This window comes from Sus scrofa, chromosome 3, assembly GCF_000003025.6.
Source record: "Sus scrofa isolate TJ Tabasco breed Duroc chromosome 3, Sscrofa11.1, whole genome shotgun sequence".
Classification (NCBI taxonomy): Eukaryota; Metazoa; Chordata; class Mammalia; order Artiodactyla; family Suidae; genus Sus; species Sus scrofa.
The window spans coordinates 6,789,150-6,859,993 of record NC_010445.4 but is presented as its reverse complement, the minus strand read 5'-3'; the positions used below and the strand labels follow the sequence as shown (position 1 = coordinate 6,859,993).

The 70,844-nt window shown below is 42.5% G+C and overlaps 1 protein-coding gene and 1 long non-coding RNA gene across 2 annotated transcripts; both read right to left on the bottom strand.

The window, feature by feature from the left end:
• LOC110259858 lies at positions 15,828–19,387 on the bottom strand. Its single transcript, XR_002342262.1, has 3 exons — positions 19,271–19,387; positions 17,147–17,224; positions 15,828–16,386 (listed from the first exon to the last, which is right to left on the bottom strand). It is a non-coding gene; the product is annotated as an uncharacterized LOC110259858 (long non-coding RNA).
• On the bottom strand, positions 40,438–70,266 carry LOC110259856 (cytochrome P450 3A29-like). The gene is made up of 13 exons (XM_021086162.1): positions 69,529–70,266; positions 68,650–68,743; positions 67,071–67,123; positions 65,237–65,336; positions 58,734–58,847; positions 58,397–58,485; positions 56,983–57,131; positions 53,099–53,226; positions 51,951–52,017; positions 50,035–50,195; positions 47,179–47,405; positions 45,007–45,169; positions 40,438–40,980 (listed from the first exon to the last, which is right to left on the bottom strand). The coding sequence occupies exons 1-13, from the start codon at positions 69,597–69,599 to the stop codon at positions 40,885–40,887; spliced, it is 1,512 nt and encodes a 503-aa protein (XP_020941821.1). The 5' UTR covers positions 69,600–70,266; the 3' UTR covers positions 40,438–40,884.

Below are 70,844 nucleotides of genomic sequence, written 5' to 3'. Positions count from 1 at the left end.
TCAAGTCCAAACATTCCATAAGGACAAATAAAACCACTGGCCTTGAACCTCCTTTAACTGCCTTTGTCACTGTGGCTGCCAACACAACAAAATATTTGAACTCATTCAACAAGAAAAGTCTACTGATTGTTACCTGTGCAGTTTTTCTGCCTAGAAAGTCCCCTGTGCCCCTTATAAACTCCTAATCATCCTCAAAAGCAGAGACCAGTCAGAACCTTCTGAGTTACAGTCTTTCCTAACCAACCTCCTTGACCAGATAGAACCATTTCCTTTGCTGGGGTCTTCTGTCCCCTGCCCACAAGTCGATTGCCTCCAGCACCATTGCTGGTTTCCTCACCTCCATCCCCTCACCACACGGAGAGCCTGGGCACAGCCTGGGTATTAGCCACAGTTATGTCCCTGGTACCTGGCACAGGGCTTTCAGAGTGAGCCTCTAGAAGGGTCGATGGACTTGAGTAGGGGGAGGTAAGACCATGGGGCTCCTAGTGTCCTTTCCCTGTGGCTCTTTGGTGACCACGCCATCTTCCTGGATTGTTAATACAACAAGAGAGCCTGGATGGGCCTTGGACGATCCATCAGGATTCTGTAGACAGGAGGCCCCCGAGGGAGAGGCAGGACATGGAGGAGATGGTGGTGGCTGCACCAAGGGTAGCAATGCAGGCTGGCTCCTGTCCCACTGACAGGTCTTGAGTCGACAGTGAGTTAGACAGAGCCTAAAACAAAAACGGCCCCTCTTTATGGGAAAACCAACAGTTCAATAACAGTGGGTGTGAAGGAGGTGAGGAGGGAAAGCAGCCCAGTGGCAAGTGGACCCCAACCTCATTTCCCCCCAGTGGTATGGCTTATATAGAAGAAAGATCTCCAAAAAGTTGGCAGGAGGTTTTTCTCCAGGGCAAAGGGCCTCAGCTCTGATGGCTTCCTGCTTCTTGACCAGTGGGGCATTTTTTAAAATGCAGCTGGTAGGAGGAGGCCAATAGACAGTGAGAAGTTAGTGTCACCTGAGAGCCCCTGCCATATACTTGGTGGGAGAGACTCAAGGGCTGAGGGTCCTGAGGTTACTCTGGCTCATTAGCACCCGCTCTGAACCAGGTTCAGAGAAACCATGCATGATGTAAAGAACAAAACCGGAGTTCCCATCGTGGCTCAGTGGAAACAAATCTGACTAGTAAGCATGAGGAAGAGGGTTCGATCCCTGGGTTTGCCCAGTGGGTTAAGGATACGGCATTGCCATGAGCTGTGGTATAGGTCTCAGATGCAACTTGGATCTGGCATTGCTATGGCTCTGGTGTAGGCCAGTGGCTACAGCTCTGATTCATACCTTAGCCTGGGAATCTCCATATGCTGCAGGTGCAGCCCTAAAATAAAATAAAAATAAAGTAAAATAAAAAACAAACAGCAAAACCTCAGAGTTCCTATTGTGGCACAGCAGAAACGAATCGGACTAGGAACCATGAGGTTGCAGTTTCGATCCCTGGCCTCACTCAGTGGGTCAAGGATCTGGCATTGCCATGAGCTGTGGTGTAGGTTGCAGACGCGGCTCAGATCCTGAGTGGCTGTGGTATAGGGTGGCACCTGTAGCTTTGATTTGACCCCTAGCCTGGGAACCTCTGCATGCTGCTAGTGAAGCCTTAAAAAAAAAAGAAACCAAAAAAAAAATCCCTCTAAGATTCTTAAAACTCAACAGAAAATGAAGACATTTAAGCTGTCTTTGTGCACTTCCTTCTCTACCTTTTGTCACTTTCAGTTCTTCTGGGCTGAAAGTCCCCAGGGCGGCCCATCACTGGCCTGAGTGTGTGGGCGTCTTATTGGTAAAAGGCAGAGTCCCAATTGTGTCACCTGCCCTCTTTTATTTCCTTGGCAGCTTGTTTACAGCATTAAATTTCTACCATTATTTGTCATCTGTGGGTTCAGACTTTCTCCAGGAGGCATGTGTTAAAATCCATAGCTGCTACTGGAAATTGTATTGTTCGAATAAATCTATCCATTGATTCAAGGCCAAGTGGGTGGATGTCAGGTGCAGCTCCTGTGCTGGGCTGTGGGTTACAAACCACGTAATTCCCTCCCTTGGGAGCAGCCTCCCCATGGAGGGAGGGAGACACAGCCATGCTCAGTACGGAGCACACCTCTGCAATCTCTGGGAATGGAGCCCAACAGAGAGGTAACTAGGAGAAAAGTGGCCGCAAGATTGAATACCTACAGAGGACAGACCTGAGAAGCAGGAAGCTGATCCCAAGGAAAATTAGGATAGAAAGTCCTGGAATTTTGTTATGTTTGTCCCCCCAGTTGGTGCCTTCTCTAGGCACCATTAAGTAGGGTCCTGATACTATCCCCAGTTTACAGATTAGAAACTGAGACTCAGTGAGTACAAGGGACTTCTCAACAGCTATTGATCACATGTTACATGTAAGCAAATATGAAGCTAAATAGGCAAGTCTTCTGCTGCTCTGAACTGGAGAGCGGTTCCAAAAGCTTGCTATTTTGTGCTAAGGCTCCGTATGGGAAACAGTGAGACCCAAGGCTGCAAGAGAGAATTGGCTAAAATTCTGATTCTTATGTCCATGGTTACCTCTGCCCAGAGGCTCCACCTGGGTCCCCAGAACCAAGGACTCCATCTCATCTCAGCAGGAACAGACAGGTGCAGGTCACGAGGATGCTCGAGACCTTGTGTTAAGGTCTAACACCCTATGTTCCCAACTGAGAGTTACACAAAATACATCCAACATGGAAGATGAGAGTGTCCGCTGATAGCTACTGATACATTAATTCATTCAACCCAACCCATGGCCTTTCTTATTCTTCTTGGAAATAAAAGCTTTGTGAAAATTATGTTTCCCCCTTCCTTCAAAACACATACTTCTCACTAAGACTTCCATGACCATCACCTGACATAGGCATCGCAGACTGTGGACCAGGGGGTTGGAATCTATCCCAAAGCTGATAGGCAAGTCATTTTGTCGGGTTCATCTGCTCTGTGCTCCCTCTCTCTTGGTCCTTCCTCACACACAACCAGGATTTGGAGGTACGGGCTGAGAAGTGCAATAGTGGCACTGGGATAGAGCCAGTGGGATTTTTGCACAAGGATGGAAGCAGGCAGTCTGGCAGGAAGGTATTCCAGCGAGGAGGTGCTTCAGCAACGCTGGGATAGACCCAGTGGTCTTGCCACGCAGGGATGGAGGCAGGCGTCTCTCCAGGCAGGAGCCATCAGCTCAGGACAGGAGTGGTTCTGGGTCGAAGGGAACTTCCCCTCGAACCAGCATCTCAGTGTTAACAGCTCTGACCTGGGCTCTTTCAGTGAGCCGTTCTGGTCTGCTGCTCTGAGCCCCCAGCAAAAAACGCTCCTGCCAGTTGACTTGGAGGTCTCAATCAAGAGTCAAGCAGCAGTGCACAGCAAGTTTTATTGGTGCCCTCAAAGAGAGCGGGCCACCCTGGGTAGGGACTGGCAGCTGGCTGCCACTGGGCGTCTCCTTATATTCCTCTATCACGGACCTGTTTGGGGACCACTATTCTCTTGCCACATGCCCACTAATTTCACGTGCGTGCATAAGGGGTGCGTTTGGATCCTCTGACCGATTTCAGGGGAGGATGACTTATTTGCATGGGAAAAAGTTGATAGGGAGATGCTCCAAGGAACATTCCTCTGGTTTCTGCATGTGTCTTCATTGTTTGAGCGCAGGCCTCCTGGTTTTGGTACTGATAAATGGCCTGTTTTGAATCACTTGGGTCAGAGTCCCTATCCTATCCTACCTAACACTTTCCTTGGAATAAAATGTCTTGAGTACCATAGGCTAGCAAAGGCAGATGGCCCTGCTCTGCAAGGGGAAATAACAGAAGGCATGGTCTTTGTACCCCTTCATACCACAGCAGGGAACACTGAACATGAAGAGACTCACGTACCAAGACTGTGAAGAAGGACGTGTGTGCCTGAGGGCAGCCCCAGACCCCATGTCACTCATCTATGCATTTGTGTGCTAAGGCATTCATCATGTACCTTCTAAGCTCTGTTCTAAATGCTTAGAGTGGGTATGTCACTAAGACCCAGGCATGATGCAGGCGGAAGACAGAGACAAACAAATAATTACAGTAGAGCCAAGGTAAACTAATTATACAGTATGAGAACACAGCGTCTCAATCCTTAACAATCAAGGCAGAATCTCAAATGACACTGAGGAAGGAAGAAGATATTATGCTCAGATATCCATGTAGGTGAAGAGGTTTTCCGACTCACTGGTGCAAGAGGCACCATCAGGTTGTGTTGCGAGACATGTTTCTACAATATTTTCTTAGCCTCTTTCCTGAAAATGCCATCTTGTTCTGCTTTACTTGACCCCATCTTCCTGCTTGAAAAATAGTCACAGTGCTGGTAAATGACTTAAGCTTAAGAGCAAAGACCTAAAGGCATAAGCTAGTCATAGGGTCAGCTGAATTAATGAGGACCTAATGTGTTGGCCTGGGCATCCGGACCTGTGCAGATTGGCATGCCGTTTGCACAAGCATGATACGTCCTCTAAGGAATAAGAGGAAGAGAAACCTCATGGCCAAGTGGTTTATGAGCGGTTGTTAGAATATGTATTAGCAAAGAGAACCAAGGTGCAACCCTAGGCACGCCAGGTTGCCGCAAATAGTCATGCCAGCACAGTGAGGATTCTCTGGAATGCTGTGCATAGATAGCTAACTCAAATGCTAATGATTGTTATGTGCCTAAAGGTCAGAGTAAAAGCTTAACCTTCTACTAGCTAAGTGGTATTTAAAATAATAAAGGAACTTATACAATAATAAACAAACCCTATATCCTTCACCCATAGCCCCCTCCTCACTTTTGGAATAACCAACTGTTTTTGTCTCTGGCTCATCCTAAAGAGCACAGCCAAAGCAGTGTGGTTCCTTGAGGCAGTGCTCTTGGTCCCTGAGACCTTGAGTCCCAGTTCCCACCTTTACTTAAGATAAATGTCTCTGTGTCTTGTTTTATGCTAACTTTTTCCCTTAAGTTTCACAGCACCCATTCTTCAGGCCCATCCTGCTGAGCTGGTCTCGGCAAGGTTGCTATTCCGGTCCTTTTGTATTGTTAGCCCAAATACCTGCTATTCTGAGAAGCCTGTCCTGAATTTCACTGGCCAAAGAAGTGCTCATGGTTTGAAGAGGCCGTGTTGCTGTGGAATGATTTGTGCATTATCATTCAATAGCATCACAGGTCATAATCTAGTGTGCAAAAAAAATGAAAGTGTGATCATGTGTTAATAACTCAGCTGGCAACCCCTTCTTATTCTCATAAGGATAAAATTGGATCTTGCATTTGGATATAACCAGGTAGTATCTAAATTTTGGTGTCTTTGCTTTTGGAATAACCAACTTTTTTGGTCTCTTGTTTTAAAGTGACGTGAGTGACAGGTCATTCTTTTGGCCTTAGAGGAGGTGGGCACCCCACCTCAATGTCACTGTATACGGGGTGGGAGCTATGCCTATTGCATTCAGGTCATGTGCCAACACCAATTACCCTGCTCTTACACTTAAAGGGGAGAGAGACATAAAAAAAAGCTTCACACATAAATATTGGGTTATAGACTGGAACTTGTACTATGAAAGGAAAGCACCTCCTTTCTTAAGCCTTCATAGCACTCATACAGCCAACCTTTGTTTCTGTCTAAATTCTGTTCTCCTTGAAAGACATGAAGACAAAAGAATGAAAAGGACTTGATACATTGGAAGAGTGTGACCCTGGGCATTCTGGGATCTGATTCCTCATCTGACCATGAGGGAAACTGACCAGAATTGACCTAAGAGGACCCTACCCCAACCAGAGTCCCCTTCACTGCCTGCCTCTCTCTGCCTCTGTATCTCTCCCTCCTTTATTAGCCTACTCTTATATGTCATTTAAGATCCCCAAGTCCCATAGCCCAGTCAGAATCCAAGGGTCCCCGAAGCCAAGATGGAATCAAGAGGGACCTAGGAGAAGACAACTACCCATGTAGATCCTGAGCTCTCGATTCTAGAGTAGTTTCTCTACTGGGACTGCAGAGAGGGGCACACACCACACTGACCACATACACACATGCACACACACAGAACAAGGGCTAACCTCAGCAAGGGAGAGCTCCTATTTCTGATCTGAGTACTTGACCCGCATTAAGTGACTCAATCCCTCCAACAACCCCATACCATAGGTGTTACTATGATCCCCACTTCATAGATGAGCAACAAACTGGAGTACATCACTAATTACTAGCAGGACTGGGATTCAGACTTAGATGGTTCTGGCTTTAGAGCCTAAGATCTTTACTTTTTCAATTTCATTTTATTGGCATATTATTGACGTACAATGCTATATTAGTTTCAGTTGTACAGCAAAGTGAATCAGTCATATATATATCCTTTTCTTCCCATATAGGCTATTACGAACTACTGAGTAGATTTTTCTGTGCTATATAGCAGGTGCTTACTTTCACTCTTGTTCTTACCACTCTTTACTTTCAGATTTCCTGGAAACCCTGGGATTCTGATTGTGACATGTCCAAACCATTCACACCTTCCTCTGCTGACATTAAGCTGACTTCAGTGAATACCTCACTGAGTAACAGATGCTCATGTCGCTTTGTTGGTTACAACCAGCTGTGTAGCATTGAAGCATGCTGGGAGGTGTGGGGGGAAATGTTTAACCCATGTAGAGTTGAGGAGACCTTCCAGGAGGCCCCTTGGAATCCATGCAAACAAGCCACAGGCACAAGTGGGGAATCATAAGACCTGGATATGGTTTAATTGCTTGGGCAAGACTCTTCCCCCGGTGAACTTCTGTTTCCACACCTGTAAACTAGGAATTAAATAATCCCAAAGCTGTTTATCCCGCAGAGTCTTCCTGAGAAACAAGAGCGAGGTGAAAGACATCTGTAAGGTGTTCAGTGGGGTAGAGATGTTAGTGGCTAGCTTATCATGAAGGAGACATTCTGGGTTGGGGTAGAAAGTGAGCAGCCCCGAGGAAGTCCTCCTCCTCTTCTTCCCTTTGTTGTAAAGTCTCCATAATTCTGATCAAGGGGTTAACAGGGACTTTCCCTACGGCATGTACATGTGTGTGAGTCAGAAGGAGCATCCTCCTACCACACATAGCTTTGATCAACAGGTTTGATGGGGAGCCTCGCTTTTTGTCAGTGTTGGGGCAGAGAACTGGTCCCCACTCTCTCAGAAGACTTGGGTTCTAGTGCTACGCCGCCCACTAACTCTTGGTCCAGTCTGAGCCTCCTTAAAGTTACAACCAAACCAGACAAACACCGTTTCATATCACTTACATGTGCAATCTAATAAAAAATGAACTTACTTAAAAAACATAAGTAGGGGTTCCCATTGTGGCTCAGCAGAAATGAATGCAACTAGTATCCATGAGGATGCAGGTCCAATCCCTGGCCTCACTCAGTGGTTTAAGGATCCGGAGTTGCTGCAAGCTGTGGTGTAGGTCATAGACCTGGCTGAGATCCAGCATTGCGGTGGCTATGGTGTAGGCTGTCAGCTCTACCGATGACTTGACCCCTAGACTGGGAACTTCCATATGCCTCACATGTGGTCCTAAAAAAAAATAATTAAAAGAAAAAGCAGAAACACACTCAGATTTCAAAGCCATGCTTGTTGTTACCATAAGTGAAACCATAGGGGGGAAGAAAAGAACTGGGAGGGTGGGAATAACATATGCACACTACTGTATAAAACAGATAATTAATGAGAAATACCATATAGCACAGGAAAATCTACTCAATAGTTTGTCACTACCCATGTGGGAAAAAAGAATGGGTATATTTATATGTACAACTGATTCATTTTGCTGTACACCTGAAACTAATACAACATTACAACGAATACAAGTATACGCCAATAAAATAGAAAGAAAGAGAACAAAAGACAAACCTCAGATCACATGGAAGGGAAATAATGACACAAGAAGCGTAAGGTGAAGGAAAACAGTGTCCCGGGCTAAGATGCAAAAGACAGACCAGCATGGTTGCTGTCATGTTCTAAGGAGTTGTGTGTGACCACAGGCTGACCTCATCCAGGAAATCCCCCCCCTCAGACACCTCAAAGAGCCCTGGTATGCATGGATCTTCTATTCTGCTGTGGGTCAAATCCCTACAACCACTCCCATCAGCCCCAAGATAAAATCTAAATGCCTCGGGGTAGTAACTCAACACGTTTCTTCATCTGACCAAAAGTGACTTCTTTGGGGTGGCCTTGATCCACTTTCTCACGTGTTTGGCCAGAAGAAGAGAAGGAGAGAGGACATCTCAGGCTGTGACAAGACCCTTCTTACCATCGTTATCACGGTTGAGTAGGCTTCTCTCTACTTGGTTGCGGAGTGCTGTGTCTAAACCCAGCCAGCCTTCTTGCTGCTCCTAAGGATGTGACTGGATCGCAGGCCACTCTAGGGAGGGAGCCTCTGGAGCCAAGGCACCATCCTGGACTCATCAGCAGGGGCTGGGGGGCTGTAAAGGGGCCCCTGGAAAATCCCCTTGTCTTTACAGCCACCATCAGGACCTGTCTTGTTAGGATTCACTCCTGGGATTTTTAAAATCATAATAAGGCAAAGTCTCTGACATCAAACTCACCCTTTTAAAGGGAACAATTCGGTGTCATTCGGTCCATTTACAATGCTGTGCCGCCACCACCTCTATCTCTAGTTCTAAAATATTTCCGCTAAAACAACAACCAAACAACCACGGCCATTCAAGTACTTTGCTCCCTCCCTCTCTGTCCTCTCCCCGCTTCCAGCATCACCCACCCTGCATTCTGTCTTTATGGATTTGCCCATCCCAGACATTTCACATAAATACAGTCATGTACTATGTGGCCTTTGGTTTCTGGATTCTTTTATTTACATATTTCAGGGTTTTTCCTTCTTCCATACCTATCAATACATCACTCTTTTGATAGCTAATTAATACTCCATTTGTCAACAAAAATTCAATTAGTGAAACAGTGTACCAGAACCTAAATCTTTTTTTTTTTTTTTTTTTTTTTTTTTGCTATTTCTTTGGGCCGCTCCCACGGCATATGGAGGTTCCCAGGCTAGGGGTCGAATCGGAGCTGTAGCCCCCGGCCTAAGCCAGAGCCACAGCAACTCGGGATCCGAGCCTCATTGTCGACCTACACCACAACTCACGGCATCGCCGGATCGTTAACCCACTGAGCAAGGGCAGGGACCGAACCCGCAACCTCATGGTTCCTAGTCAGATCGTTAACCCACTGCGCCACGACGGGAACTCCCCAGAACCTAAATCTTTTTGTTTTGAAGTAAAAGTCTTTTCCTTTAGCCTCCCAGACCTCCCCTCTGTCTCAGAAGGATGACTCAAGAGTTAATGATTAGGGAGTTCCCGTCGTGGCGCAGTGGTTAACGAATCCGACTAGGAACCATGAGGTTGCGGGTTCGATCCCTGCCCTTGCTCAGTGGGTTAACGATCTGGCGTTTGCCGTGAGCTGTGGTGTAGGTTGCAGACGCGGCTCGGATCCCGCGTTGCTGTGGCTCTGGCGTAGGCCGGTGGCTACAGCTCCAATTCAACCCCTAGCCTGGGAACCTCCATATGCCGCGGGAGCGGCCCAAGAAATAGCAACAATAACAACAACAACAACAAAAAAGACAAAAGACAAAAAAAAAAAAAAAAAAAAAAAAAAAAAGAGTTAATGATTAGGAAATATCCTAACAGTGAAAAACTAGTTAAAACAGTCTCCATTACATTATGTCCTGCCTTGGCCCACTAACTTATTACTAATGTTTGCTTTTTAGTTAGAGTTATATTGCAATAGTGTCTGGATTTTCACAAAAGATCTCTTCCTTGCTTAATTGCTTTCTTTTACTAATGGTTCCTTTCCAATTAGATTTATATCGCATCTAGTGTTTTCTTTGGTAACTGAAACACACCCAAACACCCTTCCTTGTAAGCAATCTTCATTCCAGAGAGAAGGCCAAGGACCAGTAACCCCAAAGACAACCAGAAACCATCACCAGACCCACTGACACCAGCCTTGACAACTCTGAGATGACCTATGGATGAAGAATAATATAGACACCTTCATCAATAACCCTGTCGTCCGAGCTCAACTTATAAAACCCCTTGTTATCCCCTCTCAAGTCAGGACACAGTTTGGAGGAACTAGGCTTCTGCACCCTCCTTTGCCTGGCAAAGCAATAAAGCTGTTCTTTCCCTTCCTCAAAACTCTGTATCTGAGACTTAATTGGTGCCAGTGTACAGAGGCCACATTTTCGACTAGCATTCGTAGCCTATCTAAGAAAGAAGTGAAAAAATATTTTTGAATCCATTTGAGGAATATAAGCTGAGACAGGAAGTTCTGAGGACTCCTTGCCTGTTAGAGGTCAATGCACACTTATCTAGGTTTCTGAGGCAAAGGGTTATACATCAAATGGAGTATTGAGAGTTTGCACAGTCTAGATACGCATAGAAATGTGGCAGTACCTTATACAGTACTGGAGTGCCTTTCTTCTAAAATAAAATTTCTGGCGTTCCCATCATGGCACAGCAGAAACGAATCCAACTAAGAACCATGAGGTTGTAGGTTTGATCCCTGGCCTTGCTCAGTGGGTTAAGGATCCAGTGTTGCCGTGAGATGTGGTGTAGGGTTCGGATCTGTGGCTGTGGCATAGGCCAGTGGCTACAGCTCCAATTCGACCCCTAGCCTGGGAACCTCCATCAGCCACGGTGCGGCCCTAAAAAGACAGAAAAAAGACCAAAAAAAAAAAAATTTCTAAGGACCATCAAATTAGAGCCTTGGAGAGGAGAAGTACACTAAAGTAACCCAGGAGTACTGGACACAGGTAATTGGCCACAAATCTGGTAAGTGGGCTGATTTTTGAAACTTGCATATGATTAAGCCCAAGATAGAAATGTATGTTTCATGAGCAAAAGTGTGAGCAGTTATCAAAGCAATGAATATAGGCCTCATCTGGCATCTTGAGTCGGCTGTCTGTTTCAGATGCCTTCTACATCTTGTCCTAATTTGGCAGGGCTGGTCTTAGAGTGGGGTGTCATAAATAGAAGTGGATACTCACTCAGGAAAGGAGGCCTGCCATGGCCCCTCCAAAAATGACCATAAAGAGTCTTTCATGTGTTACTTTCCCCAGTATATGCATGGCCTCCTGTTTGTGGGTCTTGGGTCCTCTGATCTTCACCCAAAGATAGATCACTCTGATAAACTTCAGAAATAAACTAAAATGCCCTTATAATAATCTGGCTATACTTTAATAATGTAACATAGCAACAGGGAGCCATCTGGGAAGTGACTCTTAGGCAAGTATGTACCAAAAAACCTCAAAGACCACAACCCCACAACTTAGTATCTACTTAGTTAGATATAATTTTCCTTCTCTCTAAAATGACCCTTATTTCTACCAAACAGAGCCAAATGCGGGCTAATTTTTTTGCAAGTTAAGTCTGGTTTCAAGAAACGTGGCCTGTTATTTGCATAGGTGTACTTGATCAGGCTGTTCCTTTTAATTTGGCCATGTTAATTCTTCTTATCAGGAACCTCAAATTGAACTTTTAAAAGGCTTCTGAAGGCCAGGAATGACAGCCTGAGGGCTTGCCATCAGATTCTGCCCGTGATCTCTATACACCTGCAAGAACTCCTCTCTTCCTGAGGTCTCCCAAATAACTTAACATTTCCTGTAATTGCCAGGAGGTAGCCATCCTTATTCATCCGGCTGCTGGGACCTGACAAAAGTTTCCAGTTTATGGAGGGATCAGAGAAAAGCAACGTTTCAATACTGCTTACAGCGTTCATGTCATGGAGTTCCCATTGGGGATCAGCGGAAACAAATCCAACTAGGAACCATGAGGTTGCAGGTTCGATCCCTGGCCTCACTCAGTGGGTTAAGGATCCAGCATTGTTGTGAGCTGTGGTGTAGGTCACAGACACAGGTCAGATCCCACATTGCTGTGGCTGTGGTGTAGGCCGGCAGCTACAGCTCCGATTGGACCCCTAGCCTGGGAACCTCCATGTGCCACAGGTGCAGCCCTAAAGAGACAAAAAAGACAACAACGACAAACAAAACCTACAAAGTTTATGTCATAATGTGTTGAAGGGGAATAATTCCTTATAGCTGGAAATTAAAAATTAAACAGCCCTGTGTAAGTAATTCTTGATAGTCTTTTGTAGCAGTTTATGAAGCCATAGGGTTTACTATTAGAATGCCTTCATTTCTCCCCCAGTTCAGCTATATGATTTGAAAATTATCAGAAAAATTCTTGCAAAAGGTCCTGTCTCTAGATCTTTTGGAAGGGAAATATTTTTGCAAAAAGCATCCGTGTACAACAATAAATATCTATAATTGACAAGAGATGTAAAAAGTCACCGTGAAAGAACTGATTACAAATAAACTGGGGTAAGGAAAAAAAAAAACTAAAAAAAAACACGAAAAAAACCCAAATTGAAAAAAAAACAAATAAATTTGCTTATTGTTGTAAGACAAAACTTTTAAAGACAATAAAGCAGATTTTATGATGGGGAGCGTTAAGCCAGGACATTTTCAACTTTTTAGAAATTTTATATAAATTCTGGAACACTTATTTAGTTTGTTTTTTGTTTGTTTGTTTGTTTGTTTGTCTTTTTGCGTTTTCTAGGGCCAGTCCCATGGCATATGGAGGTTCCCAGGCTAGGCATTGAATTGGAGCTGCAGCTGCCGGCCTACACCACAGCCACAGCAACTCAGGATCTGAGCCGCATCTGTGACCTACACCACAGCTCACGCCAACACTAGATCCTTAACCCACTGAGCAAGGCCAGGGATTGAACCCGCAACCTCATGGTTCCTAGTCAGATTCGTTAACCACTGCGCCACGATGGGAACTCCTGGAACATTTATATTTATGGCATTTACCCATACCATATAACCTAAGAGGGCTTATCACTACTGTTTTGACAATGCATCCTGTGTAACTGAACATGCCAAATAAACATCATTAGCTTAATGTCCTATTACAGGATACTTTAGGGGCCCTCTGAAGCCCCCCAAAGTTAGCCAGATGTTAAAAGAATTTCATATATAGTTCAATCTTTGGGAAATTTGACAAAAATAAAAAATTATTAAAAGATTTGGTCAAGTAGTATCAGAGGACACTGTGAAATAATACTTAACCAAAGTAACAACAAAAGATTTCAAACACAAATACAAAAATTGCTCAAAATGTCAGGAAAGAGAATCTGTTATCAAAAGCAGCTCAATATTCCTTCAAATGTTTGTCCTCTTACCAGAGAGAGAAAAACACACTCCAGTCTTGCCCCAGCTTACTTTTAATATGACAATTCATTCATTCAATAAAATTCAATCTAATCTTAGCTATTCCTGACCATGCACAAGGCTCCTTTCTCAGGGCTCCTTTTCCAGAAATCTTCCATATTGTGTGACCTTAGTATTTTCTATATTCATATTAGTGTGTGACCTCTTTTTTTTTTTTTCTCAATTAGAAATAATCAGCTTTTGGACAAAATTGCTTTCTTTTCCCATAACAAATGTACTTCTATTCCTCTTATTCTCTTTTACTGAAAACACACATTCCACTTTCCTTGCACAACTAATTACACAAATTATGATTTTTTTACCCTTAAAACCTTAATCTGGGAGTCCCCATTGTGGCTCAGTGGTTAATGCATCTGACTAGTATCCATGAGGATGCGGGTTCAATCCCTGGACTTGCTCAGTGGTTAAGGATCCAGTGTTGCCGTGAGCTGTGGTGTAGGTCAAAGATGTGGCTTGGATCCTGGGTTGCTGTGGCTGTGGTGTAGGCCAGCAGCTGCAGCTCTGATTCGTCCCCTAGCTTGGGAACCTCCATATGCCCCAAGTGAGGCCCTGAAAAAAAGCAACAAAACAAAACAAAACCATTTGGGTTCTGGCTGGGTTTAAGTCATAAGTGTTGTCAGTTTTAGCGTGGCTGCAGTGGCTGATGGCTTGATGACGGCAACAGTCTTTGTTTACTAAAATGGCAGGGGACATTCTTGGTCCTCAAATGAATTCCAATCATTTAACTTGAGTCAGCAGAACTGTGAAGATCCAAGGTACCAAAAATCTAGTCAAACTTTTTTAGATAGACAATCCTAAAACAATGATTCCTTAAGTGTTCCCCCAAACACTCTTATCTCATGCATACTGAATTTCCTTGAAAGTTTCAATATGTCAAGTTCTTTTTCTTGTTGATGAAGTTTCTAACAGGGATAATTATTTAAACTCTGGTAAACCAAGTTTTTGTAAAAATATCAATAAACATCGATGCCTCTAGAGACATGTCTTTATTAATTAAACCAACAAAACTGTAACTGAGCAGGGCCCCATGGGGCTCCCGGGCACAAAAGCCTTTCTGTGTCCCTGATTTCTTATTTTTAGGAAATGAGCCTCTTTCAGCCTCCATAGCCTTCCATGGAGTTCCAAGGGGACAGGTTCAGACAATTACTGAGCAGGGATGAGCCTGATGCAAAAACAAAAGTACAGGGAGTTCCCTTCAGGGCTCAGAGGTTAGTGAACCCGACTAGGATCCATGAGGTTGCAGTTTCAATCCCTGGCCTCGCTCAGTGTGTTAAGAATCCGGTGTTGCCATGAGCTGTGGTGTAGGTCAGCAATGATAGCCTGAGAACTTCCATTTGCTGTAAGTGCTGCCATAAAAAGCAAAAAGGAGAAAAAAAAAAAGAAAGAAACAGTACAGCCTGTGGCAGTGAGGCAGAATATTCACTCAGGTCGTCAGTGCAGGAGCATTGGCTTTGATGCATTCTTTGATATGGCCGCTGATGAACGGTTTTTGGCTTAAGGGCCCCAGGGAGTAACATCCCTGCAGGCCTTGTTTACTGAGCAAGTGTACCGTGGCTCAGATGGACAGGAATCCCTAATCCCCTGTGAGGTTTTTTGTGTTTTTTTTTTTTGTCTTTTTGCTATTTCTTGGGCTGCTCCTGTGGCATGTGGAGGTTCCCAGGCTAGGGGTCCAATCGGAGCTGTAGCCACTGGTCTACGCCAGAGCCACAGCAACGCAGGATCCGACCTCGTCTGCAACCTACACCACAGCTCACGGCAACGCCGGATCGTTAACCCACTGAGCAAGGGCAGGGACTGAACCCGAAACCTCATGGTTCCTGGTCGGATTCGTTAAAACCACTGTGCCACAGCGGGAACTCCCCCTGTGAGTTCTGTTTGTGAGAAGAAAAGGACAAAGAAACTATGAGACTTATGGGACATTTCCACCCCTAAGACCCTATTGGACAAGGATGGATACAGGTCATTGAACAAGGCCAATGGGAGAAAACCACATCTTTCTGTACCCCACCCCCATCATTAAGGAAGAAAAGCTCCTATAGGACAATACAGAAAGGGGGCACTTCTCCCCCCTCCCAAGAACCCTGGGAGCTATTTGCTTTTCTTTAATAAAGACTTTGCTTGCTTGCTGCCTGTGTGTTCGCAGGGTTCATTCCTCTGACTTCGTGAACAAGAACACAGATTCTGGTATCATCTTTCCAATCTCATCAGAAGAATCCTGGTTCCCTCTCAAGGGACACACATAATAATAAAGACATTTTATACCCCTAAGAGAAATCTTAGACACCTGATGCTTCTTTTAGAAATGAATGCTTTAAAATGTCATGGTTTGGAGCCCTTCCTGGTGCTTCTCCCTCGTTGGATTGCACCCTAAACACAATCATCTGTAAACTAAAGTTTAGGCACCCTGAGCACAATTGCCCATGGGGTAAAGATTATTGGTACATGAAGTTTTTCAGGCGTGTTCCTAGTTTTGCTGCCAAAACTCAGCCTTTGTTCACCATTGCCGAATAGAAATGCAGAGACAATTTTGGGTGAAGGAGAAAAGGGTAGCTTTATTACTTTCCAGGAAAAGGGGGCCACAGCAGGCTAATGCTTTAAAGACTGCTCACTTTGGGAGAGATTAGGAGGTGGAGATTAGTTTGGGGAGTGGAAAATAGAGCCACAGATAAGGATCAGGGTAGAGGCAAGCTTGCATTGTCTTTCAAAGCTGATGTTTAGTGAACTCAGGACAGATTCTGGTGCTGATTCCAGAAATTCCTTCATCAAGTCGTTCTGCAGAAAGGCTCAAAGATATTGTGTATATTCCTTGAAGAGGAACCAGGACCCCTTGTCGGTTACAGTTTGTTCTGTTCTCTGATCCACAGGACCTATTTGCAAGGATGGTTATTCTGGGCAATAACTCGGAAGGCCATCACAAGCATCACACCAAGATCATGATCAAAGGAGCTTCCAGGAGGAAGATTCTCCCAAAGAAAGAAGAATGTTTTTCCCAATGCTGATTCTTATCAGAAACCCAGTTTTTCTCCTTGTAGACTATAAAACTCCAGACAATTCTACTCCAGGGCACGTTCTTCGAGGCATTAGCCTGCTGGGGCCTCCTTTCCCTGGCAAAGCAATAAAAAGTGTCTTTTTCTCCTTCACCCAAAACTCTTCTTTCTGTGTTTCTGGAACTGACAGCACTTAATGACTTCAATTGAGCCAGAGCCCGGGTTGGGACTTTTTTAAATTTAAATTAATGATTTTGGAGTTCCCGTCGTGGCGCAGTGGTTAACGAATCCGACTAGGAACCATGAGGTTGCGAGTTCGGTCCCTGCCCTTGCTCAGTGGGTTAACGATCCGGCGTTGCCGTGAGCTGTGGTGTAGGTTGCAGACGCGGCTCGGATCCCACGTTGCTGTGGCTCTGGCGTAGGCCGGTGGCTACAGCTCCGATTCAACCCCTAGCCTGGGAACCTCCATATGCCGCGGGAGCGGCCCAAGAAATAGCAACAACAACAACAACAAAAGACAAAAGACAAAAAAAAAAAAATAAATTAATTAATTAATTAATTAATGATTTTAATTATCAAAAAACCCACAAGAGAACTATAATGCACACAGAGTGGAGGAGGTTATTTGCAATCATATATCTAACAAAGAAATTATATCCAGAATATACAAAGAAGGGTTATAAACGAATGAAACAAAGGCAAAAGTGAAATATAAACATGAGTCAAAGGATTTAAATAGGCATTCACAAATAAAGTTATCTAAGTGGTAGCAAAGCATATCTTATTATTTATCATCAGGGAAATGCACATTAAAATATACTAAGCTACTCCTACAAACCCACCTAAATTTCTAAAATTTAAAAAATCTGACAGTTACCTGTTAATGAAGAAATAATGCAACAGGATCTTTCAACAGCATTGATGGTAGTTCAGACTGGTAAAATCACTTTGGAAACTGTAAAGTAATACCAATAAAGCTGAGTATATGCATACACAATGGCTTGGTAAGTTTAGTCCTTGCTAAATATATAAGAGAATGCACACATATTGTACCAAAGGACATGCACACAAAGCAATGACTTCAATCTGGCCAGAACCCAGGTTGGGACTTGAACCCATGTGCTGGAACTGAACCCAGCCTAAACCCAGATTAGGACTTGAACCCATGGTTTTTTATTCTTTCATTTTTATAAAATAAAATTTATTTTTAAAATTATTTTATTTTTATAAAGTAAAATTTATTTTTAAAATTATTTTATTTTTATAAAGTAAAATTTATTTTCAAAATTATTTTATTTTTATAAAGTAAAATTTATTTTTAAAATTATTTTATTTTTATAAAGTAAAATTTATTTCCAAAATTATTTTATTTTTATAAAGTAAAATTTATTTTTAAAATTATTTTATTTTTATTAAGTAAAATTTATTTTTAAAATTATTTTATTTTTATAAAATAAAATTTATTTTTGCCTTTTTTATTTTTAGGGCCATACCCACGGCATATGGAGGTTCCCAGGCTAGGGGTCAAATCAGAGCTACAGCTGCAGGCCTACGCCACAGCCACAGCAATGTGGGATCTGAGCCCTATCTGCAGCTTACAGCACAGCTCAGAGCAACCCCAGATCTTTAACCCACTGAGCAAGGCTAGGGATCAAACTCGCATCCTCACGGATGCTAGTCAGGTTCGTTAACCACTGAGCCAGGATGAGAACTCCTCATCCCCTTTTCTTCTTTTTCTTTCTTTTTTTTTTTTTTTTTTTTTTGGTCTTTTTGCCTTTTCTAGGGCCACTCCCGAGACATATGGAGGCTCCCAGGCCAGGGGTTGAATCAGAGCTGTGGCCACCATCCTACATCAGAGCCACAGCAATGCAGGATCTGAGCTGCATCTGTGAGTCACACCAAAGCTCACGGCAATGCTGGATCCTTAACCCACTGAGCGAGGCCAGGGATCGAACCCGCAACTTCACGGTTCCTAGTCGGATTCGTTAATCACGGCGCCACGGATGGGAACGCCACATCCCCTTTTTTCTGATAAGCATTCCCTTCCTGAAATTTGCATGTGGGAAAGAGGGCCTAGGTAAGAGTTCCCAGAGAGGATCAGGTAGAACATTTATTTACACCTCATAAAAGGGCATAGAAGGAGAAAGGCAAGTTCCTCCTAGGAGGAGACTTGTGACATTAAGGAAAGATTTTTTTCCCCCCACAGAAGCCTCTTAAGATGAAGAGGGGAGATTAGGGAGTGCTCAGGAAGAAGCTGGTGTGCTTTGAAGGTTTGTGGAGCCACAACTCTGGTCCTATAAAGACCTCAAGTTGTAAAGGAAGGACAGGTGTGTTTAATTCCTGAAAGACTTGAGTTGCCACCTAAAAGTTACCAAAGGACAGACATACCCAGCCACCCACAGGGGAAGGTTGCTTGTTCCCTCTGGGTACCTTTGCCGTAATGGAGAAGGCGAAAAAAAAAAAATGCTATTCAGCTCTGAATATCAGCTCTGATCAGGAGTTTAGTCGGGCAGGTGACCTTGCATCTTGATAATCCATTGACAGTAACTTCTGAGGAGCTTCCCTGGGTTGAGGAAATTCACGATGATCCTCCCTTCAGCCTTGACCTCAAGAGGACCCCCTACAACCTAGGTGGTGGTCCCATTTCTAAGGGTAACCTTGTCCTCCTCTCTCGACAGTGGATTACTTGAATGAGTCCTCAAATAAAGGAGGAAGCGGGGAGCAATAATTATGTCAGCCTCAAGAGTTTTTTGTTTTGGCCACCTGTTCTATCCCCAACTTTTCATTAGCCTGGTACAACAAGTCTTCCAAGGAGGCTATTTTGGAATCTTTAAATCTTTGGGGCTTTTGCATACCAATTAAAATAGGCACAACAGGTGAAGCTCAGAGAGCTCCAAAATGTTAACATCTAGAGGTAATTTCAATTCAACGGACCCAAGGAGCTAGCCCTCCCCATATTTTCTCGGGCTCATCTAATTTTAGAAAAAAGAACCTCTCTTACCACTGCTCTTGGCAGTAGACCTTGCAGACAGGGATGCAGGAGACGGACGGAGAGGGTGACAATCCTTTCCTTCCGCCAGCTTTCTCTAACTGCGCATGCGTGGGGACGCCAGGCACGCTCTACCTGGACCATTTCCACGTGGGATGCCCTCGACTTCCCAATTAAGTACGTGGAAGCATCAGTCCCACAGGTGTGCTACATAAACCCAGCTGGGATTCCCGCAGGTGGATGACCTTCACGGAGCTGTTTGGCCCCTGAGGCACAATTCCCATTATGAATTTGGCATCCGACTTCAGATCTGAGATATGACCTTTTTTTTTTTTTTTTTTTTTGTCTTTTTACCTTTTTCTAGGGCCGCTCCCGCGGCATATGGAGTTCCCAGGCTAGGGGTCTAATCGGAGCTGTAGCCACCGGTCTACACCAGAGCCACAGCAACGCGGGATCCAAGCCATGTCTGCGACTTACACCACAGCTCACGGAAACGCCGGATCCTTAACCCACTGAGTGAGACCAGGGACCGAACCCGCAACCTCATGGTTCCTAGTCGGATTCGTTAACCACTGCGCCACGACGGGAACTCCTGAGATATGATCTTAACCACTCCCTGAGGACAGTGTGGTGGGTCAGATGTGTGCTGCTTTTGTTGCCAAAACTCAGACTCTGTCCACATGGAGACAGAGTTTGAGGCAAAGGAGAAAAAAAAATAGATTTATTGCCTTCTCAGGCAAAGGAGGCCAAGCCAGCTAACACCCTCAAAAACGGGCCCCCTTTGGGAGAGACTAGGAAGTGGTTTTATAGTTGGGGAGTGGAAAATAGGGCTACAGTAAGGATCAGGATAGAGGCAAGCTTGTGTTTTTCTTCAAAGTGCTTGCTTAGTGGCCCAGGGACTGGTTCTGGTGGGCCAGGAATGAAGGATGTTTGATAAGGTCTTCCATTTGTTGGGGGCTTTAGTTCTGCAGAAGAACTCAAGCATCTTGTGGAGGTCCCATTTGCCAGTGAAATGAGAGACTGAATTACTCAACTCCAAAGAATAAGGGAAATTTGCTTCTTCTGCCGCAAGATGTCCCTGGGTGACAGAGAACCGAGTGTCTGAGGCTCCATCCTGGGGAAGAGCAGCAACCCTACAGGAATCCTGCCACAAAGAGGAAGTTCACTCTGGGAGTTCCCGTCGTGGAGGTTAATGAGGCCCATTTTCTAAAACTAAGAAATGGGGGGAGAAAGGCTTGTGCCAAGGAGCCCACAGGGCCCTGCTAGATTTCACTTCTGAGTCTAGGTCCCCAACGAGCTAGAGATCCATTCAACTCTTTTTTTTTTTTTTTCTGAGCAGATAACGATTTTTGTCCCCTAATTTAACCCAAATTTAACAAAAAGCTGCTACCTATATTTCCCAGACCTTCTGCCAGAACCCTCTAAGTCCCTGCCTAGGAAATGCATTATTGTCCCTTCAGACTCCCTTTTTTTTTGGGGGGGGGGGAAGGTGGGCTGCACCCAAGGCAAGCACAAGTTCCCAACCAGGGATAGAAACAGTGACACAGCTATAGCTAGAGCCACAGCACTGACAAAGCTGGATCCTTAACTCTTTGAGCCATGAGGGAATCTCCCAGACTCCAAGCATTAAAGCAAAATAGCTCAAATAAAATGTTTAGGATCTAGACAGTAGATTTGCACAGGACATATCTACTCAATAGTTTGTAATAACCTATATGGGAAAAAAAATAATGGCTGTATTTATATGTATGATCAATCTTTGCTGTACGCCTGAAGTTAACACAACATTGGAAATCAATTATACTTCAATAAAATTAAATTTAAAAATATTAAAATCTTTAGGATCAGCATATGAAAACAGCGAGACTCCGAGAGCAGATATCAGAAGAACTCACTGGAAAACCTCAGCAGCCCGAGATGTTGGTGGGGCTCTAAGGGCCTGTGCTGGTACCAAAAACCCACTTGAGAAAGACCCCGGGGAGGGGGGGGTCTGATATCCTGCCGACTCTGCCATGCAAATATTGATGAAAACTTCACTGATGGTCAATCAGAAAAAGAAAATTCTATTTGAGCCAATCTGAGGATCATAACCTGAGGGAGAGCCCTTCAGGAAGCTCTGAGAACTGCTCTGCCCATTTCAGGTCAAAGCACAGTTATACCTGCTTTTGAGACAAAGGGTTATACATCAAATGAGGTGTTGATGGTTGACACAACCCAGATCTGCACAAAGTGAGCAGCCAGTTGTCACGACCCCTTGCAATATGGAGCGGGAATGTTTTCTCCTAAGAAAGGTATCTTGCTGAAGCTAAGAGGAATCGTTCTTGATGCCTGATCGGGTATTCTTGTGTCTTCTAAGCAGGTCTGGTTAATACAGATGCACAACGCATACTAAAGGGGGGGCAGTGGGGTGGAACTTTTTTTGGTCCTGCTTTAAAGATCGGTTGGTTTCATTGTATGTTATGGACATGCCATGACACGTTTATCCATCATCCATTGATCTGCCCTGTTTGCACCCTTTGGCTACTGTGAATAGTGCTGCTTCAAAGATGTGCATTCTTGTATTTCTTTTGGAAAGCAGTTTTCAAGTCTCTTAGTTTTAGTTCCACCTGGAAGTGAAACTATTGGGTCATATGGTAATTCCTGGCTAACCTTTCTAAGGAGCTCTTTCCTTCACATGGCACACCAGATTCCAACCTCATCAGCAATGAACAAGGGTTCTAATTTCCCCACATTCTCAGCAACACATGCTCATATGTATATATAAAATCATCAAAGTGGTTGCAAAGTAGTAAAATTCCCGGAATTTTGACGCTGCGCTACCCCAGAGACACAATGTTTAAAAATTTGTGACAATATGCCTGAGCTAGAGGGTGACAAGCAAACTGCAGTTGGGAACCTGGCCCAGGAGGCCCCTGAGCTCGCTATGGTCTCCAGGCACCCCTGTGCTCTTTGCTGTGTAGACAGCTGGTGAGTAGGGAACCACAGGATGTGACTCATGTGTGGGCCCTGTGTGAGTTATGCAACCCCCCTCAGCCTCAGGCGCCTCATCTAGTGAACTCGTGTTAGATGTTATGTGTTTCCCCCTTGCTGTACAGTGGGAAAATAAAAAAATAAATAAAATAAATAAAAGAAAATAAAATTTAAAAAATTAAAAAAAAGAAAATCATGAAGACAAAAAAAAAAAAAACCAAAAAACAAACAAACAAACAAAAACAAAACAAAAAAAAGATGTTATGTGTTTCCCTCCTCAAGGAGCCCAGACTGGACCAGACTCTGGTCCAGGACCTGAGGGGCTTGAGGCCTGGATCTGCAAGTCGCCCCCTGGTGGTTTCGAGTGAAGGGAACCTGTGACCTTGCCCAGTCAGCTGCCTGACCCTTCACGGGCCCTGTAGTAGTGTTCCCTCATAGGAGCTCCTAAACGCTTCAACCAGCAACTAAAACAGTCAATCATAAATATGACAAGTTATGGAATAGATTTTTTGTTAGCCAGAGGAGGAAGTGTCAGTTCCATTGTAGCTGAAAAATAATTAAAATGCGGAAGTCTGCTGACACAGAACTCTTTTGTCCCCTTCTTTTTACATATTTAAATGGCTTTTTTTTTCAATTCCATTCCCCTCCTGGATGCCCTCCGCTTTCTACATGGGTTCTCCACATCCTATTTTCCTCTGGCTGCCCTCCCCAGGCCACCCCCTTCTAAGTGGACAGCCTTCTCACCTTCTCTGGGTCCCCACACCCGTGCCAGGCTGCCATCCATCCATGTGGACACCCTCCCCTCCCCCCTTGGTCTCTGACTTGGAGCCACTGTGATCCCTTTTCTGCCCTGCCCTGCAGTGTGTGGCTTCACATCTCCTGTGCCCCACCTTCTGGTTTAGGACTGGATTATCCTGGAAGGGAAGGTGAGGCAGGGAAAGAGAAGGGGAAGGATGGAGCATAATAGGAAAAGGAAGAGCCCCCCGTGAAACTGATGCGTGCTGGTAGCCGCTTTACCCAATGGTTGATCAGGTAACTATCTTTTAAAAAATTTTTTTTAATTTTATTGGAATGCAGTTGACTTACCAAGTTGGATTAATTTCAGGCACGTAGCAAAGTACATCAGTTATATACATGCATATAATTTCCATTGTTTTTCAGATTCTTTTCCCGCACAGATTACACAATACTGAGTGGAGTTCCCTGTGCTATACAGTAGGTCGTTATGACCCATCTATTCTATAAATAGCAGGGTGGATATATCAATCCCAACCCATTAGTTTATCCCCCTCCACATTTCCCCTTTGGTAATCATAAGTTTGGTTTCGAAATCTTGGAGTCTGTTTCTGTTTTGTAAGTTCTATTGTATCATTTTTATTAGAGTCCACATATTAGTGATTTCATATCATATTTGTCTTTGCCTGAATTACTTCACCACTCAACCATCTTTAATCCTTGTTCCTTGTGTGGTGAAGATGGAATGCAAAGAGGCCAAAGAAAACCTTTATCCTGGCTTGTGGAAACATGAGCAGAGATGAAATCAAAGTATGAAATCGAAACTAATCCTGTAATAATGTCTCAGTTGAATTCTACCAAAAATATATTCTCCCAAAAAGGTAGACCCAAACTATGGACTTACACCCTAATGCATAAGCAGTGGGCCAAGTCAGAGGGGATTCACTCTTATTATTGAATATATCAAATAGGGATTTTGAAAAAGGCCCCACCTACCAGTGATTGTGATGGTCAGAAGCCTTAGGTACTGGTTCTCCCTGATTCAGTGTATCCATTTCCCCTAAGGTATAGGAATGTATCAGATAATACCTTGTAAAAGATTTATAAGGTGTATCAATGTTTATACATACTTTATAAAAGATAACACTGTATAAAAGAGGTGTTCATTGTCTTGTTCAATAACATGCTTCAGTGTGTTCACAACAAAATCTGTAATATTAATGGCGTTACTGCATAGAAATTCTTTTTCTCATTAAAGTTTGTTGATAAAATCGTTGAGGAATTTTCCATCTTGGTCAGAGCTCAGGAAAAGTAGATGATGCTGATGGGGGTGGGTGGCTAAGGTCCTAGGGGAAGCACATCAGCTGAGTCTACACATCCAGTACTTATCAGTAACCTTCTTATATGGCACAGTGTATGACACACTGAGAAAGCAAATGAATGTATAGAATCCTTAGTCATCCCTCAAGGGCAGTAGGTGAAGCCCATCTTTATTTCTGGGCTTTTTTTTACAAAGTCAATCAAAGTTCTCTGAACGACTGAGATACAGCTGCTTGAACAAAGATCAAGTCCTTTGGGAAATTCAGGCTCCGCTTAAGGTCCCATCGCTGGGCACAACCATTAGAACAATGGGTTCTTTCTGTGGCACAAATCCATGAAGGCTTAATTTCAAGGGCATCTGAAACTGTTGAACAAGCACCACCAATAAGAAAATCAAAGTGGACAAGCTACATAATTGATAACCATTCCTTACTATAAAAAGCTACTTTTAGTATCATGTGTCTTTTTTTTAAAACTATCAATTCAGTGTGTTTAATAGATATAGGGATCATCAAATGATATTGAATTGAAATGTTTTGTGTCTTTTGGGGAATTGGTTTATGTAACTTATGTTACAAAAAATATATGTTGTTTGCAGTGTGTGCTTATCCCCATCGAAAACTAAACAAATTGTCCTCTTTCATTGAGATATAACTGACTTAACAACAGTACATAAGTATCATGTGCACAACATAGTGATTCGACTTACGTATATTGTGAAACGACTCATGCGACAAGTTAACATTCATCATCTCGTGCAGATAGAAAGATAAAATAATAAAAAAAATTTTTTTTTCTTTGAGTGAGAACTCTTAGGATCTACACTCCTATACCATACAGAAAGGCTGACTCTAGTCATCACATTTTACCTTATATCCCTAGTACTTATGAACCTTATAACTGGAAGTATCTTTTGATGAGCTTCTCTCAATTTCCCCTTCTTATCTTTGATACTCTGTACTTATTCTATAAACTGTGTAAGTGGGATCCTTCACATCTGCAGCAATGCTTTCAATCAGGGCTTCTCGCTTTAGCTGCACGAGACCCAATGGGGCTGTTTTGAATGCCACACTCTGGGAGAGGCATTTTAGACTGTCTGACATGACCAGGCATCAGGATTTTTTAAAGCACCGCAGTCATTTCTTCATACAAACAGTGCCTGAAAATGACTGTATGGAGAATTTCCATAAGTTCGGGTGGAGAGGAGCCTCCCTGAACCACCATGACCCAGGAATAACTGTATTGCTGACTGTGCACACCCTTCCCTTCCTTCCAGTGGACTTGAAACTGAATTGAAAATGTTGCTCACCTTCAGCGGACTGACTATAATGCTGTCAATCTAACTGTGTTTACTTTAGACGACCTGTAGAATTGGGTTTTTATACAGGTACAGACTTAACCTTCCAGAGCTGAAGGACAAAGGTCACAGATAAGTATGTTCTCTGCGGAGGAGAACAAATTGTTTCTTTAATGGAACATACCTGTCTATCTATCAATCAAACTATTATCTTCTACCTATTGAAGGAGAAGGAGACAAAGAGAACTTGCCCTCAGTTTAACACTCCCAATAAAACAGTATTTATGCAGAATGTTCACTCTCTGACCTGTGTTTCTCTACAAGGTTTGAAGGAGAGGTTCTGCAGGACTCTGATAAGAGCGAGTTTCATGTTCATGAGGGCAAACCTCATGCCAATGCAGTTGCGGGGTCCAGTGCCAAAGGGCAGGTAAGTGTAAGGGTTTATGGAGTCCTTGTTCTTCTTACTGAACCTGGTTGCATAACCATACATGAAAACTAATTAGTGAAACACAGAAACCTCAAGAGCTCCGAGTGTGAGGTGTTCACTCTTCAACCAGGCGCATGAGGGGTCCGTCTGGGGGCTGGTCATTCATCCTGCGGTGGGTACGTTGCTGTGAGGAAGGGACGCTCCAGATCCTGCCCATCCCCCTCCCCCTGCGGGCGCTTTCAGCCGCACTGAGGGGATGCGATGCCTGCTGTTTAAAAGAAACGTTATCCTTAAACACTAAACTTACCTTGAAGGTGGTAACATGCTCTGAAAGGCAAGGAGAAAATGAGGTTGGTTGAAGAACATGTGGGTTCCTGCCTCCATGGTCACTTATCTTGGTCACGTGCACATGGAGGAAAGAAGCAGGAAGGTTGCCTCCCAGTACTAAAAGATTATTTTCTCTTATCTTCCCCATCCTTCCTGTCCTCTTGGGTCTCTGTCTTTCCTTCTGTTTGTCTTTCTCAATCTCCCACACATGATTGCTTAGGTCAGAAGATTTACACAAGCATACAATTCTTCTCTAATATAATCAGTGATTTCCTTGTTTCTCTGTTCCACATGGCTATAAATTTCTTGATGATTATACCCATGTTTCATTCCAATGTGACTCCTTAATACTTAAATATTTTAAGGAATAAAAGCAGATTTGAGGAAAATGATAATGGCACTGAACGTATGTATAATTTAAAGAGTCCTTAGTTTGCAGGACATTCTGGAATATTTACCAACAATATTCACTTAAGATAATGTGAGAATTAGGAGAAGGGTAGAAACACACTCAGCAACCTGGGGATAACAGCCTGTTCTCACCAAATAAAGAGACAGCAAATATCCAAACTCCCACACCAAAATAAATAGTAACCCTCCACAAAATACAAAGTATTCTTGCATATAAATAGCCCTCCAAGACTACAGTTTGGTTTCCCTAAACTCACAGAAAAAGAAAAATATGAGCAAGATGAAGAAGCTCAGGAACCATTCCCAGTTAAAAGAATAGGAGAATTCACCTGAAGCAGTAAACAATGAAACAGACCGCTGCAGTCTAATTGACACTGAGTTCAAAGGGGAGAGAGTGAAAATATTGAATGAATTAAGGGTGAATATGAAAGAATTAAGAGCAGATATAGACAGTAATGCAGGTTACTTTAGAAAGGAACTAGAAAATATAAGGAGGCACCAAGAAAAATTGGAAAATTCATTTGCAGAGATGCAAACTGAGCTAAAGGCACTAAAGAGCAGAATAAGTAATGTAGGGGAATAAATTAGTGACTTGGAAGATAGAATAATGGAAATCATGCAATCAGGACAGCAGACAGAAAACCAAATGAAAAAAAAAAAAACATGAGAGCAGTATAAGAAATCTATGGGATAATATAAAATGGGACACTCTATGCATAATAGGAATTCCAGGAGGAGAAGAAAAAGAAAAGGGGGTTGAAATATATTTGAAGAAATTGTGCCTAAAAACTTCCTAAATCTAAAGAAAACAGATACCAAGATACAGGAAGCACAGAGGACCCCAAACAAGTTGAACGCAAACAGGCCCACACCAAGATATATTATAATTAAAATGGCAAAAGTTAAAGATAAAGAGAGGATTCTAAAGGCAGAAAGAGAAACACAAAGTGTTAATTATAAGGGAACCCCCATCAGGCTATCAGCTGATTTCTCTACAGAAACACTACGGGTCAGAAGAGAGTGGTAAGATATATTCAAAGTTCCAAAAGGGAAAAAAAATTGCAGCCTAGAATGCTCTATCCAGCAAGAATATCACTTAAAATAGAAGGAGAAATAAAGAATTTCTCCAACCAACAAAAGCTAAAAGAGTACAGCAGTACTAAACCCATTCTAAAAGAAATACTGAAAGAGCATCTCTAAATAAAAAAGAAGAAGAAATAGGAGGGAGGAAATCACAATTGGAAGGCATTCGCTCAAATAAGCCAGTATACAGATCTAAGAGGAAAAAAAAAAAAAACCTACTGTAAAAGTGACAGTAAACACAAGAAACAGCAAAAGGACAAACATGAAGATGTTAAAAAATGACTTCAAAATCATAGAATGTGGGGAAGGAAAGTAAGAAAATCTGGATTCTTTTATTTAATAATGTTTTTGAGCCTATATGACTATCAGGCTAAAGCAAGCAAATAGAGGAAGGAGTTACATACTTGAAAAAAAAGGGCAACAACAAATCAAAACCAAACATTACATTCACAAGAACAAAAAATAAAAGGACACAAACATAAAATAAATGGAAATCATCCAACCAAAAAAAAGAAAAGAACAAAGGAGAAAAATAGAATCAATTGGAAAACAAGGTTTAAAATGGCAACAAATAAGTATTTATCAATAATTACCTAAAATGTCAATTGGACCAAATGCTCCAATTAAAAGAGTGGGAGATTGGATTAAAAAAAGCAAGAGCCTACAATACACTGTCTACAAGAGACTCACCTTAGGGCAAAGGACACATATAGATTGAAAGTGAGGGGATGGGAAAAGATATTTCACACCAATGGAAAAGACAGGAAAGCAGGAGTTGCATTACTTGTATCAGACAAAATAGACTTTAAAATGAAGGCCATAAAGAAAGACAAAAAAGGACATTATTTAATGATAAAAGGATCCATTCAAGAAGATGACATTACAATCCTCAATATATATGCCTCTAATAGAGGAGCACTCAGAAACATACAACAAATACTAACAGATATAAAAGGAGAAACTGATGGAAATACAATAATAGTAGGAGACTTAACACCCCACTCACATCAATGAACAGATCCTCTAGACAGAAAATCAATAAGGCAACAGAGATCCTAAATGACACAATATAAAACTTGGACTTAGTTGACAATTTCAGGACATTACAACCAAAAAAAAAAAAAATCAGAATATACATTTTTTTCAAATAGATCTGGAACATTCTCAAGGATCAGGGCCCAAAACTAAGCTCAACAAATATAAGAGTATAGAAATTGGAGTTCCTGTCATGGCGCAGTGGTTAACGAATCCGACTAGGAACCATGATGTTGCGGGTTCGATCCCTGGCCTTGCTCAGTGTTAATAATCCGGCATTGCCATGAGCTGTGGTGTAGGTCGCAGATGCAGCTTGGATCCTGCATTGCTGTGGCTGTGGTGTAGGCCTGTAGCAACAGCTCCAATTAGACCCCTAGCCTGGGAACCTCCATATGCCGCGGGAGCAGCCCAAGAAATGGCAAAAAAACAACAAAAAAAATTATTTCAAGTATCTTCTATGACCACAATGGCATGAAACTAGAACTCAACCACAGCCCATAGCCAAAAAAGAGGAGAAAAACGTGACTACATGGAGACTAAACAACATACAAAAAAGCAATGGGTCAATGAGGAAATAAAAAAGGAAATTAGAAATACCTCAAGACAAATGATAATGAAGACAAAACTATTCAAAATCTATGGGATGCCACAAAAGCAGTGCTTAGAGGGAAGTTCTTAGCAATACAGGCTTTTCTCGAAAAAGAAAAATCTCAAATTGACAACTTAACCTACCATCTAAATGAATTAGAAAGAGAAGAACAAACAAAACCTAAAGTCAGCAGAAGGAAGGAAATCATAAAGCTCAGAGAGGAAATCGACAAATAGAGATTCGAAAAAAAATTGAAAAAAAATCCATAAAACCAAAAGATGGTTCTTTGAAAAGGTAAACAAAACTAACATCCCTCTGGGCAGACTCACCAAGAATAGGAGAGAAAAAAACCAAATATTAAAATAAGAAATGAAAATAAACAGATTACCACAGAAATACAAAAAAACCACAAGAGACTACTAAGAACAATTATATGCCAAAAAATTTGACAACCTAGAAGAAACAGACAACTTTCTAGAGACTTACAGTCTGCCAAAACTAAATCAAGAAGAAATAGATCAATTGAACAGACCACTCAGTAGAAATGAAAATGAATCTGTAATAAAACACTCCCTACCTGAAGTTCCTGTTGTGGCTCAGTGGTTAACAAACCTGACTAGGAACCATGAGGTTGTGGATTCGGTCCCTGGCCTCGCTCAGTGGGTTAAAGACCCAGTGTTGCTGTGATTGTGGTGCAGGCTGGTAGCTGCAGCTCCAATTCAACCCCTAGCCTGGGAACCTCCCTTATGCCGTGGGTGCAGCCCTCAAAAGACCAAATAATAAGTAAAAAACAAAACAAAACACTCCGTACAAACAAAAGTCCAGGACCAGACGGCTTCACAGGAGAATTCTACCAAACATACAAAGAGGAATTTATGCCCATCGTTCTTGAACTTTTCCAAAATGTTGAAGAAGAGGGAACACTCGCAAAGACATTCTATGACACCACCATCACCCTAATACCAACACCAGACAAAGATATTACCAAAAAAGAAAATTATTGCAGAAAAAGCCTTTGACAAAATCCAACACCCATTTCTGATAAAAACCCTTCAGAAAGTGGGCACAGAGGGAACCTACCTCAACATAATAAAGGCCACATATGACAAACCCACAGCTAACATCATTCTCATGGTGAAAAGCTGAAAGAATTTCAACTGAGATCAGGAACAAGGATGTCTGCTCTCACCACTACTCTTCAACATAGTTTTGGAAGTCCTAGCCATGGTAATCAGACATGTAAAGGAAATAAAAGGAGTCCAAATTGGAAAGGAAGAAGTAAAACTATCACTATTTGCAGATGACATGATACTATACCTAGAGAATCCTATAGACTACCAGAAAACTGTTAGAGCTCATCAATGAATTTGGCAAAGTTGCAGGATGCAAAATTAATACACAGACATCGACGGCATTTCTAATACACCAACAACAAAAGATCAGAAAGAGAAATTAGGGAAGCAATCCAATTTACCATCACATCAGAAAGAATAAAATACATAGGAATAAACCTACGTAAAGAGACAAAAGACCTGTACTCTGCAAACTATAAGACATTGATGAAAGAAATCAAAGACAACACAAACAGATGGAAAGACCTACCATGCTCTTGAACTGGAATAGTCAAAATTATCAAAATGACTATACTACCCCAGGCAATCTACAGATTCAATGCAATCTCTATCACAGTACCAGGGACATTTTTCACAGGACTAGAACAAAATATTTTAAAGTTTGTTTGGAGGCCCAAAAGACCCAGAATAGCCAAAGACATCCTGAAAAAGAAAAATGGAGCCAGAGGAATCAGGCTCCCTGACTTCAGACTATACTACAAAGCAATAATCATCAAAACCATATGGTACTGGCACAAAGACAGAAATATAGATCAGTGAAATAGGAGAGAAAGCCCAGAATTAAACCCACACACCTACAGTCAACTAATCTATGACAAAGGAGGCAAGAATATACAATGGAGAAAGGACAGCTTATTCAATAAGTGGTGCTGGGAAAACTGAACAGCCACAGGTAAAAGAGTGAAATCAGAACACTTCCTAACACCATACACAAAAATCAACACAAAATGGATTAAAGACCTAGATATAAGACCAGACACTATAAAACTCGTAGAGGAAAACATAGGCCAAACACTCTCAGACATAAACGACAGCAACATCTTCTCAGATCTGCCTCTTGGAATAATGACAATAAAAACAAAAATAAACAAATGGGACTTAATTAAATTAAAAGTTTCTGCACAGCAAAGAAAATCTTAAACAAAAACGAAAAGACAACCCACAGAGTGGGAGAAAATATTTGCAAATGAATTGACAAAGGATTAATCTCCAAAATTTATAAATACCTTCTGTAGCTCAATACCAAAAAAAAAGAACAACCCCGTTACAAAATGGGTAGAAGATCTAAACAGATAATTCTACAAAGAAGACATACAGATGGCTACAAAACACAAGAAAAGATGTTCAACATCACTCATTATTAGAGAAATGCAAATCAAAACCACTCTGAGGTACCACCTTACACTGGCCAGAATGGCCGTCATCAAAAAGTCTACAAACAATAAGTGCTGGAGAGGGTGTGGAGAGAAAGGAACCCTATTACACTGTTGGTGGGATTGTAAATTGGTGCAACCCCACTGTGGAAAATAGTATGGAGATTCCTCAGAAAACTAAAAATAGAACTACCATTTGATCCAGCAATCCCACTCCTGGGCATCTATCCAGAGAAAACCATGACTTGAAAAGATACATGTACTCCAATGTTCATTGCAGCACTCTTTTCAATAGCCAAGACATGGAAACAATCTAAATGTCCCTCGACAGAGGAGTGGATCAAGAAGATGTGGTACATATACACAATGGAATATTACTCAGCCATTAAAAGGAAAGAAATAACAGCAATTGTAGCAACATGGATGGACCTAGAAATTGTCATGCTGGAATTCCCGTTGTGGCGCAGTGGTTAATGAATCTGACTAGAAACCATGAGGTTGCGGGGTTCGATCCCTGCCCTTGCTCAGTGGGTTAAAGGATCCTGCGTTGCCATGAGCTGTGGTGTAGGTTGTAGATGCAGCTCGGATCTCGCGTTGCTGTTGCTCTGGTGTGTAGGCTGGTGGCTACAGCTCTGATTTGACCCCTAGCCTGGGAACCTCCATATGCTGAGGGAGCTGCTCAAGAAAAACACAAAAAGACAAAAAAATAAAATAAAACAAAATAAAATAAAATAAGAAAGTATCATGCTAAGTGAAGTCAGTCAGACAATGAGAAACCAACATCAAACGCTATCACTGACATGTGGAATCTAAAAAAAAGGACAGAATGAACTTTTTTGCAGAACAGATACTGACTCATAGACTTTGCAAAACTTATGGTCTCCAAATGAGACAGGTTGGGAGGTGGGGGGATACACTGAGGGTTTGGGATGGAAATGCCTTCAAATTTGTTTGTGATGATTGCTGTACACCTATAAATGTAATAAAATTCATTAAGTAGTAAAAAATCAATAAAGGGGAGTATTAGTCAAGATTGAGATTAAATGTAATTAAATAAATGAACTTTATTAATAATGGTAAGCTGATACAAGTTTGGTTTTCTCTTTCTTTAAAGACAAAGAAAATTTTCTTGGAATTCTGCTTTTGATAAGAGATAGGTGAATTTCTTTGCCTTTAAGCGATTTATATTTTTTTGAAAGCCTTTGTTACCTCAGTTGAGTAAGTAATCATTGGTTATTGTTCCACAATAACCAATGATTCTATTTGACCAGATGTTTTTAAGTTTTATATTTTTGAAACTTCCTGACTATCAAAGAACCTTTATAATTAAGGTTCTTCTGACCTCCAGCTAACTTTGGGATGCTTCACAGGACCGCTGAAGCATCTCAGAAAAAAAGGTCTTAAACTAACAAAGATTATTTGGCAAATTAAATTGCAAAAAAAATTGATAAATAAAACGGCAAAAACAACAAAATTTATAAATATTATGGTATATATGGATAAAGATAACTATATATTAAATAGTCAGGACTATAAGAATCCAAGATGGCTGCTTGGTCCTTTCCAACTCCCTGGCAAATCTCATTTTTATTTGGTGGGTTAAAGCCTTTCCTTCTTACAAGACTGATGTCCCAACAATTAAAAAAAAAAGTAATAAATAAATAAAGGTTAAAAATTGTGTTTTATATCTGGGGTATATATACTTCATGCTTGGGGTATACTTCCTACAACCTTAATTTGTCTATATTTGGTAAAATAAGGGTAATTTTAGAGAGAAAAAGACTATATCTCAATAGATAATTCTGGTTTTCTTTTTTTTTTTTTTTCAATTCTGGTTTTCTTTGTAGAGGTCAATATTTACTACCTAAAACTCATGGAGTTCCCGCTGTGGCGCAGTGGTTAATGAATGACTAAGAACCATGAGGTTATGGGTTCAATCCCTGCCCTCACTCCGTGGGTTAAGGATCCAGCATTGCCATGAGCTGTGGTGTAGGTCGAAGACCCGGCTCAGATCTGGTGTTGCTGTGGCTCTGGTGTAGGCTGGCAGCTACAGCTCTGATTAGACCCCTAGCCTGGGAACCTCCATAGGCTGCAGGTGCAGCCCTAAAAAGACAAAAATAAAAATAAAAAAATAAAACTCACTTCCCCAAAAGCTCTTTGTTGCTATGTTACATTACTATAAAGTTTAATTAAATTATTAAGAAGATATTCAAAGACTGTTTCTGAAGCTGATCACTATAATCTATCTTTGGATAAAGATTAGATGCCCCATGATAACCAGAGGATTATACATACTTTAAAAAAATCATTTAGAGCACCGTCTCCAACCTAGCTAAAAGATTTCCTATCAGGTATTCTTAAGTACCTGAAAGAAACTGAAGGGCGTTAACAGTTGAATGTTTATATCTCACTTAAGCCATGCCTCTACATTGGACAGGTCTATATAAAGGACTGCTGACCCCAAACAACATCTATGCCCAGATTTTTTAAAAATTTTATTTATTTATTTATTTATTGTCTTTTTGCCTTTTCTAAGGCCGCTCCTGTGGCATATGGAGGTTCCCAGGCTAGGGGTCTAATCAGAGCCTATGCCAGAGCCACACAGCAATGAGGGATCCGAGCCGCATCTGCAACCTACACCACAGCTTACAGCAACGCTGGATCATTAACCCACTGATCAAACCCGCAGGGATCGAACCCGCAACTTCATGGTTCCTAGTCAGATTCGTTAACCACTGAGCCACAACGGGAACTCCTATGCCCAGATTTTGAAAAGATAATAATGGTAGACAATTGACCCAGGAATCTGGACCTCTAAGACTTATCATAATAATCTAATGAAACGGTTTATCAAATGTTTGTCTCCCTATCAACAATGAAAATGGTTGTACTTTTAACCATGCTATTGCCCTCAGTTTCAGAAAAAAAGAAATTATCTGATGGAGTTTTCACAGAGTATAACTAACTCATGAAATGTAACACCGCTTCAAGTACATGTGCATTGGTTGTGTGACAACTGGGTATAATTAATAAAATGTATAGCTATAAAGTGCTTCCCTATCAACTTATCTGTCTGCACTGTCTTGTCACATCTGATCAGTTTTCCCCCAACCTGGAGAATTAGGCAAATATAAAGAAAGCCGAGCACAAAGGGACATGAATGGAAGTGGAACAAGCAGCCAAACCCCTCCGGCAACGATGGAAAATAAGTTGATTACCAGTGCTTTCTATAAAAAGATGTACAATCAAAAGGGGAAAACGATAGAAGAAAATGTCACATGATGAAAATATAGGAAATTGCCTTGGCTTATACTTACTTAATTTGAACTTTCGGTTAACCAAAACAGCCTGTTTATGGCCTATTAAACTTACATTGTACATCTGCTTTAGCCATTAAAAATAAAATAAAATACATACTGAAAAAAAAATCAGAACTGTGGTTCATACATCCAAAAATGGAATTAGGTGGCGATTATGGCCATGAGTTCAGATACATCCCTATATCATGAAAAACTTGTTTTCTAAACTTTAACAGACTTAAAGACACCATCGGCCATTTTCAAAACAATATCTGCTAGTAGCTGCCAACTGCAACCTTATGACCTCAAGGCCTTCTTGTAAGTACGAAAAAAAAAAAAACCACTTTAAAAATACTTTAAAAATAGTAGTAACAAATGAGACAGCTCAAGCTATAACCTCCCTACTACTTGGTTACTGATATATTCATAATTTAAAAAGGAAAAAAAAAAAGAAAACACTCCTAAATTTATTTTCCTGCTTGCCATCTAAAATAGGAGGGCTCTCTTGAAAAATACTACGAGTATATTTTGATCATTATCCTCATCGTCATATGGCTAATAATTTTTCCAGGTGGTATGACAAAACAGTCAAAGAGAGAGGGGATATTTTCCGAATACAAAAGCTCAAAATGATTTCCAACTCTGTGTCCATTCCCCAGAGTAGGCAGGACGATGCTCCTATTTCAGCAGGAAGTAGCCAGAGCAGTCGTCACCCCATTCCCTCAACAGGTTGGGGAAAATTGAAACAGAAATGGAACTAAAACGGAGTTCCCTTGCCGAGGCTGTGATTAACCATTCACCCTAAAAACTTTATTCCCTTTCTTTTCCCACAGCTATTCCTCCTCAAGATCGAGGAGTATCACAGAAAGGGGCGGGGCGGGGGGGGGGGGAGTGTAACCAAGCAGGACCCTGGGAGGCCTTCCCAGAGTGCATCCCCCCCCCCCCAGCTTATGTCCTCTACCTGCCTTTTTATCAATAGAAAAACTTTACTCAACGAACAAATTTAATCAGAGAAATGGGAAAAAAAGACAAAGAAAAAAGAAAGCAACAATAATGTAGCCATTCAAGGAAGTCAAGGACCTTCAGTTCTTCAAAGATAATATTCTGAGCCATGTCCTTGAAGCTGTTTTGCAGGTGCCGAAGCCCCCACCAGGTGGAAGAAGTCAACTGGGTGCTGCCCACAAGCAGGTAGACCCCAGACCGGTTGGACCCAGAAGGTTGAGGATGCTGACTCCCAGTTACCTCACCACCCACCAGTCAGGAAAGCGTCCATGAGCTGATCACATCCTGCTCCTCAAACACCGTAGGACTCCTCACTACCCCCTCCAAGGTGAGGGCACGGTCCTTGAACTAGCCGGCTGTATTCCCCTCTTGCCTGGCAATGAAAGCGACTTTTTCTGTTTCATCCAACTCTGTCTCCCTGTTTCTGTTTGGCACCGGTGTACAGAGACGGCGGAGATTTCGGCAACAGAGGATGCCTTAATAAATCTCTCCTGCTTTACGGACTTGGCCTCGGGCATTCCTCCTTCAGCAAACCTAACAGCATCCTGAGTTCAAGTTGTGGTCGACAAAGATTAAAAGCCTGGGAGGCTTGTGACTGTGAACTCTATTTTTCTTTCCTCCTTAATGATTGTGCTTAAATGGCTCTTTTTACCACCTGCTGTGTGTGGCGCCACTGAGTCACTGCTTAGGACCTAATATCTGAATTCTAATTGAGGAGGTGGTGTCTGTCCAGGGCCCTGAGCAGGACCTCCAGACCCCCTCCTCTCACCCCTGTGGGACCTCAAAGCCCCCCACCCCCGCTGAAACCCCTCCCACAGCCCTCCTCCTGCCCTGGGGCAGAATTGTATTTAAAAGTTTCCTAACTTGAATCCATTGTATGCAGAGAAAAGACAAACCCCAAGGAACTACAAACAGGCCTTAGGAGAGCTCCCTCCCTCCCGCAGACTCGGGGATTTATAAACTGCAGCCAGGGCGTCCAGGCAGGTTCCAGATCCCCCTCCCTGGGCTGCGTGTTCCTGCCCCAGTCGCGGGGGTGTTAGCCGCTGCTGCTGAATGGTGCCTCCTTGCTCTGGAGAATCGCCTGAACCAAACGAAGGCTACTTCCCCTGGGAGTTTGTGCCTCCTCCCGAGGGATGGGAGGACTTGTCTATGACTCACGGATGGGGGTACAGAAGGCTGGTCCCCTGCTTCAAATTGGCATCAACTCTGTGTTACAAATCTCAGATCTCCCTGTGGCTCAGCCTCCGCAGAGCCCACCTCTTCACCCAGCTTTTCCTCCAGCCGCACCCAGTTCCCCGCCTTCCCTTCCCCTGCAAGCCCTCGCTCAGTAAAGAATTTGTAAAGAACCCCCGCCTTGGGCTCGGTTTTTGGAGACCCTGACCTTAGACAGGGGCTGAGCCCCAGCTAATGTGTGCACAGTGGCGTTCAGATGAGAGAATACAGGTGCTGACATTCAGTTCAAACTCTGTGGGCCAAGATATGAAATGTTCTAGAGGGGCGGAGCCGGGGGGGACTTGCCTCTTTTGCCCAAAGTCACCGATGGTGCTGGGAATTAAAACCCAGGAACTCCGGCTTCAGATCCCTCCATCTCTCAGTCCAGCGTGGTGCTGCCTCCTCATATTAAAATAGTACAAAGGAAGCCTGGGGAGGGGGGGCTGTGTCAGCCAAGAGGTACCCTCTCACCACCACCCTCAACAAAACCATCACAGACTTACTGATGATTCTGTTCAAAAGAACCGTGTTCCTGACCCTCTCCGAGTCAATTGCCAACCTGATACTTCGCACTCCCTGTAGCCCCCTCCCAACACACACAACGATGTGCCTTCCATGACCTCAACACGACCTCCAAGTCAGGGCATTAATGCAGACACATCACTGCCCTCCAACCTCAGGGCCCTGAGCCCCCACCTGTTCCCCCTATGTCCTTATAGAGAAGGACACGAGTTACATGTTTAGACGTCACCTCCTTGTCTCCTTGGGTCTGGAACAATTTGAGTCCATCTTTGGTCTTCATGACGCTGTCTCTTTCCAAGATTACAAGCCAGGCACAGACCAGGAGTAGAACGTTCTTCAGGGTGGGTTTGTCGGAGTCCTTTCATGATTGCCCTCAGGTTTGCCTCCTTGGCAGGAAGAGCAACCAGGTGAAGTGACTTCTTCCCATCACATCCTATCAGGTGAAGGGTGATTTTTTTCTTGAATGGCTTATAATCTCTTACTACTCTTATTTATTATGATACTCAAATGGTCCCTGATTTCAGCAAAGCCCCTCAGGCTGGCTTTTGTGTTCACTTGACATGTCCTCCTCACTGTTCACATTTCCTTGCTTTCTAGCCCAAGACGTCCCATCATGTACTTTCCCAACCCTGGAAGCAGCCATTTTTTCTGAAATGACCTGGTTCCTTTAAGAGGAAAATGATATTTATAAGCCAAGATCTGAGCAAGAAGTGTACATATTGCTATTTTGGTATTTTGTTTCTAAATCATATTAGTGGCGAGAAGTCGGGATTTTTTCTTTGTACACATACACACACATATTTTAGTTTTGTACAAATACACACACACACATTATCTATCCATCCATCTATCCAACCATCATCCATCTACAATATCTACTTTGCTCTCTTCTATATATGCAGAAAAGCATGGATTTACACTATACATTCAGTTTCTTTTTCTTTCTTTTTTTTTTTTTTTGCCTTTTCTAGGACCACACCCATGGCATATGGAGGTTCCCAGGCTAAGGATCTAATTGGAGCTGTAGCCGCTGGCCTACACCAGAGCCACAGCAACGCGGGATTCCAAACCGCGTCTGCCGCCTACACCAGAGCTCAGAGCAACGCCAGATCCTTAACCCACGGAGTGAGGCCAGGGATCAAACCTGCAATTTCATGGTTCCTAGTCAGATTCGTTAACCACTGAGCCAGGTCGGGAACTCCCTACATTGCATTTCAGTTGCTGCCTCCACGGGGTTTCTTCTGATTTCTCCCTTTTTGAATCACTGACTCTCTTCCCAAGAGAGAAAAATTGGGTTTCCACCATCCTTAATATATTTACTTACTTGATCAATCTCCCTTTATGGAGCCAGTCCCAACTTTACTCCTTTATACTCATGGATGCCCCCCTCACCCTACTTCTCCGCACCCTATTTAGGCTCTGGTTGCTCTCCCCAGGTCACCCTTCTGAGTGGACACCCTTCCCACTTTGCCTGGGTCCCCACACCCATGCCAGGCTGTTGTCCATGTGGACAACCTCTCCTCCTTACTGGTCTCTGTTGGAGCCACTGTTCTCCCTTCTCTGCCCTGCCCTGCAGTGTTAGATGCCCACCTTCTGGCTTTAGGACTGGATTACCCAGAAAGGGAAGGCAAGGCAGGGAAAGGAAAGGCAGAGAAGGGACAGAATAGGAAACGGAAGAGCCCTACACAGCTTCTGATACCAACTGAAGCTGGTTAGTGCTGGTATCCTCTTTGCCCAAACTGTTGACCAGTTAACAATCTTTTATTCCGCATTCATGGGGTTATGGCAGTTGGGAGGTGAGGATGGAACACAAAGAGGGGTATGAAAAACATCCTTCCTGGAGTTCCCGTCGTGGCGCAGTGGTTAACGAATCGACTAGGAACCATGAGGTTGCGGGTTCGGTCCTACCTTGCTCAGTGGTTAACGATCCGGCGTTGCGTGAGCTGTGGTGTAGGTTGCAGACGCGGCTCGGATCCCGCGTGCTGTGGCTCTGGCGTAGGGCGGTGGCTACAGCTCCGATTCAACCCTAGCCTGGAACCTCCATATGCCGGAAGCGCCCAAGAGATAGCAACAACAACAACAACGATAAAAGACAAAAAAAAAAAAAAAAAAAAAAAAAAAAAACAGAAAAAACATCTTTCCTGCCTCCTAGAAACATCCAAGCAGATGAGATGAAAACATTCAATCAAAGCTAGGAAACTAATAAGTGTCTCAGTTGAGTGTTACAAAAAAAATGTGCTCCAAAAAAAGGTAGATTTAAACTATGAATATACTTTCTAAGCAATAGTCAAAGTCACAGTGGATTCACTCTTACTTATTGATACATCAAATTGGAGTTTAGAAAAAACTCCACCCACCAGTAACTGTGAAGGTCAAAAGCATTTCCTGATTCCATGGTATACATTCCCCCTAATACGTGTGAAAATATCAGGGAATACTTTTGTGAAGAGATGTTTATTGACTTGATCAATATGATATTAATTTAGAATATTTGAAATAAGATCCATGATACGTCATCATATCTGTCACACAATCACCCTTATTTTCATTAAAGTTTGTTGATAAAAGCTGTTGAGAATATTTTTGTTTCAATCAGTGCTCAGAAGAAGGAGGTGATACTAACTGGGGGTGGATGGAGATGGTCTCACGAGAACCCAAGAAGCTGAGCCTACATATCTGGCCCTTACTAGTCACCTCCTTCGTATGACACAGGATATAACACTCCACATAGACAGTGAGAAGCTAAGCAATGTGCAGAATCTCTAATCATCCATCAGGGGCAGTAGGTGAAGCCCATCTTCATTTCTGGGCTTCACCACAAAGGAAATCAAGGTCTCTGATGCTTCGGGGTTCAGCTTCCTTGAGGAACCAAGCCGAGTCCTTAGGGAGAGTCAAGCTCCGCTTAATGTCCCATCTCGTGGCTCAATCATTAGAACAATGGGTTTCTCTGGTTGCATAAGTACTTGAGGACTTAATTTCAGGGGAATCTGCAAAAATTAAACAAGCACATGAGACTAATAAAGCAGGGCCCACAAAGAAGCCAAGTATATAAGAGACCTTGTAGACAATCATGCTATACAAACCTGTAACAGCTAGTTTTAGCATCATAAACCATAAACATTGCTTCTTTTTATAAAAACTATAAATTCAATGTATTTAATAGATATAAGAAGAGTAAAGTTATCTATTTTTCCTAGAGTGAATTTTAATAGTTGTGTCTTTCAAGAACTGGGCTAATTTACGCATAAACTATACGGAGTAAAGTTGTTTACAGATTTCCTTATTATCTTTTTTTTCTTTGTCTTTTGTCTCTTTATGGCCATACCTGAGGCATATGGAAGTTCCTGGACTAGGGGTTGAATCTGAGCTGCAGCTGAAAGCTATACCACAGCCACAGCCACACCAGATCCAAGCAGCACGTGTGACCTACACCACAGCTTGCAGCAATGCCTGCTCCTTAACCCCCTGAGTGAGGGAAGGGATTGAACCTGCATCCTCACAGAGACTTTGTTGAGTCCTTAACCCACTGAGCCATAATGGGAACTCCTTGGCTTTTTTTTAATGAAAATAAATTCCTACCAATTGAGACATAATAGTCTTACCAGAGTACATAAGCTGAAGGTGTACAGTATAAGCATTTGACTTACATCTATCATGAAATTATTACAAGTAGTTTCATTAGTATCCATCAGCTCATATAGATACAAAAAACAAAACAAAACCCACCATTGTTTCCTTGAGATGATAACTCCCAGGATTCATTCTCTTAACAACTTTTCTAGACAGAAATGTTACCTCTAGTCATCATATTGAATAGGGTCCACTTAGTGCTTATTTATCTTATAACCGGAAGTTTGTAACTTCATCCAATCTCCCTTCCTTATCTTTGATTCTTTATACTCATTCTATAAGCTGTACCAAGAAAGACACTGAAGACTTCATCCATTATTCTTTCTACAACATAGCTATTGAGCACCTATTCTGTACCAGGCTGGAGACAAAATCAGGTTGGCTTGTGTTCTTTTATTTAGTGTAAATTTTAAGTACAAAGGATGAGGTTGGGTTTTTTTTTTTTTTTTTGGTTTGTGTTTTGTCTTTTTCGGGCCACACCCACTGCATATGGAGGTTCCCAGGCTAGGGGACGAATCGGAGCTGCAGCTGCTGGCTTACACCACAGCCACAGCAACACAATATCCAAGCCGAGTCTGCAACCTACACCACAGCTCATGGCAATGCCAGATCCTTAACCCACTGTGTGAGGCCAGGGATCAAACCCACATGCTCATGGATACTAGTCGGATTTGTTTCTGCTGAGCCATGACAGGAACTCCATTGAGGTTTTTAAATTTAGCAGATTGAGGCGTTACGCAAACTCTCTTGAGCTACGTAAAGATAATTTCGTGTCCATAGAAACTTGGAAGGTAATCCTAGTGGGAATTACCCACATTTCTGGTTTGGACCATTCTCAACTTCCATAGAGTCCAGTCTCCTCTCCCAGTAGAATCCATGCAGTTTCATGATAGAGAGGTCATTGTGAGAGGTCATTTCTAACCTCTGGCTCCCAAGTGTAGTGCAAATGCTGAACCTCTGCAGACCTGCAGTGTTTTGTCTGACACTTTTAGCCCCATTCTCACCCCGTCACTCCTTCAGTGTTGGGGGAGCCCACAGAGTGACCTTCTAACTCAGTTCACTGAAGGGCATGCAAATTGTCATGGACAAGAGAAGCCCCAGCCTGGGGATGACTGGGTGGAGCTTGCAGGGGGCGTCTGCCCTTCTCATGTGTGCCAGCGGCTCCCTTTCTCTCAGGGCTGAGCCCTCTGTCTGTGCACATGTACAGAATGCCACACAGATGCCCACAAGTGACATGGGGACCATCTGTGTCCTCCTCTTCCCTGAGAACCTATTCAAGGGAGCAGCTGCTTCTAAAGAGCCGAGTCCTAGAAATAAGCCTTATTATAGGGCCGTGCTTGCTATGAATCAATGATTACTGTTCTTTCTTTCTTTCTTTCGTTTTTTTTTTTTTTTTTTTGTCTTTTTGCCTTTTCTAGGGCTGCTTCCCGCAGCATATGGAGGTTCCCAGGCTAGGGGTCTAATGGAGTTGTTACCACAGGCCTACACAGCCACAGCAATGAGGGATCCTAGCCGGGTCTGTGACCTACCCCATAGTTCACAGCAACACCAGATCCTTAACCCACTGAGCAAGGCCAGGGATTGAACCCGCAACCTCATGTTCCTAGTCAGATTCGTTAACCACTGTGCCACGATGGGAACTCCAATGATTATTGCTCTTTGTGTTCTATAAGAGAGTTTCCACAACCTTCTATAAATTTAATACCCACCTTGTCATTTTAAAATTTCAAGTGACATGCACATATTTCCCCTGCAGACAGACAGACACACACAAGAGGCATGTACACAAATGTCATTTGTTAAATTTCAAAAGTTCACATTTCAAGATTTGTATCCCAGAACTATAATCAACTGCACATCTAACTACTTGAGCATTTGCCAGATGACTGCCAGGTGTCATTGGGAGTTTATAAAATGAGGGACTAGAGTTAGAAACACTCTTTGGTACGAAGAAAACATAGGAACCAGACTGGAAGGTTCAATGACAGCATTAAGTTAGCTGACAGGACCCGTGATGCCAGCCTGTAGTAGCTGATGACACAGCAGAGGGGAGAACGGGCTCTGGACTGGATGGAGACAGCTCCCTGGAGGGGCTCGGGGATGGAACTAGAACTTGAAGGGTGAGAACACAACGGGGAGAGAGAGGGAAAAACACACATAGAGTTATTACTGGAACATAAAGGGAGCCCAGTGTGAAGGCAACAGAACCCTGGAAGGTGAAGGGACTGTGGGATCCTTCACATATGGCAGAAATGCTTTCAATCATGGATTCTCACCTTGGCTGCATGTGAGAATCAATGGGCGTAGTTGAATGCAACATTCTGGGTAAATTATTTTAGACTATCTGACATGACCTAGGCATCAATATTTTTTAAAGCACTGCAATAATTTCATTATATAGGAATTCCCATCATGGCTCACACTCCTGAACCCAACTAGTGTCCATGAGAGCGAGGGTTTGATCCCTGGCCTTGCTCAGTGGGTTAAGGATATGGCGTTGCCGTGAGCTGTGGTATAGGTTGCAAATGCAGCTCGGATCCCACATAGCTGTGGCTGTGGTGTAGGCTGGCGGCTGCAGTTCCAATTCAACCCCTAGCCTGGGAACCTTCATATGCCATGGATGCGGCCCTAAAGAGACCCCCCCAAAAAATACATTATACAAGCAGTGACTGACAATAGAAGAGTTCTGTGAGTTCTGATGGAGAAGAACACCATTTAAAAGTCTAAGGCACAAATGAACCTTTCCACAGAAAAGAAAATCATGGACTTGCAGAATAGACTTGTGGTTGCCAAGGGGGAGGGGGAGGGAGTGGGGTGGCTGGGGAGCTTGGGATTAATAGATACAAACTATTGCCTTTGGAATGGATTAGCAATGAGAGCCTGCTGTATAGCACTGGGAACTATGTCTAGTCACTTATGATGGAGCATGATAATGTGTGAAAATAGTATGGGTACATGTATGTGTAACTGGGTCACCATGCTGTACAGTAGAAAAAAAAATTGTATTGGGGAAATAACTATTAAAAAAAAAAGGCACGATGCAATCGCTATACTCATGACTGCACACACTTCTTCCTTCCTGTGGACTTGACACTAATTTAAAACATTGTTGAGGTTCAAAAGACTGTGAATAATCATGTCGTGTTAACTCCATTGACTTTTTAATCGGGTCTTTACAAAACCACACACTTAGCCCTCCATTGTTGAAGGACCCTGAAAGGTCACAGATGGCTCCAAATACATTCAAGTCTAACATGACAAATTCTCCTTGGAAGAGAACACACACACACACACGCACACGCACATGATGTCTATCTCTCTATATATATCCGTTACGAAAAAAAACTCACAATAAACACAACCAATGAAGATAGGTAACCGACCTGTGTTTCTTTGCAAGGTTTGAAGGAGAAGTTCTGTAAGACTTTGACAGCAGCAAGTTTCATGTTCATGAGGGCAAACCTCATGCCAATGCAGTTGCGGGGTCCAGTGCCAAAGGGCATGTGTGTGTAAGGATTTATGCTGTCCCTGTTCTTCTTACTGAACCTGGTTACATAACAGTGGATAAACCACATTATTAATGAAATATAAAAACCGCAAGAGCTTTCAGCGAGGTTTTAACTTAACTCTTCAACCAGCAGCATAGGGGGTTCTTCTGTGGGCTGGGCCTTGAATCCCGCTGTGAGTCTTTTGCTCTGAGAATGGAGAGCTCCAGACTCTTCCCTCTCCCTTACCCTATAGAAGCTTTCAGTCCTGTGGAGGAGATGAAATGAACGCTTTTTTGAAAAAAAAAATCTTTCAACGTTAAAAATTACAGTCAGGGTGGTGAGATGTTCCAGCTCTGAAAGGCACATGTGACATGAGATTGAAAAGAATGGGGTTCCCGCCTCCGTGAGCACGTATGTTGGTCATGTGCTCATGGAGGAAGGAAGCAGGAGAATCTCCCCCAAGTATTTACATGGTCATGTTCCCCCTGTATTCCCTTCCTTCCCGCCCCCTGTGCAGCAAACACAACAAAGTCCCTGCCATCAGAGAGCAAAGAGTCAGGGGCTATAAAAGGCTAGATCCCAGCGAGGGCTCTAAAAAGTTCCCTCCAAATTTTGCTCATGGCACACAAATGGGAAGAAGCATCAGCTCCTTCCAGAGTCCAAGCTGTGTCCAGGCCAGACCTTGGCTCTGAATTCTCCAGATGCTCAGTCCCTCCAAGGAGGACATCTCAGACATCTGAGGGCAGAGGACATCTCCACAGAAGGTCAGCAAATAGTGAGAAGAAGGAGCTGGCCCAGGACTGCCGCCACAGACAGCACCAGGGCCTGGGTGCACCTCTGCCCTCAGTGAGACTCCTTGAACCACAGGGATGAGGCCTATTGGTCCCCAGCCTGCATCTCACAACCATGCTGGAGGAAACAGCAGATGATGTTTAAAGAAATGAAATGTGAGAATGTTGGTGATGAATTCACATTAACAAGACAGAAAAATGTGAAGGAAATAAAAACATATACACCTAAAATAATATAGTCATATAATCAGGCATATGCATACAGGCATTCATTCATATATATATATATCTCACATATCTCATATATTTAGATAGATATACACACATAGAATTTTGTTAAATTGAAACCATGTACCAGCCCCTAAGTCCTTGTGTTTTGAAGTAAAAGCCTTTTCCTTTAGCCTTCCAGGCCTCCCCTCAGTCTCAAAAGGCTGACTGGAGGGCAAATGATTAGGAAATATTATTATAGCTAAAGACCAGTTAAAATAGTCTCCATGATATTTCACCCTGCCTTGGCCCAGTAACTTATTATTAATATTTACTTTCTAGTTAGAGTTATATTGTGCCTAGAAACACTCCCTTTCACCCCTTCCGAGTAAGCAATCTTCTTTCCAGAGAAAGAGTTAAGGAGCAATAACGCCGAAGACAACCAGAAACCATCACCGGACCGACTGATGCCAGACTGGACCACTCTGAAATGGCCTATGGAGGGAGGATAATACAGACACCTTCATCAATAACCCTGTCTTCTGAGCTCAACCTGTCAAACCCCTTGGTATCCCCTCTCAAGGCAGGTACACGGTTTTCAGGCATTAGCCTGCCACAGCCTCCTTTGCCTGGCAAAGCAATGAAGCTGTTCTTTCTGCTTCACCCAAAACTCTGTCTCTAAGACTTCATCGGTTCTGGTGTACAGAGGCCGCATGTGGGCTACAAAACCAAGCAAGCAATTCAAAACCCAAATTAACTATCATGCCATTCTAAGTTTACAAGAATCCACCTACACACAGCAAAATGTCCAAAAGCACATAATCGCATTATTTGTGAGGCCTCTCTTAAGGCATTAGGAAATGTAGAGGGCTATGCTTTTCTTCTTTCTGGCCCACAGTGTGTAAAATTTGACACAACAATGATGACTCTTAAGAAAAATGTCCACCAGTAAAAAGATGGGAAGATAAATGCTTTACAATCACCTATTTGGTCCCCTACAATAAGGGGCATCTCATATGCTGAAACCACTCTGGTTCGGGGGGGGGTCCCCTTGCTCTGGTTGTCCTACCTTTCAGGATGGAACTCCTCAGGCTCTGGCCAGTGCCCTGGGTCTTGATGAATCGTGTAGATCGGCACCATCACCACGGTCCCTTGGGGAATGAACACGCCATGGATTTCCACATCCTTCTTGCAGACCCTCTCCAGTCTAGCCGTAAGTGGGAACAATCTGAGAGATTCATTCAGCACCATGTCAAGATACTCCATCTGTTCCAGGGACTCATATGTGGGAGGTGCCTGGAAGAAGGAAAGAGAGTCTGAGAAACTGAGATTTCGGATCAACCTTCAACTCGGTCTCCATAGCCCTACTAGAATGTTGGGCACTCGAGAATCGAATTTAAATGGGTAAAGGACAAAGCATCTGTAGACATTTAAGATCCATCATGTCCTTTGACCCGCTCTGTGGCCCATGGAAATGTCAACGGGAGAACATGGGGATCATCTAAAAAGAACCTGAAATCCCTCAAGTTACCACAGAGCGTGTTTTCTGTCTTATGTAAACACATGTGACTAATACACCATGATCCCTTCTCCTACATGAAATAGGTCAAATTCACCGTTTCCTTTCAAAAGGGAGGCCACGCGTCTGTACGAAGGAGAGAGAATGTGCAAAAGAGCAAACCCACTATTCAACATAACATTTTTTTCTTGAGGAATCTCGTTGGCTAATTCTTTGTTCCCTACATCTAACATCTGAAGATACTGTATGATATTAAAAAGTCTCTAAACAATTTGGAGAGGAGTTCCCGTCGTGGCGCAGTGGTTAACGAATCCGACTAGGAACCATGAGGTGGCGGGTTCGGTCCCTGCCCTTGCTCAGTGGGTTGACAATCCGGCATTGCCGTGAGCTGTGGTGTAGGTCGCAGACGCGGTTCGGTTCCCACGTTGCTATGGCTCTGGCGTAGGCCAGTGGCTACAGCTCTGATTCGACCCCTAGTCTGGGAACCTCCATATGCCACGGGAGTGGCCCAAAGAAGTAGCAAAAAGACAAAAAAAGTAAAAAAAATAAAATAATTTGGAGAGAAATGAGTTCCTTACTAAACCAAATTTGCAAAATGGGGTAAGATGGGTGCTACCAGGAACAGAATTTCGGTGCCAGGGAAAGTTACAAGAGGATCAGAGCCCCCTCCCCCCACCTCGGCTGCACCCTCTGTGTCTGGAACAGACCCCTGTTGCCCCTTCAAGTTTGACTGTAAAGTCTGAAGGTCTAAACAGGCCACTCCAGGCCCAGAGGCCAGGTCTTCTCACCCCACCACGAATTCCAGTTTGGGCAGAGATCTGGGGACAGGGAGGGTGATACGTGGCTGTCACATGGTGTTACAGTTAAGGGGCAATGCTGTAGAGGGTGACAAGGCTGAGGAGCCAACACCCTGGCTCCCAGCTTGGCATCTTCACCACTAGGCACACCGCAGGTGCATGGAAGTGCTTCATCTCTCTGTAGCTCAGCTTTCTGAAATGCGACATGGACGTAATCAGAGGTGACCCTTCCTAGGGTTGTGTGGCAGAGACATTCACTGCTCCCCAATATCCATGTGGTCCCCTTACTTCCCATCCCATGTGAAGGTATGGGAAACCAGCTTTGCCAGTGGGTTTTGAACTGAGGCAGTTATGTCAGTTCAGGGAACAAACACTTGAAAAGCCAGTGCTCAAGTTTCCTGTTCCCCAGACAACAGGAAGACCTCACGTCCAGATAATGCAGCTCCAGGATGCCGGGCCCTCCTAGTCCGTTTCCCTGAGTAACTGTGTGGAGCAGAGCTTCCCACTCCCACCCTCCACTGACCATCTGTGCTGCACTTGAAGATGTGGGTTAGAAGTAAACCTTTGCTATGAGAGCTCTGAGATCTGGGGGCTCATTTGTTCCTGAGGCATAACCTAGCCTCTCCTGACTAATGCAGAATTTTATGAATGTTAAATTCATTTATAAATAGAAAACATTTAGAACAGACGTACACAGCAAAATGCAAATGTGGGCCAATAGTGTTGTTGTCACTGTAAGTATCACTATAAAAAGGGGAGAACACAGTGCTTTAGCAATTGTCTATTGCTTGGTGACCACCTTATTGCAATGAAAAGAATTCCAACGTGGGGTTTACAAGAGAAGACAGATCATCTCTAATTAGGTTGGTGTCACAATGTGTACTTTGTAATTCAAAGACCCAGGCCTCAGAAAGCTCATGAGACTTGTCAAAACCACAGTCAGGTCTCATATTCTATGAGTATGTGCTACCCTATGCCCTTTCCTTTACCAGGCTCCTCCTAGTTAGCAGTTTGCCCAGGGTGGTAGATTAACTTAGCGGTCCCAGTTCTCCACCCCTCCCTGTGTCCATATGCTTCACCCTCTCATGTTGTGGCGCCTTCTCTTTTTGACGCTGGGGTCAACCAGGTGGCTTGCTTTGAACCAATGGAAAGTTGGCTCACTGTGATGCAAGCAGAGTTTTGAAGGCACCAACTGGGCTTTTGCTTGTGCCATCTCCCATGGCCTTGAAAAGCAGATATGTGGAAATTGAAAGGCAGGAGAAGCATAGAGTCAACCTAGCCAGCTTAGATCAGCTAACAGCTAGGCCAACGCAAGTCCAGCCAATATCAATGGATTACCAAGCAGGCTAGAGCATCAGATGCTAACTGTTAGATGCCACTGAGGTTTTGTGATTTTTTTTTTACTTGGCATTATAGTGATAACTGATAGGCCAGGACTCACACTTTTTTCAAAGAACTTATATTGCTGTGAGTAGCATGCATTACTCATGTTTTTCCCTCTTTGTTTTTGATTCTTTAGATTCCTCCTAAATGGCACAGCTGAAAATTTTGATGCTTATGCTTTTTGCAAAAATCTCTCACTCCCTCCCCCAAGGTATCATCTACTCACCTTATTGGGAAAAGTCGCATCAATCTCCTCCTGCAGCTTCCGCTGGACATCAGGGTGAGTGGCCAGTTTATAGAAAAGGAAGGAAAGAGAATCGGTAGTGGGCTCATAGCCAGCAAAAATAAAGATAATACCTTGGGCCACCATTTCTGGGTCAGACAGAGCTAAAAGAAGAGGAAAGACGTTTCAGGCAAAGCATGTCAACTTAAAACATCACAGTTTTAGGTGATAAGAAATTCAGACAAACTCCCAGATCCCTAGGGGGGAAATGTAAAAGCAATTCAGAGTCAAAATGGGAGGGGTTTTCACTCTCCTGTCTGCCTTACAGAGCCAGAAAAAGACAAAAATTGCCTTAATCCAGTTTTTCTCAAGGTCTAGAGCATTCCTGGTCCTCTCTTTCTAGTTATGCCACCTCCCACCCACACAACTGGGTAATTTCAAGAGACAGCATTTTTGTCCAACATACACAGTATTATCAGTCTGTCCCTTAGAGAATCCTAAATGCACTTTAACTTAACAGTATGGGTAGTGTGGTTTTTTTTCCAAAAAATTACATTCTTCTAGCAAGCACAGCATGAATATTTTTTGAGATTTTTGCAATATTAAGGCTATGTTGCAGGGAAAATATTGGAAGAAATTTTAAGAGGAAAAAAAAATAAAAGATAAAAGAAAGGATACAGGAGCCTACTTAAAAGGGATCCAGTGGATAAACCTGAGAGAATTTGAGAATCAAAATTTTAAATGATATAAGGATAAATTACATCTGAGAATGTACCGATAGAGATAAATAAATCGATGATGGGGGAGAAAGGAAAGCTCTCCCTGACAATGGAAAATCAACTCACAGGAGTTCCCATTGTGGCACAGTGGAAACAAATCTGACAAGCATCATGAGGATGCAGGTTCAATCCCTGGCCTCGCTCAGTGGGTTAAGGATCTAGAGATTTGACCCCTAGCCTGGTAACTTCCACATGCCAAGGGGGCAGCCCTAAAAAGACAAAAAAAAAAAAGAAAGAAAGAAAGGAAGAAAATCAACTCATAAATGTAGAATGATGGAATTACAAAGCCAGCATTTGGCAAACATCACATTAATGAAGTTTTCAGTTAAAAACCATCCATGGATGATAAAAACCAGTACGTGACAATGTGAAGAAGAACAGAATATTTACAATTTCAAAGGCTTTTCTCACAAGCTACTTATTAAGTACGAAGGAAAAAAATTTTTTTGTCTTTTTTTTAGGGCTGCACCCATGCACATGGAAGTTCCCAGGCTAGGGGTCAAATCGGAGCTATAGCTGCCAGGCTACACCACAGCCACAGCAATGCGGGATCCAAGCCACGTCTGTGACCTACACCACAGCTCACAGCAACACAGGATCCTCATCTCACTGAGCAAGGCCAGGGATCGAACCTGCATCTTCATGGATACTAGTCAGGTTCGTTAACCAATGAGCCATGATGGGAACTCCAAAAAGTAAATTTTAGCATAGAGTAAGCTCATGAACACACCTTTAACCTTGTGTTCCAAGTTAAGGTCACCAACCCTGGGGCTCTTGCCTCCTGATGTGATGAAGCCTTGATGCAAATTTCCAGGCAGAGGCTCTGACTCAGTGGGTCTGGAGGAGCCTGAGCATCCACCCTGGAAACAAGGGCCCCAGAGGCTCCGCTGTAGGGGATGCACAGACCAGGACTGGCTTCTGGGCCTGACCTCCTTGCTGCACTTGCCCTTCAAGCTCTGAACAAAGTTGTGCCTGCCCACTTCTATGAAGCACCTCTGGCTACCGTTTCTCTCTGAATGTGTGACTTTCTTCAATGTGGCAGAATTTCTCATCTGTCTGGAAAAACTTCCCGCACATTTTCAGAACCACCCCTTTCTCTGGGCCTCCCCACAGTGGCCCCTCTGAAACCTCCGTGGTTACCTTTACGGGCGTCCATTTCTTTGTAATTCTGGGAGTTAATCATCAGCTGAAGAAGGTCCAGTCGACGCTGGAATCAGAAAGAGAAATTTCAGTGACTCAAAGTCACCTGTGAAGTCAGAAACAAATCAAGAGTGCAGTATTTCACCTCTTTCCTGAGAGTATGTTCCCTCAAAGAGCAGAAGCCTAACTAGCATTTTCTGAGTCCTCAGTGAATAAAACATGTACATTCAAATCCTGGAGACCATGCATGTTGCCTTCCTGAGCGAAATCCAGCCATCACCTCCAATCTCACTTTTGGTTCTCACTTTCTGATCCCTGGCTTCTTTGACTTTTAAGAAAGCTTCTTAACTGGAGAGTTGCTCTCTCTCTTGTTAGAGCCATTTGCTCAGGAGAAAGTCCATGACTTCAATTGTTTTTTTACCCTCCAACTTTCATTCTTAATGAAGGGCCACATAAACTGACCCCCTGATATTTCATCTGCAGCTCTTATAGCAGCATCTTCAAGCTCCTGATCCTTCCAGATCTCTGCACAACCTCCAGGACCATCCTGGGTACCCAGCCCTGTACCCCCTGACCTGCACACATCCCTGTACGGGTCTCCAGACCTCACAAAGGCAAAGCTGATTAACCAGGTTGCAGCCTCATCACCCAGAGAAGAGCCCTGCCCACCCAGACTACAAGAGGCTCAAATTCAACATGGACTAAATTCCACCAGATTCCTGATGGGGCTTCCATTGGACAATCCATGAAATAGAAGTCTTGGATTTGAATGATTTTTTTTGCCAATCTAATATTTGGTGAAACATGAGTAAACTCATTTTTAAGCAATAACTTATACTTTGACTTATTGAAGGCAAGTGGCAAAATCTTAACAATATTTATGTAGTGACATACTAATTGGCATGCCTCTTATTAATTTAAACAAGTGCTCTCCGACTCACTACCTTATCTTCTTCCCCCAAAGAATTCAGCCCAAAAGGTTAATTATATAGTCATTCACCCCAAAAGATTAAAACTCTCCTGCTCTTAAATCTATGATTCTCCACCCACCTTTAAAAAAAATGCACAGATGTACATAAATCATATGCATTCAGCTCAATAAATTAACCAAAAGTGAACACCCTCATGGCAGCACTACCAGGTCTTACCACATCTTCATCTTTGAGACGACTTTCTTTCATCTTTTTCACAGATTTTGTGAAAAAATTTACAGCAGTTTTTGGAAACACAGAGAAACTTAACAATTCAAAGATTGGACGAAGGAATGGAAAGAGTGCTGTAGGAAAAAGATAAAATGAAATCAGAGTGAAAATGCAAAATTTACCTGAAGCAACTGTACTTTGCTCTGCCAATCAGAGAGTAAAAGACACCCAGGTTCTCAATCTAGGAGTCACTCCCTTTTGACTTTTGTTCAGATGTCCAAGCCAAGGCAGAGCGCGGCCAAGTCCACATATAGGGGCTATCACCATAGGAGGGAGTCAGTGACCCTGTCTCCATCTTTGCAGTGACTAGAGTAACAGGATTCTATCTTGGACTTCATTGCCTTTTAGCTATTGAGCTACCATTTTTTCAGATAAAACAGGCCATGGTCTGCTACTTCACTTTATCATGCTGTTCCAAAAATAATAGGATAGATTTAATACATTGTATGTCTCTCAACCGCCATGTAATGGAGTTAGAAAAAAAATTTGGAAACTCACAAATATGTGGAAATTCAACAACACACCCCTAAATAACCAATAGGTGATAGAAAAATCAAAAGAGCAATCTGGAATTACTTTTAAGAGGATAAAAATGAAGTCATGACATCCCAAAACTGATGGACTGTAGCGAGAGTAGTACTCAGAGAGAAATTTATGGCTTTATCTGTCTCTGCTTTGGAAGAACGAAAATTTCATATGAATAACCTTACTTTCCAAGTGAACATACTCAAAAAAGAGGAGCAAATAAAAACTGAAGCAAGCATTAGGAAGAAAAAAATAAAGATAAGAGCAGAAACTGAGGAACAGGAGGATAAAAAGCAATAAAGAAAAATCAATGAAACAAAAAAATTGATTCTTTTAAAAGGCCTTTTCAGATGGACCAAGAGAAAAACACAAAAGACTCAATTTGCTAGTGTTGAAATTAAAGAAAGGAGATTACTACTTACATTAAACCAATAATAAGGAATATAAAGGAATACCAAAGACAGTCATAGGCCAGGAAATTAGATAACTTAGATGAAACAGACAGATTCCTGGAACGACATAAACTACAGAAATATATGAAAAAAAGAGATAGACAATCTGATAGACCTGTAAGAAGTACAAGGTTTGAGTTAGTCATCAAAAAATTACCCACAATTTGACCAAGAAAAGCTCAGACCAAAAATGTATGTCTTTGAGTTCTCTTGAAGTGCAGCAGCTTAAGGATCTGGCATTGTTACTGCAGCAGCTTGGGCTGCTTCTGTGCGTGGGTTTGATCCCTGGCCTGGGGACTTCTACATGCTGCCAGTGCAGCCAAAAAAAAAAAAAAAAGAATATATGTCCTTACATAAATTTTATGGCATTCCCTGGTGGCCAGTAGTTAAGGACTTGGTCTTATCACTGTTGTGGCACAGGTTAAATCCCTGGTCCAGGAACTTCCAAATGCCATGGGCATGGACAAAAAAAAAAAACCTTTGAACTTCAAAGCATATAGTGAAGAACATACGGAAGGGGAAAAACATTTTCAAGTCACCTATCTGATAAGAGACTTTATCTAGAACACATAAAGAACTCATAACTCAACGACAAGAAGACAAACAATCCAACTATAGATGGGCAAAGGATTTGATTAGATACTTATCTAAAAATATATTAAAATGGCCCAAAACATAAACAGTTACTCAACATCACTAGCCATTGGAAATAGAAACCAAAACCACAATGAAATAAACAAACAAAACCACAGTGAAATTCCATTTCACACTCAGTGGGATGGTCACAATCAAAAAGCGTTGATCAAGTGTTTGCACGAATGTTGAGAAGTTAGAACGTTCATACGTGATTGATGCAAACGTAAAACAGTGTAGCTATTGTGGGAAATGTTTAGCAGTTCCTTATAAATTAAACAAAGAAATTGCTGACTATGTAACTCAGCAATTTCACTTCTAAGTACTTAACCAAATAATCAAAAACACGTAATTCAGGACTTCCCGTCGTGGCTCAGTGGTTAATGAACCCAACTAGTATCCACGAGGATGTGGGTTCGATTCCAGCCCTTGCTCAGTGGGTTAAGGATCTGGCATTGCCATGAGCTGTGATGTAGGTTGCAGACACAGCTGGGATCCCGTGTTGCTGTGGCTGTGGTGTAGGCTGGTGGCTACAGCTCCAATTGGACCCCTAGCCTGAGAACCTCCACATGCCATGGATGAGGCCTTAAAAAGACAAAAAGACAAGACAAAACCAAAAAAAAAAAAAAAAAAACTGGTATTCAAACAAAAACTTGTACATAAATGTGCATGAAACACTATTCACAATAGTCAAGAGGAAGACTCAAACCAAATGTCTGTAAATTGATGGATGGAAAAACAAAATGCATAATGTCCATATATTGGAACATTATTTGACCATACAAAGAAATAAAGTACTGATATATGCTACAATACGTATGAACTTTGGAGTTCCCGTCATGGCTCAGTGGTTAATGAATCCAACTAGGAGCCATGAGGTTGCAGGTTCAATCCCTGCCTTGCTCAGTGGGTTAAGGATCCGGCATTGCTGTGAGCTGTGGTGTAGGTCACAGATGTGGCTCAGATCCTGTGTTGCCATGGCTCTGGTGTAGGCTGTTGGCTACAGCTCCGATTAGACCCCTAGCCTGGGAACCTCCATATGCCATGGGAGCAGCCCTAGAAAAGGCAAAAAAGACCAAAAAAAAAAAAAAAGTATGAACTTTGAAAACATCATGCTCAATGAAAGAAGCCAGCCACAAAAGACAGCATATTATAAAATTCCATCTATATGAAGTTTCCAGAATAGGCAAGTCTACAGAGATAACAGTAGATTTGTGGTTGCTAGGGCTAAGGGGAATGATGGTTAGAAAGTACAGGGTTTCTCAGTTGACAAAAATGTCCTACCATTAACGACTGTGGTGGTCACACACATCTCTGAATACACTAAAAACATTTTTCAGTTTTATTGAGTTATTAGTGACACCCAGTACTGTATTAGTCAACTGTGGACAGCATAACGACTTGACACACATATATTGTGAAGTGATTAAGACATAAGTTCAGTTAACATCCATTACCTCATACAGTTATAGAAATGTTTTCTCCCTTGTGATGAAAACTTTTCGGCTCTACCCTCTTAGCAACACACATCGCACATTACACCACCCGTACTCATTAATGTTATAACTGAAATTTTATACCTTTGGACTACCTTCATCAAATTCCACCACTCAACCCCTACGTCTGATAGCCAAAAATCTGAAATAGCTTTTCTATATGTTTGATTTTCTTTTTGATTCAGCATTTAAGCATTTATTTTTTCCATTCTATTTCACTTATCACAACACCTTCAAAGTATATCCACATTATGCAAATGGAAGGATTTCCCGCTTTTGGGTGGCTGAATAGAATTCCATTGCATTTGTGTGTGTGTCTGAGTATATATATATACACACATAGGTACATAATACACATACATACTGCATTTTCTTCATCCATTCATATGTTGACAGACATTTAGGTTGTAACTATTATTGAATTATACATTTTATTTATTTATTTATTTGTTTGTTTGTTTAGCTATACCCATGTCTTGAAGAAGTTCCCAGACCAGGGATTGAACCCAGGTCACAGCAGTGAACATGCTGAATCCTAACCATTAGACCACCAGGGGACTCCGTGAATTGCATATTTTAAATGGGTAAATTACATGAGATGTGAATTATATCTCAATATAGATATTTAGAAAAGCAAGAAAGAGATAAAAGGTGGAAGGACGAGAGGAGGGAGGGATGGAGGTGGGGAGGAAGGAAAAGAAAAAGAAATATACTAGTTACATACTGGAAATGACAAGGAGTGGGTCGAGGAAATCAAATTTTAAGAGCCTCTTGGTATAATACACAAAGGGGTCTTGCGGGTTGTTGAGGGAATCAATCTTCACTCCAAAAGCTGTACTAGTGATCACGTCCATGCTGAAGCCCCCAACAATGCTGAGGAGACAGAGCGAAAGACATGGACAGTTAAAATCATCACCTCTTTACCGTCCATGTCCAACACACACAAGACAAAATGCAAGTAAAATTAGATGCCCAGGCAAGCCAGGTAAAGAGCCACATACTTTCAGAACCAACTGCTGGATCATTGGAGGAGTCTATGTTACTATCATGAAGTGTATATGAGATGCCAGTGATATAGCTGGCCCTGTGCTTAGCATAGGGGGGTCACTAAGGCAAGTTAGACACCCCCCACCATGAGCTCAAGGAATAGGGGGTAGACACTCATAATCAGAGAGAGCACAGTAGTGTGCTTTGACTGTGGACACTAGTAGGGGTATAAGCACTGGGTCTGAGTGGGACAAAGGATAGAATAATGAACTTCCTCCAGGAGCCAAGAAAGGGGGCATTGATCTGGGTCTTGCCTCACCACAGTCCCTGTGCTCAGAGCTGATCCCTCTTTAGCACATTCCAGAACAGCAACACCCTGTTCTGAATTTCCAGAAACATCCTCCCACCTTGCCGTACACCTCTGCTAAGCATCCTGAAAGACCCATTCTTCCCCAACTCCAGTGATCTGTGGTAGCCCTGAGGGCAGCCATTTCTGCAAAATGTAAGGAGTAAAAATGTTTCTAGTTAAAAATAAATCAATCCATCTAAAAATTGACTTAGGGGATTTAACAGGTTAGTGATCACACGTCCACAGGTTTTCCAGGGCCCTCCCAGTTGACTTATTGTCCCCGCTCCATGAAAAGAATCACGGCTTAAACAATCAATTCTGTGGTCACCCTGCCCATAGCTTGTACATGGTCTTCTCTCTCTCTCTCTCTCTCTCTCTCTCTCTCTCTTTTTTTTTTTTTTTTTGGACTGAAGGATAGAAAAGTGCTGGCCAAGTTGAATATTTAGTATTTTCAGGTACCCTCAGCAAACTTGCGAAGAGGTTTAATTGTTCCAAGTTCCATTCTGTGATGATCATACCCCACTCACTGCCCAGCAGTAGGTACCAAGTCCCTTCCCTGGTATCCATTCCATACCATCTACAGTCCACATTGGCCCAATCATGCTTCTTCTTTCTCTCCAGGCTGCCCTCCTTGTGTGGGTGAGCCACCCTCTTTCTAGGCTGGCCTTTTGGAGTTGTATCATTACACACCTACCTCTGTCTGGTCACTAGAATAACTCAGTACTGGGAATTTGGGCTCCATGGCAGGCAGCTTGAGCATCTTAAAAGAGCCCAGAATCCCAGCAGCTTAACCCCTACTTACTCTTTCATGGTGACAGGCTTGCCTTTCTCTGCTTCCCTCCTCATGTTCTTCACCAAGACATCTCCAAATTGGTCAATGATGGGGAATATCTAAACAAAAAACACACCACCCAAAGTTAAATAAAAAGATTCAAGTCCTATAAGGACCTGGCTTTTCCATGAATGGAATAGGAAGTGACATTTTGTAATGAATCTTATACTGTCTCTTCTAGGAGGGGAAGATAAAAGACTATTTTAGAAAGCTCAAATTCAGCAGACTCTTCCTTGGAGAGCAACTATGATCTTATTTTCTTCCTTATTCTTTACATTTCTAATCCAAAGTCTTCTGCTTTGCTTACTTCCTTGAGCTTTCCACTGGTGAAGGCTGGACACAGCAGTGTTCGTATCTTCTTCCATTGCACATCCTCAGCCAGAGAAATGGCATTTTTCATGACTCCCACTGGCCCAAAAGTCTAGAGTTGGCAAAAAAAAAAAATGAAACATTTATCTTACTTAAGTTTTGGAGGTCTCAATATTTTTGGAAATTGTGTTAAATGTGCACCGAGTATTCAACAAATATTTAGTGACTGAGTACTTAGAAGCAGGCCCTCTGCTAGATTCTCAATAAATATTTATCCCTAATGCACAGATTCCTACGAGGGTCAAGGAGACATCCAGCCACCTAATGTTGTTTCCAGACTTTATATTCCACTCTCCTTTTAAATGCAAATGGAACATGTGATAGGAAAACTATTCTTCCAGGGGAATAGACAGGTAAAAGACATAGTTCATTCTCCTGCACTGTGCCAAGTACAAGTGGTGACAGAGAGCCAGATGGCCTTGGCAAAGTGTGTGTCTTTATATATACCCAAAGCCTGAGCAACTGGAAAAGAGGATATCTTGATATGATGATTATTTTTAAGAAATAGTGCCTAGCACTTGGAAGATTAGGACTCTATTTGCTATTCTGAAGAAATAATGCAATTATATGAAAAACACTTTTTCCTTGTATTTTTTGCCTAGAGTAGGTAAGAAGGGGGGGAAAAAGATGCTTCTATTTTTCAGCATGGGATTAGCCTGTGAAACAAATCTGCTTGAAAATTTCCACATTCTTTCAAAATTATGTTTTGTTTTGTCTTTTTGCCTTTTCTAGGTCTGCTCCTGTGGCATATGGAGGTTCCCAGGCTAGGGGTCTAATCAGAGCTGTAGCAGCCAGCCTATGCCAGAGCCATAGCAATGTGGGATCTGAGCTGCATCTGCAACCTACACCACAGCAATGCTGGATCCTTAACCCACTGAGCAAGGCCAGGGGTCAAACCTGCAACCTCACGGGTCCTAGTCAGATTCGTTAACCACTGTGCCACGAAGGGAACTCCTCAAATTATGTTTTGTTTTAAAATGGATATCTCCAACACCTATTTATGATAAGAAAAAAAAAACCTCAAACTAGAAGAGAGGGAAACCCCCTCAAGATAATAAAGGGCATTAAAAAACAGGCAAATAAAAACTACAACATCATATTTAATGGTGAAATACTGGGTTATGTCATTAAGATGGTGGAATAGTAGATACTAGCCTCCATTCCCCCACAAAGGAAAACAATCAGACCGCCAGCAATCTACAAAAATAGGCTAGGGAACTGACAAAACCTACAAAAATAGGCTCAGGAGTCCATTTAAGAAGCTTCAGCAATTCAGCAGAGGAAAAAAAAAAAAAAACCTCAATAATAACCCAGAAAAGGGGTAAGGAGAATAGTTTCATTTTGCTTGTACCATCCCACACCCCAGGTCATTACTGCTCAGTGCTAAGAGGCAACTCCCCAGCTTGAGACAGTTACCCCTGCTGGAATGAGGACAGCAGGCGAGTGACTACATCCCCCAGCCTTTCATAACATTGTGCAAAGGACATGCTTTGGCTTCACCTTATTAAGTTAGAGGAGAAAATCAAAAAGCAAACGAACAGGAATAAAGAAAGCCTATGGGACTTATGGGATACCATCAAGTGAAACAATATTCACATTATGGGAATCCCAGAAGGAGAAGAGGGAAAGGAGCAGAAAGCTTATTTAATGAAATAATATCCAAAAACATCCCAAACTTGAGAAAATAGAGGGAAATCCTGGAACATGATGTCAAAGGTCTTCAATCAGGCTGAATTTAAAGAAGGCTTCATAAAACATGTTACATTAAATCTGTCAGCAATCGAAGACAAAGAGACAATCTTGAAAGCATTAAGAGAAATGGAGTTTGTTACATACAAGGGAACCCCACAATGCTGTTAGAGTATTTCTCAGCAGAAACTCTGAAAGTCAGGAGAGAATGAGATGATATATTCAACATACTTAAAGTGGAAAAAAAAAACCACTACCAACCAAGAATACTTAAAAAAAAAAATCCTTCAGAAATGAGGAAGAGATAGACATTTTCAGAAAAACAAAAGCAGAAAGAATTCATCCTTCCTAAAATGGTCTTACAAGAAATGCTAAGGAAGGTTTTCAAGCTGAAGAGAAAGAACACTAAGCAGCATCATGAAATCCTATGAAAGAATAAAACTCACTGGGAAATGTAAATATACAGTTAAATTCAGAATACAGTTATACTACAACAATGGTGTACAAATCACTTACGTCCTTAGGGTAAATGTTAAAAGACAAAAGAGTTTTGGAAGTTCCCACTGTGGCTCAGTGGGTTACGAACCCAACTAGTGTCCATGACGATGAGTGTTCAATCTCTGGCCTCGCTCAGTGGATTAAGGATGTGGTGTTGCTATGAGCTGTGGTGTAGGGAACAGACAGCTCAGATCCCACGTTGTTGTGGCTGTGGTATAGGCCAGCAACTGTAACTCCAACTTGCCAACCTTCCATATGCCACAGGTGTGACCCTAAAAAACAAAACAAAAGGACAAAAGAGTTTTTTAAAACTACAGCTTAATTCTTTATGAGCACACCCATAGCATATGGGAAATCCCGGGCCAGGGACTGAATCCAAGCTGCAGCTGTGATCTATGCCACAGTTGCCACAACACCTGATTCTTCAACCCACTGTGCCAGCCGGGGAAATGACCTGTGCCTCCATAGTGACCTGAGCTGTTGCAGGTGGATTCTTAATCCACCTACTGCACCACCTGGGAACTCCCTAAATAATTTGTTAATGGATACATAATATAAAAAGATGTACAATTCACCCTTAAACAATTCAGGCTTGAACTGGTAGGTCCACTTACACAGGTGCAATTTTTTTCAATAGTAAATACTACAGGACTACATGATCCATGATTGGTCGAATCTGTGAATAAGAAACTCAGATACAGAGAAATCTCAGAAACAGAGGAACCATATAACAGAGGCCCTTATATAACTATATAACTATAAGTTATATGCAAAATTTTGACTACATGCAAGGTTGGCACTCCTGATCCCAGCACTGTTCAAAGGTAAACTGTAAACCGTGACATCAGAAACATACAACAGGGAGTTCTCATCGTGGCTCAGCGGAAGTGAACCTGACTAGCATCCATGAAGACGCAGGTTCAGTCCCCGGCCTTGCTCAGTGGGTTAAGGATCTGGCATTGCTGTGAACTGTGGTGTAGGTTGCAGATGTGGCTTGGATCTGGCATTGCTGTGGCTGTGGTGTAGGCTGGTGGCCACAGCTCCAATTTGACCCCTAGCCTAGGAACCTCCATATGCTGTGGGTGCAGCCCTAAAAAGCCAAAAAATAAAAAATAAAATAAGTTGTGGAGGGAGATTCAAAGCATCCGGCTTTTCAATGAGAATAAACTGAAGTCTTTATAAGCTTCAAATAGCCTTTTTAAAATTTTAGTTGATTTATAATGTTCTATTCATTTCTGCTGTACAGCAAAGTGACCCAGTTATACATACACACATCCTTTTTCTCACATTATCCTCCATCATGTTCCATCACAAGAGATTAAATAGAGTTCCCCGTGCTATGCAGCAGGATCCCATTACTTATCCACTCCAAATTCTATAGTTTGCATCTATACCAACCCCACACTTCAAATAGACTTTTATATGTATAAGATGTTTTCTATAAGCTTCATGGTAACCACTAAGCCAAAACTATAGTTGATAAAGAAAAGAGAAAGAGAAAGGAATCAAAGACACCCTTATTAAAAAATCATGAAATCACAAAGGAAAAAAGAAGAGAATAAACAAAGGATCTAGGAAATATCTGGATTAAACAACAGGAAGTCCAACCTATTAGTAATCACTTTAGATGTACATGAGCAGATGAAAGGATAAAGAAATGTGTGTGCTTGTGTGTGAATAATTATATGTATATATATAATGGCTATTATTCAGCCTTAAAAGAGAAAATCCTACCATTTAGGACAATTTGGAGGAAATTTAAGGACAATGCACTAAGTGAATTAAGCCTGACACAGAAGTACAAATACTGCATGATCCCCTTATGTGTGGAATCTAACAGAAAAAAATCCAACTGACAGTGACATAGAGAGGAATAGTGGTTTTCAGAAGCTTGGTGGAGTCTGGGGAGGGAGAGAAGATATTGACCAAAGGCTGCAAATTTTTGGTTATAAGGTGAATAAATGGAGACCTAATTGAGGTATGGTGATTACAGTTGATGATATTGTCTTGGACACTTGAAATTTACTAAAAGAGTAGATAATTTTTTTTTTTTTTACTGCCACCCCTGAGGCACATGGATGGGCCAGGGATCATATCAGAGCTGCAGTTGCTGGCCTACACCACAGCCACGGCAACACCAGATCTGAGCCCCATCTGCAGCCTACACTGCCACTTGAGGCAACGCTGGATCCTCAACCCACTGAGGAGGCCAGGGATTGAACCCACATCCTCACAGGGACAAGTCAAGTCCTTAACACGCTGAGCCACAACAGGAACTTCATGATAGATTTTAAATGCTCATTCCACACACACACAAAGGGGGAGGGGATGGCTATATTAATTAGCTTGTGGAAACCATTTCACAACATAGACATATATCGGAATATCATGTTGCACCTTAAGTGCATATAATTCTTTTGTCCAGAATAAATAAATAAATAATATTAGATGGTGAAAGACTGAATGCTTCCCCTTAAGATCAGAACAATACAAAGATGTCCACTGTCACCATTTTTTTTGGCCACACCCACAGCATGTGGAAGTTCCCAGGTCAAGGATCAAACCCATGCCATAGCTTCTGCAGTGACAATGCCAGATCCTTAACCCACTGCACTACAAGGGAACTCCACTCTCACCATTCTTTTCCAACATTATAAGAAGTCTGAACTAGTGCAGCAAGTCCTAGTCAGTTTGGCGAGACAAGAAAAAGAAATGAGGAGTTCCCTTGTGGCCCAGTGGGTTAAGGTTCCAGTACAGTCACTGCCGTGGCTTGGGTCTCTGCTGTGGCACAGATTTGACCCCTGGCCTGGGAATTTCCATGTGCTGTGGGTGTGGCAAAAAAAAAAAAGAGAGAAAGACATGAAAGGCATACAGATTAGAAAAAAAAAAGTAAAAACATACCTATTTTCAGTTGACAGAAGTGTCAATAGAGAAATTCTCAAGGAAATAATAAGGAAACCTCTAGAACTAATAAGTGATCCAGCAAGTTTGTAAGATATGAGTTCAACATAAAACCACATTTCTATGTAATAACAATGAATATGTAACAACACATTAAAAACACAATACCATTTACAATCACTCCAAAGAAAATGAAATAATTTAGGTGTAAATAACACAAAAAACATGTATGGAACCTCTTTGCAGAAAAGTATAAAATGCTATAGAAGGATCAAAGAAAATCTAAATACATGGAGAAACATGCTGCATTCATGGATTCAAAGACGTGAGCCAGTAAAAATACAGTTTTCCCCCAAGTTATTCTTAGGGATAATTCAATTCTTATCAAACACCTCAGCAGTTATTTTATACATGTAGATCAGCTTACCCTAAATTTGTAAGGAAAGGCAAAGGACCTGAAAAAGCTAAAATAATCCTGAAAAAAATAAAGTGGGAAGAACAATCTACCTGCTAAGATTTACTAGACAGTTACAGTAATCAAGACTCTGTGGTTCTCTGTATCTGAAATCAACAAGATGAACAGAGTAAGAAATAACCCACAGAAATAGCTGCAAGTGATTTTTGACAGTGGTGCAAAAAAGGACGTGTGTTTGTCTTTCCACAAATGATGGAGGAACAACTTAGACGTTTACCGGAAAAAAAAACAAACAAAAGCCAGAAGAACCATGACCTAAACGTCACCAGTTATACAAAAATTAGCACAAAGTGGATCACAGACGTACAAGTAAAATATAAAACTATATAATAGTCAGGGGAATCAAAAAGAAAAACTTTGAGACCTAGAGCTAAGCGAAGAGGTTTCAGACTTGACACCAGAAGCCTAATCCATAAAAGAAAGAATTAATACATTTGCCTCATCAGAGTTTTTTTTAATGTTTGCTCTGCTAAAGACCCTGGTAAGAGGAAGAGACAAACTACACACTGTGACTACTAAAAAAATAGCAAGAGGGAGCCTTATGCAGGATGGAACAGTTCTGTGTATTAAGTGGGGTGGTCATTACACAAATCTAAATACACGGTAAATTTTCAGAAAGCATCACACACCCAAACACACACGGATGAGTGCACATAAAACTGAATAAACTCTGTGGATAGCATCGATGTCCATTTCCTGCTTTGATATTGTACCATATTTATTTAAGATATTACCACTGGGGTAAACACGATGAGGGTACATAACGCAGGACCTCTCTGTGGTTTTTTTTTTCTTTTGAAAACAGCTATGCACTTATACTTATTTCAAAAGGAAAACGTAGTAATCAAATATTTCAAAATGGAAACATGACTCCCTACCCGCCGGTTTGTGAAGACCGAGTAACATTCTTTCACCAGGACTGTTTTGATCATGTCTGGATCGGTGATAGCCAACACGGGCTGCCGACCATCAAAAAACCTGGGGAGGGAAAACAGAGCGGATGAGATTTAATGATGCGGTGTCTGCAGCTGGAGCCACGCCTGGATGTCCCCGTGTTCATCTCGAGGCTCCATACCCCTTAGTAGCTTGGTAAACAATTGAAGGCAAGTTCATGAACTTGAAACAAAAATAAATAAATAATTAAGGAGAGTCCACCTACTCAGCCTTTTCTAAATATAATCTCAAAGACAGGAAAAAAATGCATATGACATAGAGTCAGATGAAAAGCTGAGACACACGGAGCATAGACAGGCAACAATGTGTCTGCAAATCGAAGAAGGAGGATCCAGGGCTGGGTTCTTTTCACCTGACGATGTTGTCTTTTGGGCTCACAGCAATTCAGCAAAGCCCTGTGGTTTCTGAGGACTTGATGAGAGACGATGGAGAGGTAGGGAGAGGTGGAGCCTCTGCCTCTTGCCTTAAGTAAAGAAGCATCATGTTACACCTTCCCCGTTACTCCCGCCAAACCTCCAACAGCTGTGAAAGGGAAGGGCCATCAGCCAAGGCCACTCTGCAGAATAAAGTCTGTGCAGCCCATTGGAAACACTCGGGGTTAGACAGCTCACATTTCTTCAAAGTCAGAGGAATTCAGTGGTTAAAGTAATACTTCTACACACTTCTGTTGAAAACGCTTGGTTTAAAATTTAAAGAGAAAAGGAATTCCCATTGTGGCACAGCAGAAATGAATCCTACTGGAAACCATGAGGTTGCAGGTTCCATCCTTGGCCTCGCTCATGAGGCTAATGGTCTGGCATTGCCATGGGCTGTGGTGTAGGTCACAGATGCAGCTCGGATCCTGCGTTGCTATGGCTATGGCACAGGATAGCAGCTGTAGCTATGATTCAGCCCCTAACCTGGGAACCTCCATATGCCGTGGGTGCAGCCCTAAAAACAGCAAAAAAAAAAAAAAAAAAGAAAATACGACGACTGAAGTGCAGAGAAGTTTCTTAAAGCTGAGCAGAAATGGTTTCCTTTTCTTATTCCCTTACCCACTTGTCCTTCTTTGAAAAGCACACATTAAATCCAAAATTTAAAAGAATATTGACTTTTCATTAAAAGTTAATCATGTGGGGAGTTTCCATGGCGGCCCAGCAGTAACAAACCCAACTAGTATCCATGTGGATGAGGGTTCGAGCCCAGGCCTTGCTCAGTGGGTTAAGGATCCAGTGTTGCCATGAGCTGTGGTGTAGACCGCAGATGCAGCTGGGATCTGGTGTTGCTGTGGTTGCTGTAGCTGTGGCATAGGCTGGCAGCTGCAGCTCTGATTCAACCCCCAACATGGGAACATCCATAGGCCATGGGTGCGGCCCTAAAAAAAAAAAAAAAAAAAAGTTAAAAAATGTAAATCATATGGGAAAGGATAAAAAATATGCATTTATGAGCACATGTTAGAATGTTCTGGAATAATGCATTTTTATGCAGTTAAAGGCACCTCAAGGAAGGAAAAATGGACAAAAGAGGAGGAACAAGATACTGGGCATAAAGTGATGCAAGTCTGCAGCAAAGTACTGATCTGTGGCTCGGCAGGCCTGATTCAGACTGGGGAGCTGGGCACCTGGTGACATCTAGGGTCCCTGGTGGAACAAGCCTCCAAAGCTTTACAATAGAAGGTTTCATCCCCAGGAGCTCTGGGCTAAGATTGTCCTCCACCACAAGGGGGCGACTCACCATAGCAAATCTATGCAATGGAAAGTTCCAGAATACAATACTTACCCCCATATTTTTCCATACTTTTGGAAACATTTATTGTCAAAATCCCAAATCCCCTGTAAGAAAAAAATTGGACTGTTAGTTGAAATGTACTGATCCCTACATACATCTAATTGGGACAAAAATGATTTGAATCACATCAAATCAGGCTTACTATTTTTCACTGGCAAGGGGAAAGAAGATAAAAGAGGCAAGATTTTTTAAACAGAGTTTAAAGTCATTCTTACCCTTGTCTGTGAATACTGAGTAAATCCTTATTTTTCTGAAGTGTTTTTGCTTGTGTTAAGTGTTGTCTCTCAAATCTCGTAACTCTGAGTTAATTTTCCACGGACACATGAAAAAACTGAAGCTGAGAAAAAGTATAATTTTTCCTGCACACACCTTCATTTCCTAGTTAAACATCCTTTTTACGTACCTCATGAGCCCTCTCTAGAATTCTAGAAGAATTAGAAAGTTAAACCATCAGTGACCAGCGACGTCTTAGTCTAGCAGATTTAAGTAAGGCTAAGGCATGTGTGTTGAGTGAGAAAGTGAGCGAGTGAATAAGTGGCAAAGTGGACTTGATTTTGAGTTTTCCAGCTCAACACGGAAAAGATGGGGAGATGCCACAGCTCCACAAAGGATAGCGAGGATTAAAGCACTTGCTCTGAGTTTTCACTCCTGAAACTTAAGAAGAATTTTCTTGTCACTAGGTTTCTGCTGTGATTTTTTTCTTTTTCCCTTTTACAGTTGCACCTGCAGCATACGGAAGTTCCTGGACTAGGGGTCAAAATCTGAGCTGCAGCCACAGCTTACACCATAGCCATGGCAACTCAGGTACCAAGCGGCATCTGTGACCTATGTTGCAGCTTGTAGTAATGCCAGATGCTTAACCCACTAAACGAGGCCAGGGATCGAACCCCCATCCTCACAGAGACAACAATGTCAGCTCTTTCACCTGCTTAGCCACATGGGAACTCCTCTGCTGTGATATTCGATGGTTTAACTATGAAAATGAAGGTCCCAGAACTGCAGGTCTTGGGGTACATCTACTAAAGAGTTCATTTGGAAAGCAGGGGTGACAAGGAAAATATTGCTTCTGAGGGAAAGAAGTTCAGGAAGTTCTCAGGCAGTAATGAGACAAGGAGAGCCTCGGTTGGGAGAATCAGGATATGAAGTATGAACTCTTATGCTTATGGCTATAGTTTATGCTACCAACAGGAACGTTTGACTCTAGTGCACACAACTTAATGAAACCAGGCACCCATGTAATGCTCTTCTTCTAAAGGCGATTGTCCCTGCCTGGGAACCTGCATCTGGGAGAAAGAAAATCCTGTTCACAAAAATCACAAGTTGGAACTTCAAGTCCTGTGCTGAATCAGCCAGAGAGCTGAGCTGTCTGAGGGAAAAGCTGAGGTTCCTAACAGCTGACAATGCATCTGTGGGGTAAATGTGGCCATGTGCTGCGCAAGGGCCATGGTGCCCTTTCTGGAAAGTGTGAAACCTCAGAACTTCCTCTTCCTGAGGAGAGGAACTTTTACTGAGGAACTTGGCTGGAATTGGCAACTGTAAGAAGCAAAGAGGGAGCTCAAATAACACATACCTTACGGTAGGCCAGAATATTTCCAAAATAAGGCACAGGTGTCGGCCCAGGAATCCCCAGCTTCTTAAAAAATCCATGTGAATAAGTCCCATATCTACAAAATCAAAGAGAAAACCAGGTCACAGGGACTGAGGAACAGGTGCTGGGGCTGGCTAGTCAGTGACTCAGACCTGCAATCATCAACCTCAGAGGTAACATGTAGGCAATAAGCAATTAGTAACTCAAAAAGGAATAATTACATTCACTCTTCATCTCATTTCCCACCACTATGAGATCCATCAAAGGTAATAATGATTAGCTAAAAGCAGCTGAAGTCTAAAAGGTCCCAATCCTAGAACAAATATTTCATATATGTTTCCAGTTTGAGTGCTCCTGAGTTCAGGCTGGTGTTCTTCCAGAAAACTAATGTTAAGAGTTACTTGATTCTGCCATAATTTGGAGATTCTCATTCTAGGTAGAAATGAGAAAAAAAATTCTGTACCACTGAAAGCTCTAGCAACTTTTTCTCAGTTAACTTTGATCTTCAAAACAGACAGAGATAGTGAGACAGTGAGACACCAATATCACTTGCTATCACTCATATGTGGAATCTAAAAAAAAAAAAAAAAAAAAAAAAAGGATGCAAGAACTTCTTTGCAGAACAGATACTGACTCACAGACTTTGAAAAACTTATGGTTTCCAAAGGAGACAGGTTGGGGGTGGGGGGATGGCTGGGGGTTTGGGATGGATATCCTATAAAATTGGGCGGTGATGATCATTGTACAACTATAAATGTAATAAAATCCATTGAATAATTAAAAAAAAAACAGGGAAAGGAGGACCTATTTAGCACCCCAAGCCCAAGGCTATGGAGGAGACAGGTCTGGACAGTTACTCACAGATAGAGGAGCACCAGGCTGGTAACCAGGAGAAGCCAAGTTTCCACAGAAAAACTTGGAATCAGGTCCATGGCCACCGTCCTCTGGGGTTCCCTCCTCTGAGTGTCCCTTCAGCTGTGTGTGCTGCTCTGAGAGTGTGGAGGTCCCCTTGCTGCCCACTAGAGAGTCATTGGGGCTGGAGGTTTAAGTGCTGGGAAAGGAGGTGGGGCTGGAGCTGCAGCCAATGGAAGAGCCCCCTGTGTTCCACCTGCAGGAGCCCCTCCTGCCTTGAGCGCTGGCAAAACATCATGGACACTCCAGTTAGTCCTCCCTTGAGTTCATATTCTATGGGAATTCAATAACAACTCAGTCAGGGTTATCAGTAATCCCAAGCATTACAGAAACTCACATAAAACCACAGGCTATTAATCTCCTCTAAAATGCACTTGTCTCCATACCTGCCCACATGTTAAAATACTTGAAATTCTTTTGACAATCTAGATCGACAGATCTTTACCCATGCAGTTTCCTCTGCCTAGAAATTCCCTTGTTTTCTCTCTACATCCACTGCTCATCCTTTAAATCCCAGCTCAGACATAACCCCCTGTCTTAGAAATTTCCTAACCAACCTCCTCAACCAGATAGAAGCATTTCCTTTGCTGGGGTCTTCTGTCCCCTGCACACAAATCTATTGCCTCCAGCACCATTGCTGGTTTCCTCACCACTCTGTCCCCTCACCAGATGGAGAGTTTGGGCACAGTCTGGGTATCAGTTGCAGTTATAGCCCTGGTACCCAGCACGGTGCTTTCTACAGAGTGGGAATCAGAAAGGTTGGTGGAATTGTGTTGCTGGAAGTAAGACCACCAGGTCACCGCATGACTTTTTCAAGTGACTCATTGGTGACCACACCATCTTCCTGGATTGTTAGTACACCAGGAGTCCCGGCTGGGCCTCAGCCATCATCACTGCACATCCATGAGGATCCATCAGGATTCTGTTGACAAGAGGGCTCCAGAAGGAGAGGCAGAACATGGGGGAGATGGTGATGGTTGCATCAAGGGGTATCAATTCAGGACAATTGCTGTCCTGCCCTCAGAGTGTCCTGCCATAGACAGCAAGTTAGAAAGATTCTAGAGCAAAGAATGGCCCCTCTCTCTGGAAAGGCTGCAAGTCCAAGATCAATGGGTGTAAAGAGAGTGAAGAAAGGAAAGCAGCCTGGTGGCCAAGTGGACCCCAAACTCCTTATCTACCAGTGATGTGATACTTACCAGAGCAGATGGCTCCCTGCTTTTTTGATAAGTAGGGGATTTTTAATGGGTTTGAGAACTGGTAAGGAG

What these genes read in the sequence shown, in the direction of transcription:
- LOC110259856 (XM_021086162.1), bottom strand. Translation starts at nt 69,599, where the DNA reads ATGGACCTGATTCCAAGTTTTTCTGTGGAAACTTGGCTTCTCCTGGTT. An exon ending in CGGTCTTCACAAACCGGCGG is followed by an intron (nt 58,848 to 65,236) that starts GTAGGGAGTCAT and finishes TGCCAACTCTAG; the next exon opens with ACTTTTGGGCCAGTGGGAGT. An exon ending in AAGCCTGTCACCATGAAAGA is followed by an intron (nt 57,132 to 58,396) that starts GTAAGTAGGGGT and finishes CTGTCTCCTCAG; the next exon opens with CATTGTTGGGGGCTTCAGCA.